Genomic DNA, 72,089 nt, shown 5'->3' on the forward strand with positions numbered 1-72,089 from the left:
TGTAGCACTTTCACAGCATCATCTTTCAGGATTTGAAATAGCTCAACTGGAATTCCATCACCTCCACTAGCTTTGTTCGTAATGATGCTTTGTAAGGCCCACTTGACTTCACATTCCAACATGTCTGACTCTAGGTCAGTGATCACACCATCGTAATTATCTGGATCATAAAGACCTTTTTTTGTACAGTTCTTCTGTGTATTCTTGCCACCTCTTAATATCTTCTGCTTCTGTTAGGTCCATACCATTTCTGTCCTTTATCGAGCCCATCTTTGCATGAAATGTTCCTGGGGTATCTCTAATTTTCTTGAAGAGATCTCTAGTCTTTCCTATTCTGTTGCTTTCCTCTATTTCTTTGCATTGATCCCTGAGGAAGGCTTTCTTATCTCTCCTTGCTATTCTTTGGAACTCTGCATTCAGATGTTTATATCTTTCCTTTTCTCTTTTGTTTTTCACTTCTCTTCTTTTCACAGCTATTTGTAAGGCCTTCTCAGACAGCCATTTTGCTTTTTTGCATTTCTTTTCCACAGGGATGGTCTTGATCCCTGTCTCCTGTACAGTGTCATGAACTTCTGTCCATAGTTCTTCAGCCACTCTGTCTAGCAGATATAATCCCTTGAATCTATTTCTCCCTTCCACTGTGTAATCATAAGGGATTTGATTTAGGTCATATCTGAATGGTCTAGTCATTTTCCCTACTTTCTTCGATTTAAGTCTGAATTTGGCAATAAGGAGTTCATGATCTGAGCTTCAGTCAGCTCCCGGCCTTGTTTTTGCTAACTCTATAGAGCTTCTCCATCTTTGGTTGCAAAGAACATAATCAATCTGATTTTGGTGTTGACAATCTGACAAAACTCTATTAGCCTTTGCCCTGCTTCATTCCGTGCTTCAAGGCCAAATTTGCCTGTTACTCCAGGTGTTTCTTGGCTTCCTTCTTTTGCAGTCCAGTCCATTCCCCTATAATGAAAAGGACATCTTTTTTGCGTGTTACTACTAAAAGGTCTTGTAGGTCTTCATAAAACCATTCAACTTGGGCTTCTTCAGCATTATTGTTTGGTGCATAGGCTTGGATTACTGTGATATTGAATGGTTTGCCTTGGAAATGAACAGAGATCATTCTGTCGTTTTTGAGATTGCATCCAAGTACTGCATTTAGAACTCTTTTGTTGACCATGATGGCTACTCCATTTCTTCTAAGGGATTCCTGCCCACAGTAGTAGATATAATGGCCATCTGAGTTAAATTCACCCATTCCAGTCCATTTTAGTTCACTGATTCCTAAAATTTCGACATTAACTCTTGCCATCTCCTGTTTGACCACTTCTAATTTGCCTTGATTCATGGACCTAACATTCCAGGTTCCTATGCAATATTGCTCTTTGCAGCACTGAACCTTGCTTCTATCACCAGTCACATTCACAACTGGGTATTATTTTTGCTTTGGCTCCATCCCTTCATTCTTTCTGGATTTATTTCTCTACTTATCTCCAGTAGCATATTGGGCACCTACCGACCTGGGGAGTTCCTCTTTCAGTATCCTATCATTTTGCCTTTTGATACTGTTCATGGGGTTCTCAAGGCAAGAATACTGAAGTGGTTTGCCTTTCCCTTCTCCAGTGGATCACATTCTGTCAGACCTCTCCACCATGACCCGCCGGTCTTGGGTGGCCCCACACAGCATAGCTTAGTTTCCTTGAGTTAGACAAGGCTGTGGTCCGTGTGATCAGATCAACTAGTTTTCTGTGATTATGATTTCAGTGTGTCTGCCCTCTCGCAACACCTACCGTCTTACTTGGGTTTCTCTTACCTTGGTCGTGGGGTGTCTCCTCACAGCTGCTCCAGCAAAGCGCAGCTGCTGCTCCTTACCTTGGATGACGGGTATCTCCTTAGTGCCGCCCTTCCTGACCTTGAATGTGAAGCAGCTCCTCTCAGCCCTCCTGCACCCGTGCAGCCGTCTCTTGGACGTTACTTCACCCCTTAGTGAAATTTATTTATTTTAAAGCTGTCTATGTCATTTAAATTTTTAATTTCTACATATTTTTTAATTCTATAAATTCTCTTGGAAGTTATTTTAAAATCCACTCATTTTAGTAGCATCACATATCATGTTTATATTTTCAATTTCCTTTTATTTGTCTCAGTTCAGTTCAGTCGCTCAGTCGTGTCCGACTCTTTGTGACCTCATGAATCACAGCCTGCCAGGCCTCTTTGTCCATCACCAACTCCTGGAGCTCACTCAAACTCATGTCCATCGAGTCAGTGATGCCATCCAGCCATCTCATTCTCTGTCGTCCCCATCTCCTCCCACCCCCAGTCCCTCCCAGTATCAGAGTCTTTCCCAGTGAGTCAACTTGTCACATGAGGTGGCCAAAGTATTGGAGTTTCAACTTTAGCATCAGTCCTTCCAATGAACACCCAGGATTGATCTCCTTTAGAATGGACTGTTTGGATCTCCTTGCAGTCGAAGGGACTCTCAAGAGTCTTCTCCAGCACCACAGTTCAAAAGCATCAATTCCTCAGCGATCAGCTTTCTTCACAGTCCAACTCTCACATCCATACATGACCACGGGAAAAACCATAGCCTTGACTAGACGGACTTTGGTTGGCAAAGTAATGTCTCTGCTTTTTAATATGCTATCTAGGTTGGTCATAACTTTCCTTCCAAGGAGTAAGTGTCTTCCTGGCTGCAATTAGCATCTGCAGTGATTTTGTCTAGACACATTTAAAATATCGATTTTTGTTCTGTGCCTTATCATTTATGGAATATTTGCAATTTACATTTTGTGTTTGTTGTTTCTGGTGCTTTTCACTTTTGGTGACTTTCTTTTTTTCCTTTGGTGGATTTTAATTTTGAGCTTATATTACTTTGGTGGGCTTTCCTGTTGGGGAAATCAGTGAGAAATCTACCTGCAATGTGGGAGACCTAGGTTTGATCCCTGGGTTGGGAGGATCCCCTGGAGGAGGGCATGGCTACCCACTCCAGTATTCTTGACTGGAGAATCTCCATGGACAGAAGAACCTGGTGGGCTATAGTCCATGGAGTCAAAAGAGTCTGACATGACTGAGCTAATAAGCACAGTAGATATTACTTTGATGTAATTAACGTGTCATTTTTGAAGACATTTCTTTATTGGTTTATTTTGTTTACTTTTACCAGAGTACTGAGGAGTCTACCATAATATACTTATCTTTTTTTTTTTTTTACTTTTAGAAGTATTGCAAATTTCTGATTAATCGTCAATGACAAGCTTGATATTATCTTCTATGAGAGCTTACTTTTCCTCTTGATAGGATCATGGTTAACAGCTTTATTTGAGAATCTTTTATGAAACTCCCCATTTGAGGTTTATCCTCTTCACCATCCTGTGTTGGTGTTAAAACTGAAACGCCAAGTACCTGTGGTTGGCAAGTTCTTCATCTTCAAAGCTCCCTTAGACAGTGGTTTACACTTCAGAAGTTCTGCTTTCCCTTCACTTAAGATGTCCATGGATCTTTCTGCCAATGCAGAAAGGTATTAAAAAGTTTGTGTACTTTTAAAAAATTATTTTCTTGGGGTTTCAGTGGCAGTGTAGTCAAGAGTATTAAAAATGGAAGTATACATAGTAGTCAGAGTTTGCTTTTAGTTCTTAAGCCCAAGAGAAGTATTTTTAGATTTATGTCAATATTATTGTCAATATTTAAGATAATGAAGTTAAAGAGAACAAAGCAGTATATTATTCTCCACCCTCTTCCACTCTGGTACTTAAGTTATATTAAATATGATATCACAGTGTATGTAATGGTGAAACATAGCTTTTGCCTTTAAAATTATTTGACCAGAAACTTTTTTTCAGCCTCACATGTAATATCTTATCAAATATCTAATTTGAAGTTATATACTGAGTTATACTCAGAAGAGACCTAAAGTGGCATTATAATGATCAGAGAAAAGAATACCAATGTTTCCAATTCAATTGAACCCAGCAGATATAATTAAGTTGTGAAACTTAGAAAAGCTGAGCGTTCTGACCCTGGAGCAAAGATCAACTATCTTTTATGAAAGCTATTCAGAAAAGGAAGCTCTTATACATACATTCTATCTGCTACATGAACATCTTTTCTCTGATGAGGAAACAAAGTTTCTGCGGCTCACCAAAGAGATAAAACTATTTTCTCTCTCAAAGAATTATTGATCTGTTTTCTCTGAATTCCAAAATGCTTTAGTTTATCTAGGTCACATAGTAAGTTTTAAGGAATTTAACTTTTGTACTTTAGTGGGAAATTCAAAGAACACAACAAAGCAATTACATCCTTTTTCTGATTTAGAATACTTTACTTCAATCAGATATACAGACATGTTAAGAGAAGGCAAAAAAAGAGAAAAGTAATTATTTTAGGTTTAAGTTCAGCTCAGTTCAGTCTTTCAGTCGTGTCCAACTTTTTGCGACCCCATGCACTGCAGCACGCCAAGCCTCCCTGTCCATCATCAACTTCTGGAGCCTACTCAAACTCATGTCCATTGAGTTGGTGATGCCATCCATCCATCTCATCCTCTGTCGTCCCCTTCTCCTCCCACCATCAATCTTTCCTAGCATCAGGGTCTTTTCAAATGAGTCAGTTCTTTGCATCAGGTGGCCAAAATATTGGAGTTTCAGCTTCAGCATCAGTGCCAAATATTTTAGGCCTAAAATATTGCTGAATTAGAGAAAAACTCTAACAGTTGACCTTGCTGTTAATGGCTTAATGTAATGTCATAATTGAAATTGCCTCAATTATCTTTTATTATCTGATTTTGATTATAATGAGCATTAAATTGAGCCTTATCAATGTACATAAAAAATAACATATCCTCTGAAAATACAAACAAGCATGGAGGAGTGAACACCTAATAAAAAATTAAGAGTTAAAAAGAGCCTTCAAGATATCCGAACATTAATGAATGTTCTATGTACCTCATTTCCCTTTTATTTCCCTTAGCTGATGTATCTTCGGGGACACAAGGAAAACATTGGGAGGTGCTGAATATGTGTCTTATTACCTTGATTATGGTGATGGTTTCATGGGATTTTGCATATGTCTAAATTCATCAAATTGTTGACATTAAATACATGAAATTTGCGTTTCAATTATACCTCACTAAAGGTGTTTTTATAAAGTTACATCGTTTTTAAGGTAATTTCAAAGAGGATTTTCTTGTTGAATGATTTTTTTTGTGATCAGACTTATGAATAAAATCTTTGGGTTAACCTGGAAACTTTAAATTGATAAATTTATACAGAAATATCCACCATCGTAAAAAGTAGAAAATCAAAAAAAGGTTTTCAACTAGTTTTAGACCTTTAAGAAAGAAAGGGCATTGCTGAAATTTTTCTTAAAAATAGCCAATTGCCTCTGGAAATTTCAAAAAATCTAGTTTGAGAAATAGTAACTAAAATTTGTACATTTGCTTAATGTTAGAAAGACACTAGAAATTATTTAGCCAAACCTCCAAGTTACAGGATATTCAAACCCATCCTGTATGCAGCAGTTATCTTATTCTGAATTCTTGAAAAGAAGAACAGGAGGCAATATAAATGTTATCATATTTCCATAATAAAGTTTCAACTGAGATAATTTTACTCTGTTTACTCAGCATTCGTAAAAAACTGTAGAAGTTTCCATGGTCATTATGAAATTTATGAACATGTTTGGTGTGACTCCCTTACTATAGGACGTCAGGAGTAAGTCCAAGGGAAGCCCAGAAGTCTGATGAACTCTCCCCACGTGCATAAGGCTGCATTGATCTCAGACGGAAAGTAACTTATTCAAATTGTTATTAGCATATTCCTTAAGGCAATTCAAATCCTCTCACCCACATATTGTTCATAAAATCATGCCGCCACTAGTTGAGGCTCCATGACTTACACTTTGGGGAAGTAAACACTTCTCGTTAAAAAGCATAAGTAAGGAACATCTACTTGAGAACAATTCACAAATAGCAGAAATCAGCACCAAACAAGCAATGAAACATTTATTTACAAAGATTTTTCTCTCTATTGCAAATATTTCTTTTCCCTGGAAGTTAATTTACTTAGATTTTACTACTATCTCCATACTTGCCCTACATAAAATTATCTATCTGGTGTTTCTCTGTCTTGAAAAATAGTAAATTCCTTGAAAACAATGATCCTACCTTATTAGTTAAGACCTCACCTCCTCAATAGTACATAGTCACAATGGTGTTCATTTATCATTTATTTTATTTAAACTCTTACAAGCATTGATAGAGAAGATATAATCTGTAAAATACTCTTTCTACACATAAAGGGCATAAAAATAAAGGAGAAAAAGATTCCATTGATCCTAAAGATACTTAAGACACAGTAGCTTTCTCTGCCTCTACTAACAGATAGTTTGTAACTATGTTTCATTTTCATATGAAACTTATTTGCTTTCATTGTTTACATTCTGTTATAATATTCTATTCCCCAAAAGTAGATTGTAATAAAGCTAAAGAAGAGAGGGCTGACTTTGAACATTTAGATTCACCTCAAGTGTACTCAGAGAGGTTGAGGGAAAAACACTGGGCTGCACAGAGATAGATTCTGTATTCACTACCGCTCTAGGCTCTTTAGACAAGTTTATTTCTAGAATTTAACTTCAATGTTCTGTTATTAACATAGTTTAACTCTCATCTCTCATGTCTAATTAACTTCTGTCATGCAACCAACTAACTCCCGTTTCTTGCATCTTGGATTTTACACTTCTGCAAATTTGCATTACATGACTTTGGACTATTAAGGGCTATCCATATGACTATATTGTATTTCCATATTCTGTTTCAACATCTTGAGATAGAGACAAAATTTTTTTTTTCTTATTTAGAGGACAGTATTTAAGTTAGAGCAAGAGAGACTATAATTAGCCTAAGACATTCGTCAGAACCACTTCTTCTTTCTTCATCTCTGAAACTTTAGTTGATGCTGACTCCCTACTTCCCATGAGATCACACTCCTGCAGTCCCAGGTAGAGAAGAATAACTCCTTTAGATCATTGCTTTACTTTGTATGAATTCACTTTCACTCTGCAATACTATAAGCTCCTTAATGATAAAGGTTACATCATTTTTAATTTCTATGTTAAGTGAAAAAGAGATTATAGAAGTGCTTGATAAGTGTTTGTGAAGGAATTGATGGATACCAAAATTTTTTTGGGCTCCAAAATCACTGCAGATGCTGACTGCAGCCAGGAAATTAAAAGACGCTTACTCCTTGGAAGGAAAGTTATGACCAACCTAAATAGCATATTAAAAAGCAGAGACATTACTTTGCCAACCAAGGTCCATCTAGTCAAGGCTATGGTTTTTCCTGTGGTCATGTATGGATGTGAGAGTTGGACTGTGAAGAAAGCTGATCACCAAAGAATTGATGCTTTTGAACTGTGGTGTTGGAGAAGACTCTTGAGAGTCCCTTAGACTGCAAGGAGATCCAACCAGTCCATTCTAAAGGAGATCAGTCCTGGGTGTTCATTGGAAGGACTGATGCTAAAGCTGAAACTCCAATACTTTGGCCACCTCATGCGACGAGTTGACTCACTGGAAAAGACTCTGATGCTGGGAGGGACTGGGGGTGGGAGGAGAAGGGGACGACAGAGAATGAGATGGCTGGATGGCATCACCGACTCGATGGAGGTGAGTTTGAGTGAACTCCGGGAGTTGGTGATGGACAGGGAGGCCTGGCGTGCTGTGATTCATGGGGTCTCAAAGAGTCGGACATGACTGAGTGACTGAACTGAACTGAACTGAAAATTAAAAGCTTACAAATAGGGAGAAGTAAATATCAAGGACTCTTTAAGAATGAAGCAGTGTTTAAGATGAGCCTAATGGAAAATGTCAGTTTTCAATCTAATCCCAAAGAAAGGCAATGCCAAAGAATGCTCAAACTACCACACAATTGCACTCATTTCACACGCTAGTAAAGTCATGCTCAAAATTCTCCAAGCCAGGCTTCAGCAATACATGAACCACGAACTTCCAGATGTTCAAGCAGGTTTTAGAAGAGGTAGAGGAACCAGAGATCAAATTGCCAACATCCACTGGATCATAGAAAATGCAAGAGTTCCAGAAAAAACATCTATTTCTGCTTTATTGACTATGCCAAAGTCTTTGACTGTGTGGATCACAATAAACTGTGGATAATTCTGAAAGAGATGGGAATACCACACCACCTGACCTGCCTCTTGAGAAACCTGTATGCAGGTCAGGAAGCAACAGATAGAACTGGACATGGAACAACAGGCTGGTTCCAAATAGGAAAAGGAGTACGTCAAGGTTGTATATTGTCACCCTGCTTATTTAGCTCATATGCAGAGTACATCATGATGAACGCTGGGCTGGAAGAAGCACAAGCTGGAATCAAGATTGCTGGGAGAAATATCAATAACCTCAGATATGCAGATGACACCACCCTTATGGCAGAAAGTGAAGAGGAAGTAAAAAGTCTCTTGATGAAAGTGAAAGTGGAGAGTGAAAAAGTTGGCTTGAAGCTCAACATTCAGAAAACTAAGATCATGGTATCTGGTCCCATCACTTCATGGGAAATAGATGGGGAAACAATGGAAACAGTGTCAGACTTTAATTTTTTGAGCTGCAAAATCACTACAGATGGTGATTGCAGCCATGAAATTAAAAGACGCTTACTCTTTGGAAGAAAAGTTATGACCAACCTAGATAGCGTTTAAAAAACAGAGACATTACTTTGCCAACAAAGGTCCATCTAGTCAAGGGTATGGTTTTTCCAGTGGTCATGTATGGATGTGAGAGTTGGACTGTGAAGAAAGCTGATCACCGAAGAATTGATGCTTTTGAACTGTGGTGCTGGAGAAGACTCTTGAGAGTCCCTTGGACTGCAAGGAGATCCAACCAACCCATCCTAAAGGAGATCAGTCCTGGGTGTTCATTGGAAGGTCTGATACTAAAGCTGAAACTCCAATACTTTGGCCACCCCATGTGAAGATTTGACTCATTGGAAAAGACCCTGATGCTGGGAGGGATTGGGGGCAGGAGGAGAAGGGGACAACAGAGGATGAGATGGCTGGATGGCATCCCCGACTTGGTGCATGTTAGTTTGGGTGAACTCCTGGAGTTGGTGATAGACAGGGAGGCCTGGCGTGCTGTGATTCCTGGGGTTGCAAAGAGTCGGACACGACTGAGCAACTGAACTGAACTGAACTGAATAAGATAAATAAGCTGGAGGTGATGAAATTGGAGACAGCCTCCCAAATGGAGAAGGAAGCATGCAAGGAAAGCAAGTTCTTGGGCTTATATGAAAAATCCATACATATGTGGGCATATTGTACTGATTTATAATATATAAATATATGTTGTTATTGTTTAGTAGTTAAATTGTGTCCGACTGTTTGTGACCCCATGGACTGCAGCATTCCATCTTTCCCTGTCCTTCACTGTCTCCTGGAGTTTGCTCAAACTCATATCCATTGAGTTGGTGATACCATCCAACCATCTCATTTTCCGTCATCCCCTTTTCCTCCTGCCCTCAGTATTTTCCAGCATCAGGGTTTTTTCCAGTGAGTCAGCTCTTCACATCAGGTGGCCAGAGTATTGGAGCTTTAGCAACAACTTCACTCCTTCTAATCAGTATTTAGGCTGATTTTCTGTAGGATTGACTGTTTTCATCTTGCATTCCAAGGGACTCTCAAGAGTCTTCTTCAGCACCACAGTTGGAAAGCATCAGTTCTTCAGCACTCAGTTTAGTCATTCAGTCATTTCCAACTCTTTGCAACCACATGAACTGAAGCACATCAGGCTTCCATGTCCATCACCAACTCCCAGAACTTGTGCAAACACATGTTCATTGAGTCAGTGATGCCATCCAATTATCTCATCCACTGTTGTCCCCTTCTCCTCCTGCCCACAATCTTTCTAAGCATGAGGGTCTTTCCCAATGAATCAGCTCTTCACATCAGCTGGCTAAAGTATTGGAGCTTCACTTCAGCATCAGTCCTTCCAATGAATATTTAAGACTGATTTCCTTTAGGATTGACTGTTCGGATCCCTTTGTAATCCAAGGGACTCTCAAGAGCCTTCTATAACACCACAGTTCAAAAGCATCAATTCTTTGGTGCTCAGCTTTCTTTATGGTCCAACTCTCACATCCATATATGATTACTGGAAAAACGATAGCTTTAACTAGATGAACCTTTGTACAGGTACAACCTCCACTTATTCCTTTTCTCTGTTGACTCATGTCAAACTGTTTTATACCTGGTGTCACTATAAGCTACTATTTGTGCAGGTTGTATTAAGATGGTATAAGCCTAGTCACTTGTTATAGTATCCACTTCAGTTCAGTTCAGTTCAGTCGCTCAGTCATGTCCAACTCTTTGCGACCCCATGAACCACAGCACACCAAGCCTCCCTGTCCATCACCAACTCCCGGAGTTCACTCAAACTCATGTCCATCGAGTCAGTGATGCCATCCAGCCATCTCATTCTCTGTTGTCCCCGTCTTCTCCCACCCACATTCCCTCCCAGCATCAGAGTCTTTTCTAGTGAGTCAACTTGTAGTATGAGGTGGCCAAAGTATTGGAGTTTCAGCTTTAGCTGAAACTTCCAATGAACACCCAGAACTGATCTCCTCTAGAATGGACTGGTTGGATCTCCTTGCAGTCGAAGGGACTCTCAAGAGTCTTCTCCAGCACCACAGTTCAAAAGCATCGATTCTTCGGTGATCAGCTTTGGTGAAAATTCTTGTCTTTGTCAGACCAAATTTTTGCTTCCAAATCTTTCAAGAAAGAAGCAGGTACCAGCTTTTATGTTCATATATACCCCTCAAACTCCAGCAGATGTGGGTTAAGCTCACCTAGGAAATCATGATGTTCTGCTTTGGTGACAGAATGTGGAGCATATACAAACTGGAGTAAGCAAGCACTCATATAAGCGATGCATTGCCTAACATTTCTTCTTTCAAGTACTTAGGACCTCAGCTTGATCTCTTGGAGGAGTTTATGTTTCCTTTTCTAATAAGTAGGAAAGGAAACCATCCAAAGCACTTTTCTCAGGATAACAGTTCACTACCTCAAATTTCTAGTCTGTGTTAAAAGCAGGATGAGATGAGGTGAGAATTAAGGGTGTAGTCAGGTGCATCTCTGTGAGTCCTGTGGAGTCGTACCATTCTGTGCCATTGTGAGAATACAGACTCAAGTTTATTTCAGCTTTTGGTAGAAATCCTAACACAGGATGGGCATACCATTCCAGTATTTATTTCAGGAGAATCCTCCTTTGCAGTTGATGCTGAACTCTAGTATTATTAATTTTGCAAATACTTCAAATAGCATTCATTTCAGGAAATAAACTGTTATAAAACATACAAACGTGTAAAGACAAAAACAGTATAAACACACTGCTTATAAGACTGTGAAATCAAATAATAATCTGTGTGATCCACATAGAGGCAGAATTGAAATTAAGGGACAGAATTGTTATTATGGGCTGAAGTAATGAAGGACCTTTCTAGAGAAGGCAGGGCTTGAGCAAATGGGTATCAATCCTCCCCTTTTCCCTCACATACAGAATTCTACTTTTGTGTAATTTTGTAGAAAGCAGCAATGAGTTTTGTCTTAACAAACAGTGAAAATAACAAAATATTACATTTCCCAATTTTTCAGCATATGAGTGTATCCATATGGTACAACAGGCCAGACTCAGAAACAATTATAAAGACTATTTAAGTTAATAAAATGAAAATATTAATTTTTTTTATCTAGAATTAATTTTCAGTTTAGCAAATACAAGTAAATGTCAGGGAGCTCCATAAATATTGATTTTAAGTGATCTCTATTATGTGCTTTCTCTCCATAAATATAAATTATCAGTGACATTGTTTAAGCTTCATCAATTAAAAACATGTTAGGACTCAATAAATATTATCAGTTCTTCTATTAAAACAATGGTGAATGGCTACTTTTTTATGTATACAGTAATTTGTTCCTAGGATACAAGTTTGGATAATTCATAAAAGTTCCCTAACATTATTGAGCTTATTGTCAGACAACATGAATAACGATTAAGTAAAATATATAGTTTATTAGACAATGATGTATCAATTAACCAAAAGAGGTATATTTCTGAAAAAAAATTTTTCCTGAACACTAAATAGTTCTTTTATTTTGGTATCCAGTATCAATTGTCTAGTTTCCAAAAGAGTAGTAAAGCAAACAGACTTGGATTAACTAGAGGGGCTAAGAAAGTTAAAACTGAATCTGAATACTAAGAAAGATATTTTAGTTAAAAAAAATGAAATATATTGCCACAGGGAGTCAGTAAAACTCCAGCCTGAACCCTACGATCGATATTCCCAGTAGTAAGGCCGTCATGGCTTTCTATTCCTGAAAACAGACTGGATGACCCAAGTTGCTTTTATGTTTATGTTATTTCCTATCTTATTACACACTTAGTAAAACTATAATCAGTACAGAAACCTTTCTGAATTATTAACCTAAAAGGTGAAAGTGAAATGATGGAGGTTAAGGAAAAAAAAATTTCACTGTCTCATAAACATATGAAAACTAAGGCAAAAAATCAGAAAAATATAGAATATAATACAACTTTAAGTTTGGTTATTGACTTCAGAAGTTTAAGAAAAGAGACAAAATCAGCAATAATATATAGGCTTGAATAGAGAGACTGTCCGCTCCCCTCCAGTGTTTAGTAGGAGGAAAATGCCAAGTCAAAGGGTAAGGGGAGCATTTTCTAGTGCTTTATTCTTCTGGGGGTTTACAACAAAGTTTGCCCTGTTTTGAAGAAAATATAAATGGATCACTTGCCTGGTACAGAGGCTGGCACCTCAGCTTCAGGCTTTTCTTTTTCTACAGGCAACTAGGAAATAAAATTATAACACTGAAAGCATTTTCAAATGCTCTCACAACTTCCTAATATGCACTAGTTCCTACTGATGATTTAGGTCTATACATCTAGAGTATTTCATGTCACTAGATCTCTACCTAAAAAGTACCAATTGTGCTATTTTGCAATTATAAACACAGAGTCCAGGAGATGGTATGCTCAGTAGCTTCAGTCATGTCTGACTCTTTCTTGACCTTATGGACTGCAGCCTGCCAGGCTCCTGTCCATGGGATTCTCCAGGCAAAAATACTGGAGTGGGCTGCCATTTCATCCTTCAGGGGATCTACCCAACTCAGGGATTGAACCTGAGTTTTCTGTCTCCTGCAATGTAGGCTGATTCTTTATCACTGAGCCACTGGGAAAGCCCCAGGAGATGTTACAAAACACCTTTTTGCTATCCCATTTAATCATCTCAGAAGGAGATCCATGAATTCTATTATCCTCTGCTTCTCCTTTTACCCTATTTTTCATAATCTTTTCTAACTTTCATTACTTCCATTCTGTCCTAGAATCTTTCCCTAGCTTGGAGGAGCAACACAAGCCTTAATGGTTCTGTGACTCATCCAATGTCTATTCTGTAAACAGATCCAGATTTTTCTTAGAAGGCATTTTAGTTCCATTAGCACCCTCAGGGTAAATTTTCTACCAAAGTCAAGAAAATATAACAAACAAAAAAGTTTTCTTTTTCTAATGTTGAGCAATTTTCACTGTATTACTTTCTTTATTATACTCTCAAAATATTTTTCTATTTTCTCTGCATCTTCCCTTGACTTTGTTTCATCAGGAAGAATCCATAAAAGATAAGGGGGAAAGAAGAGCTAGAAATCACAGGAGATGTATTGGTAAATGATAACATTTCAAAGGTCCAGGGGTTAGTTAGAAGTCTGATCACAAATGTCCTAAATTAGAGTGAAGAAAACAGTATTAGAGGATGGACCAGAAACTCTAAGATGCTAAGGTGTTTAAAATGGTCAAGGAAGAAAGGATTAGCAAAAGAAAATGTGTTTGCCCTGGAACGTTGAAGTGGGACCTTTGGAAGTGTGTTTCTTCCATTCACTGTAGCCTATCTAGGGTTGGATAAAACCTGAAAGAAATTTTTCTGGAGAAAAGCTTAGGGTATCTGATGGCAACTGACAGGAAGACTAGCCTGGAGAATAAGCAGGACAGGTGTCACTGTAGAAAAACCTGTTGGCAAGGCTAAAAGAAAACCTTGACTCTTCATGATACGTATGCTGTATATACTCACAGGTTAGAATACTTCATTTAAGGAAAGAAACACTTCCTATGGCTTTCTGTAGATGAAGTAAAGAAATTCATTAACGACAATTTTCATTTGACCAAAAAGTTTTTACTGGGCAATCAAGTCCATGATCCCATTGCATGTAAAGTGTCAGTTGCTCAGTCATGTCCAACAGTTTGTGACCCCATGGACTGTAACCCACCAGGCTCCTCTCTGTCCATGGAACTTTCCAGACAAAAATACTGGACTGAATTGCCATTTCCTTCTCTAGGGGATCTTCCCCACCCAGGGATCCAACCTGGGTCTCCAATATTGCAGGCAGATTCTTTAACATTTGAGTCACCAGGGAAGCCCTGGTGCATATAAAACATAATGTAAAAGTGTGACTAAAAGGATGAACTTGGATGTTAGAGGGATTTAGGTCTGAATCTTTACTATTTCCTAGCTACTACTATTAGACAACCTGCATCTTAATTTTCTCATATGTAAAACAGAGATGCACAGAATTATTTAGAGAAATAATCAAATGTAAGCAAAATGATAGGTCGGTGCCTGGGCTGGTATGTTTATATGTGACAATTTTATTTTAAAACATAATTAATATAATGGTGAGTTTTGAGCTAATCTGATTAGCTGATATAAAAAACTGCAGATATTTTTCTTCTCGGAAGAATTTAAATTGTAGGTTCTGCCACTCTGTTTTTGTTCTCTCTGAAATTACAAATGGATAACTATATTAACTTCTTCACATTTTGTGTGCAGTTTCCTGCCTGATTAAGATGTAAGAAGGGCTTCTGATGGATGAGCATGACATAGTTTGTTCTTGTTTGGACTGCCACAAATTAGAACTGAGCAGTTATTCTCTGGACTGAGGCTGTCTAAGTGTGGACACAGCTGCTGCCTCCCACTAATCAGCACAACATTTCTCTGCAATTGTACAGTAGTGATTCACTAGCTATTCTCTGCATGGCCTTAGTTATGTAGTGGATAGGATGCAAAGAGGTACTAGCCACATAACTTGCTTGAATCAGAAGAAAAAATGGTCAATGACTTGCTCACTTGATGAATGGATATGAACCCTGGACTAGAAGTCAGGAATACCATGGTGTTAACTCTTACCATTTCTTTGGACAAAATAAAATGGCTTAAATTCTAACCTTCATTTCTCTCAACTTTAAGTTGTGTGTGTGCGTGAGGAGGAAGATAAAAAAGGGAGAGAAAATTTTCCTTACCTACTTGAAAGAATTGTAATTAGTATTAGATGAGACATTTGCTAAGAAAAGTCAGTGTCTTACCAGTACTCTGAAAACTATAAGATACTGATAAGAGAACTCTAAGATGACACAAACAGATGGAAAGATACACTATGTTCTTGGACTGGAAGAACCAATATTGTAAAAATGATCACATTACCTAAGGCAATATACAGAAATTACCAATGGCATTTTTCATAAAACTAGAACAGAAAATTTCACAATTCATATGGAAGCACAAAAAATCCCAAATAACCAAAGAGATCTTGAAATAGAAGAATAGAGCTAGAGGAATCAAACTTCCTGACTTGAGACTATACTACAAAGCTACAGTCATCAAGACAGTATGGCAATGGCATAAAAATAGAAATATAGACCAACAGAACAAGTAGAAAGCCCAGACATATGGGCACCTTATCTGTGACAAAGGAGGCAAGACTATATAATGGAGAAAAGATAGTCTCTTCAAAGGTGGTGCTTGGAAAACTAGACAGCTATCTGTTAAAAATTAAATGAGAACATTCTTTAACACTACACACAAAAATAAGCTCAAAATGGATTAAAGACATAAGTGTAAGACAAAATACTATAAAACTCTTAGAGGAAAACAAAGGCAGAACATTCTTTGAAATAAATCACAATAACATTTTTTTTTCAATCTGTCTCCAAGAGTAGTGCTGCTATTCAATCTTGATATTAAATTTGTATTTATTCATTCATTCTGTATTAATAAAAATACTCTACTATGTTCAAGGCACTGTGTTATGTTCTAGAGATTCAAATGTGAATAAACATGCAAACTGACTGAGGCTAGAGGCTTCATTGGGAGACAAGTGTCATGATGGGAGTAAGAAGGCAGCAGAGAAACACATAGGAAAAGCTTTGGGGAAGTCAGGGAAGATTTTCTAAAAAATGTGACATGAGAGATAAGATCTAAAAATGAGATAGAAGTTCATTTTTTCAGGGTCAATAGCATCCTTGGATCAAGAAACATGGAGTGTGAAAGGAACTGAAAGTTCAGTAGAAACTCCTTTAACTGCCATCAGTTAGCATTATTGCTCCTGCTGCTGCTGCTGCTGCTGCTAAGTCGCTTCAGTCGTGTCCGACTCTGTGCGACCCCATAGACAGCAGCCCACCAGGCTCCCTCATCCCTGGGATTTTCCAGGCAAGAACACTGGAGTGGGTTGCCATTTCCTTCTCCAATGCATGAAAGTGAAAAGTGAAAGTGAAGTCACTCAGTCGTGTCCGACTCTTAGTGACCCCATGGACTGCAGCCTACTAGGTTTCCTCTATCCATGGGATTTTCCAGGCAAGAGTACTGGAGTGGGTTGCCACTGCCTTCTAACATTCTTCAAAGTTTATGCTGAAATTTCATAGCAATGACACTATTCTTTGCTATACCAAGCCATTTGCTTCCACTGACTGAATTAGATAGACAAATACATATTTCACAAGAGTCAAATAAGAAAGTTTCTAGAATAACTTTGTACCTCCACAGGGTAGAAAATGTGTGTGCTTGGCTTTGAGAGATGGTGTTCAGGAATAAGAAAATATGCAGTGTTTAGTGTATGAAGTGAAAGATAGATGTGGAGAAGTGAGTGAGGACCATGCCGTAAAATGTGATTTGAATGCTACAGTAAAGAATTTTGATTTCATCCTGAAAAAATCGGATAGCATGTGAACTTTTTAAGCAAAAGAATGATATAATCATAACAGTGTTTTAGAAACATCACTCTGGCTTTGGCTTCAGTATTTAAATATTTTTGATCATGTACTTCTAATAGTAAATTATCTTGACTATTCCCTTCAATATAGTATCTCTCTGTGTGTTTGTATACACACATACCATTCTACAGATACATACATCATAAAACATTAACATTTTATTTATTTCATTATTTGTTATAAAGAATTAACAAAATAATGAAGTAAAGTTCAGCTAAATAATAATTTTCAATATCTTGCTAATCCTTTTGACCTCTTCTTATTAGTATCCAGTATTTCAAGGCAAATTATATACTTTGGTACTAAGGTCCTTTGTTAATGAACGTGGAAACTGATTCATATTTAATATACTATGTTTAAGATTGTTTTTTGTAACCCACATTTTTCATAGATAGTTAAATTGTCATTATTTAGTGTGATTTTGTAGTATAGCTGATAGAAAGCTCACAAAAAGTAAGAAAAATATCCATACTGTTTTTTCCTCTTGTTTCTTGTTACTTCACTAATACAACATAGTCTCTGAGGAAAGACAGCTTAAGCCGTCCACTTTGTGTGACAGTTTTACCTAAAGTTAGTCAATAAAATCCTGTAAGGAAATGGCAACCCACTCCAGTGTTCTTGCCTGGAGAATCCCAGGGACGGGGGAGCCTGGTGGGCTTCCGTCTATGGGGTCACACAGAGTCGGACACGACTGAAGTGACTTAGCAGCAGCAGCAGCAACCATTTAATGGAACACATATACACTGTGTTGGGCTTCTCCAGGTGGCACAGCAGTAAAGAATCTGCCTGCCAGTGCAGGAGATGCAAGAAATGGAGGCTCGATCCCTGGGTCAGGAAGATCCCTTGGAGGAGGAAATGCAAACCACTCCAGTATTCTTGCCTGGAGAATCCCATGGACAGAGGAGCCTGACGGGCTACCACGGCTGAGCACAGAGTATAGATACACTGTGTTAGTTGCAACATGATGTCATGGAAGTAATAATGAAAGCGCTGTGTTCCCAGGGACCTCTCCATGTTGTTTGAATGCCTATTCTCTCAGCAGGACACCTGCTTAATGCAGGTTACATGTGACAGCCTGGGAATCCACGTGCGAGGACTGATGTCAGTGTGAACACCAGGGAGTTGTGAAGGTAGCAATTTTCTTATATGCTTGTAAAAAATTAAGTCAAGAGACTTTCTAATACTTTATTCCCTGTACTCATGGATCATTTGAGGGGTTAGTATTGAGGGCATCTGTTTATTTAAGGTGACAGTAGGGTATAAAACAGATCATGTTTGGTAAGTCAGAAACAGTTAGACCATTCTGAATTATATTGGCCTAATCCTGGTAAGAAATAATGATGTTCAGGACTAAAGTTTGGAAATGGGGGTTGAATAAGCATAGATATACTGGCAAGGTTTTAAATAGATAGACTCCACTAAGTTTTGTGTTTGTTGATGTGGGAAATCTTCAGGAAGAAATTTGAGGGTCAGACAAGGTTCAACAGTCAAGGCACTGAACAGAATTTGCCACTATCAGTCTGTGGTGGAATTGTAAAATAAGGGTTTGCCTTTGTTTGAGTTCCATCCATCTACCCAACATTTTAAATTCTCTTTTGAGTAATTTCTGTGCCCCACCCAGCAACCTTTTCTGGCATTTTTTTGTGTTTGAGTCGCCCAACGCTTCCTCCCTTCCTCCTGTGGGGCTTATCTTGGACAAACAAAGATAAGATAAACAACCCAACAAAGACATTCTTTTGAGCAGGCAAAATATGACAAGCCTCAGTCCTCAACACACACAAAAACCATGATAGTCTTTGTTCTTCTCCTGCAGATAAGTCTTTGGTCTCCTGCAAATTATTCACTTTTTATTGATGTATTCTAATAACCACATGGGCATCCTGCTCAGGACATACAAGCTCATTATAGCGTGCACCACATGAAGACAAAGCCACAATCCAGACAAACATTTCTGCTTAAGAATGTCAAGCCCCCAAGGGAAAGGTTAGGCTTTGTGTGTGTTTGTGTGGTGTGAGTGTGTGTGGTGTGAGTGTGTGTGGTGTGTGTGTGTGTGGTGTGTGTGTGTGTGGTGTGTGTGTGTGTGGTGTGTGTGTGTGGGGTGTGTGTGGGGGGTGTGTGTGTGTGGGGGGTGTGTGTGTGGGGGGTGTGTGTGTGTGAATGATGTTTGTGTGCTTGTGGAGCTTCAAAGGCTGCAGCCAGATCTGTAAAACTGGAAAAGTTTTGTGATATATTTGGAGTCAGAAATGAAAAACTCATTCTCCCAACTCATTGTAGCTGATCTTTTTTTTTTTAATAAACTGAATAGTACTGTAAGGTAAAATCTGAAATCAACAATTTCATAAAAGGAAAAATGCTTATTTATACCATCTTCAAAGTAAAAATAGTTAATAGATACTTAAATGCTATGGTTTTTGGACAAGTTAATTATACCGAGGTCCATGGTGTATGAAACAATCAAAATGTTCAAAATAAAGCTTAATAATATACAAAGTAAATGATTAACGATGAAGGTATTAATATTATATTAATTCATTCTGAAATAGAGTATAGATGTAGTAAGTCAAAGAGAAAATTAATTATTTGTATGTATTACTTGTCTAAAATGAATGTAGAACACCTAATCTTCACCATTTAACTGACAATAATTTATAGACTTATTTTGACAACTAACTTATAGTTTGACATAGTGAAATCATATATTTTCCACATTTCTTTAGTTATTTAAAAAATTATTTTACCTTACTGGTTACTTTTAAAATTTTCTTAAGCTCTAATAATCTTGCATTCTTTCCTCTTTGACCAATATTGAATTTTCTAATTCTTTTTTTGTTCAAATTTTTTTAGAAATAATAATAATTATATCCCAAGTTGGTCAAAATCTTAGAGCCTGTCAATTATGTTTTATTAGGAGAGTAATTGAAAGTGTTGAATCTCAAAGAGTTGGATTTCACTTGCCACTAACTCTTCATAGGGTTTTATTGACATAAGCACCCCATCTGGAACTTATTCCACTCTATACTCCTCCCTGCTACATCTGCTCATGTGCTTAAATCAAAATTAAAGATCTTGCTGTTAATTGCTTCTCTCTTATTTCATTTTTCATCAATGTTTTAATGTAAGTTTAATAGCATGAAATATTGTAGCATATTTTGGAGGAAACATTTCTAAATAGGTCTAGACAAAACAGACATAATGGCACATTCTTCATAGGCGCTTTCTCTGCTCATGAAGTTCAAAAATAAACCTCTGAAGATGTTTTTGCCATGTGAAATACAATGCCATTAAAAAATTGTACTCCTGAAGCTAGAAGATTGAGTTGAGTGAAGCCACTTTCTCCTTCTCAGTTCAGTTCAGTCTCTCAGTCGTGTCCGACTCTTTGCGACCCCATGAATCACAGCACGCCAGGCCTCCCTGTCCATCACCAACTCCCGGAGTTCACTCAAACTCACGTCCACAGAGTCGGTGATGCCATCCAGCCGTCTCATTCTCTGTCGTCCCCTCTCCTCCCGTCCCCAATCCCTCCCAGTATCAGAGTCTTTTCCAGTGAGTTAACTCGTCACATGAGGTGGCCAAAGTATTGGAGTTTCAGCTTTAGCATCAGTCCTTCCAATGAACACCCAGAACTGATCTCCTTTAGAATGGACTGGTTGGATCCCCTTGCAGTCCAAGGGACTCTCAAGAGTCTTCTCCAGCACCACAGTTCAAAAGCATCAATTCTTCAGTGATCAGCTTTCTTCTCAGTCCAACTCTCACATCCATACATGACCACTGGAAAAACTATAGCCTTGACTAGACGGACGTTGGTTAGCAAAGTAATGTCTCTGCTTTTTAATATACTGTCTAGGTTGGTCATAACTTTCCCTTCTAGTGTTCACAGATAAACCCAAGTCGACTTGCACATGAAGTGATAAATAAGGTGTTGCAATATACTGCATTCCCAAGTGATGCTAAGCCATGCTGAAGGGGAAGTATTATAGTGTTAATGCCATGGAAGACCTATTTTCAAATCTGGTTCAAATTAAGATTTTTCTTCCCCTCATCAACAAAAGTTAAAAAAATAAAAACTTTTTATACCCCTAAAAATGATGATTCCAGCAAAGAAATTGGGACTAGCAGGTGTCAGGCATGTAAAAACAGACTCCAAAATAAAAAAAAAAGCAGGATAACTGGTTGGTGAATTTTAGTAATGAAATACTTTGATTAATAAGGCTGAAAGCTACAACATATAAACACAGATGAAGACCTATGGATGTTCAACAAAATAATTTTGATACAGGGAAGGTTTTACGAGATAAAAGCAGCACTGGCACTCCATCCCCAGCCTGAGAGAGGACTGTGTGCAGCCTTCAAGCAACTTGTTCTCTTCACCATCCGGTTACAGCATCATCACCAAAGAACTAAAAACCTCGAAGCTGAATGAATGTACTTTATGTTATTGCATAAAACTCTGGTAGATGGCATATAAAAATACTATAGTATACAGAATTATTTCCTTATTCTCAACTCATCTTTGTTACCTTTGTAAGATACTTGGGATAAAAATTCATTCAGATATTGTTATAGAAACTATTTGTAAGAACCGAAGTTGACCAATCATTAGAATCAAGATTTTTTTCTTATGGTAATCAAATTCCAGAAAGCAATCACTCTCATCCTGACACCACCCACCCCTATTCACTGTCATAACTGACATACCCAGGAATATACTTCCATATGATTGTATTATATATTGCAATTTTATTTTATTTGTTTACATGAAAATAAATTTAATTTACCAAGAATCTGCCTACAATGCAAGAAACCTAGATTTAAAGCCTGGGTTGGAAAGATCCCCTGCAGGAGGAAATGGCAATCTACTCCAGTATTCTTATCTGGAGAATCCCATTGACAGAAGATCCTGGTGGGCTACAGTCTATGGGGTGGCAAAGTCTAGGGGGTCACATGATTGAGTGACTGAGCACTCCCTGTGTTAACTGTGACATGTAGGTACTCTCTTCCTGCTTTATATTCAGATGGGGTTTTGAATGTATCTTAAACTTTATTACTAGTCAGAAAATGTGCCATGCTGTTTAGTTCTCCAACTGTAGAGAAATATGTGTATCTGATATTTGAAATTTATTTCATTGCCAAAATTGACTATATCATTGGCCAAATGGACAATCACTTCACATTTGGATCACAAGTAGATTCAATTTCAAATAACTGATTAAATCACAAGTAGCAATATTGTCTTTAAAGATGTATATACTACACTGAAATGGAAAAAATGAACCTAAAACAATTTCACATAATATCTTTTCATTTACAGTTGATTGTGACATTTCTCAACTTTGCTATGTTGCCTAAAGCAAATTGATTTAAAACATTTGAAAATAAATAATACTCAGTTGCCCACTCAGAATTACGGGCTCTAAATGGGTAATAACAGGCTAGAGAAAAATAGGGGTTGAGAGATAAGAAACGAAAAGATCTGTACTAAAGGCTTAGCAATGGCACTTTTCAAAAGGCAAAGAACAGATAAAAGGGAAATTCTTAAAGGAGAAGAGCTAAACTGTCAGATGAGTGAACATGGGTTGCTTAAGAAAATAATGAAGACTGCAGATAAAAAGTCTTGGAGGAGTAAGTGAAGCTCATGTATCGCCTCCACCATGATTCTAAATCTGTACTTAAAGTTGCATGCTGAGAGGAAAGAGACTTGTTTTTGGAATAGGAAAGATCTGGTGTCCAGTCCCAACTGCAGTGTAAAAAAATCAGATATGAAATCTGATTCAGGTTACTCCTCTAAACTCCTACTTTCTTTTATGCAAACTGAGGGCACTTATTTTTACCTCTTAGAATTAAGGTAAAGGTTTAACATCATAGTAGATGTGTGAATACCCAATAAAGAGTATGCAATGTGGTACACATGTATACATATTTATTTACTCCACTTTCCATTGAAAGGGAGAGATCTGCAATCTGTCCAGATTGTTTTTTGTCTTGATGCTTCACATTATCATGAAATAAATATCACACTGTAATATATATCAGAAGACTGAAGATGTTACTTCAGCTTCATAGATTTCCAACATGGAGAAGCATAATGTGCTTCTCATTCGGAAAGTTATGTTAAAAACCAGAACACCCCAATCTTCTCTTTATACTTGGGAAACAAAAATAGGACAAGATAACAGTATTTGTTGAATTAAACTGGATTTGTTAAATAAGAATGTTACAATGGACAGTTCACAATTATCAGTAACCAATAAATAAAATGACCTTATGTAGGCTATTCTGAGCCACTCCAACAAAGTTCCTTGAACATGTACTATGAATAAGATTCTATAATAGATGATACAAAGATAAATTCAACATTTTAATCTTTCAGGACCTTTGATGCTGTTCAGTCACTAAGTCATGTCTGACTCTTTGCGACCCCATGGGCTGCAGCACACTAGGCTTCATTGTCTTTCAGTACCTTCCAGAGGTTTGCTCTAAATTCATATTCATTGAGATGGTGATGCTATCTAACCGTCTTATCCTCTAACCATCTCCTTTTGCCTTCAGTCTTTCCCAGTATCAGGGTCTTTTCCAATGAATGGGCTCTTTGCATCAGGTGGCCAAAGTATTGGAGCTTCAGCCTCAGCATCAGTCCTTTCAACGAATATGCAGGGTTGATTCCCTGTAGGATTGACTGGTTTGAACTCCTTGCAGTCCAAGGGACTCTCAAGAGTCTTCTCCAACACCACAGTTCAAAAGCATTAATTCTTTGGCACTCAGCCTTTTTTATGGTCCAACTCTCCCATCCACACATGACTACTGGAAAAACCATAGTCTTGACTAGACGGACTTTTGCTGGCAAAGTGATCTCTCTGCTTTTTAATATGCTGTCTAGGTTTGTCATAGCTTTCCCTCCAAAGAGCAAGAGAATTGAAACAGAAACTATGAAACATAAGAATTGTATATATCTAGATATATTCCAGTTACATGGGAATGCTCAAGAAAATGGGTCACTGTGCCAGACTGATTAGTATCCCTGTCTGTTCAATCTGTTGATAGAATTTACCAAATGCGTGCTTTGTGCAAGCAATGGTACAAAGCTGCTGTGTCCCTTAACATCAGAGCCCAGCTTAGGACTGCTTCTGAATTTAGAACTGTTTTATAAATTTTTAATTGGAGGGTAATTGCTTTATGATGTTGTGTTAGTTTTTGCTTACAACATCATAAATCAGTCATAACTGCATGTATATATCTCCTCCTTCATAAATCTCCCTCCCCACCCTGCCCCCAACTGTTTCTTTTTGGCTGTGTTGGACTTTTCTTAGGTTGTACAGGCAGGACTTTCACTTGTGCCTATTTGTATTCTTATGTATGTTTGTTGTTCTCTGAAGCTGTCATTTAATTTTTCAAAAGAAAATACCAAACAAGCAATAGATTAAATCTACCCTCAAAGATTCAATTAATTGTGAGTAACTTGAATTTCACACAATGTTAGTTTATGCTACTTCATAATCTAAAGTGAGGTGGAAAAAATATTAATATGACCAATGCAAGCCCATGGAACTGATATGACCATGCAGATGATGACCTTTAGGTGGATAGACAGCTATCCATCTCAAATAGCAAGTTAATAATGAGCATTTTTTTGTCATGTGAGCCCTCAGAGAGGCTCTTGGGAGTGCTCACCCTTCCACAGAGTTTGCAGAAGCAGGTCAAGCACAGGGAATCATGATAATTTATGACAAAATTGTGAAGGAGGTGAAGGAAGGGGATTGTTAAAGGTGCTTACTGACTTCCAGGCACTTTTATATGTGTCACTTCACTTAATTCTCATCACAACCATGTGAATTAAGTACTATTATTAATATTTCTTATGATACAATTTAGGCACAGAGGGACTAAACAACACCATCAGGATCACATTGTGAGGTATGTACAAAATCAATTTCCCATTTTCACTACACCAACGTTTCTATAAATTGCCTGTTTAAAAAAAATTCTCATGGATACACTCTAAAATTTTCAGGCTTTTTCTTTGGAAATTCTGATTTGATATTTCCAGAATAAGGCCAGGAAGTTGAAATTTTAACAAAATTCATCCCAGTTGTGTTGTGTTTTTTTTTTTTTTTTTAATTGCCAGGCAAGTTTTGGAAATACTGTACCATGTCATGATGTGGAGTTGACCCCAGACATCCTTTTTATGAGGCTTTCGATTACGCTGTGGCCCCTTACTCTCCACCCCTTTCCCTTGGGTCTCTCCCCATGTCAGTATCTACTGCTTGGGAAATGGTTTTATATCAGTCATTGGCACCTGAGTATGAATTTAATTTATAGTGTGTCCTCTCCTGGGGAGTCTGCATTTTTAGCTCTAGCTCAGGATGTGGGAGGAAAGGTCTTGCCTTATGTTTAAAGAATGAAATATTCAGAAAACTGGCAGGTGAGGAATGTGGGAGGAATGAATAAGGAGCTATTTTAGGACCCTTGAAATCACAGCAGAGGAAAGGCAACCTTCGAGCCCTATGTTTAAAACTGCTCTGAGTTAAATTGAGGATGTGAAGAATGATTATATGAATATAACATTTTTTGTAGGAACTCGAGTGTTCACTTGGAATTTATACTTTAAAATGATTGTGACTAAAATGTAATGGAAAGGAAGAAAATCATGATGCTGTCAGGAGAAAGCACAGAGATTTCCCCATGAATACACTGCTTACACCTTAGCTGCCAGAAGCAAACATATTTCTGGTACAGTGCAAAACTTCCCAGCTGAAATAATAAATGGGTCTTTTGGTTTATGGCAAAGCATTTATCAGCTGAAGTGTTTTCATTTCCAGTGTAATAAGGGATATTATCCCTTGGGTTTTGCAAATCAGTAAGTTGCTCATCTTTCCCTGCACCCTATGGAGTAATGCTAGATATACTTATGAAAACAAAACATTGACAGGATAAAATTTGCTCTGATGCACCATGCAAATACTAAAGCTATAAGCTGAAAGAATGTAAGAAGTAGGAAAGTTCCATTCAAGCCTGATAATAAACCGTAAGTGCCGTAACAGATCACAAAGACAGATATTGTGTTACTACAGATACCATAGTTCATGTTGAGGTAACTTACATTCTGTTGGCTCTTTTTTCTTGTTTTACTATACTACCAGCGATACACAGGAAATGGAAGGACACAATACCCAACTTTCAGTTCACTGAAAAATGCAGTTATGTGTTGTTGATGTACACTAATATGGTGGTCATAAAAGCTCAATTATTTATTTCTAAGGGTAGTGATATGGTTGATATATAAATGGGCAAAATTTCTATTTAACAGAATGACAGTTATTTGGAGGTTGATTTCCTAAAGTCTGCACTGAGACTGCTTGCATTATAATCCTGGATTCACATACTAACTCAAGGTCCTATAGATAATTAGTTAACCTCTGTGTGTCTTATTTTTTGTAAAATAAGAACTAAAAGGTACACATTTCATAGTTGTTGTGCTTATTAAATGAGATATGGAGAATACAGTTACCTAGTTAATCATGCATTTGTTTGTTGGTTGATTAGTTACTGAGTCCCAAAGGAAATATATACAACACATTCAAATTAAGATAACTGAGGAAGAGATTATCTTCAAGAGGGTTAGTAACAGGGGATGTGGGTGGAGTTTGGAGGAGCTACAAAGAATAGGGCAAAACTCTGAGCAAACACAGAGTGCTGTCACCACCCTAAGGCTCATGGAGACAAGAGGAAGGAGCCTCTAGCACCCTGAAGGGGGGTTCTGTTTACTAGAGAGGAGTAGGGGCCTTTTGTCAAGGGACAGTCAACCTATGAACAGAGTTAGTGTTGGAAAGGAAACATGGTTATTGACTACCTGTTGTGTTTCAAAAAGACAAATTTTATTCTGGTTGCTTAGGTCAGTGGTTCTCAAATTTTGAGACCCCCAGGATCCTTCATGCTCTTAGAAATTATTGAGAATGTTGAAGAACTTGTGCATGCAAAGTCATTATATCTTGATATTTACGATCATAGAAATTGATAATTTTTTTAAAAACTATGTTAATTTATTTGAAGATAGCAATAATAAACTCAGGGATCAGCATACTTTTTCTGTAAAGGGCCAGACAGTGAATATTCTTGGCTTGATGAACTGTATTTTGTAACTACTCAACTCTGCTATTGTGCCAAAGCAGCCATAGACAATATGTTATGAGTGTGTTACACATTAAAACATTTAGTGAAATCATGCATCAGTCATGTAAAAACTATTATTCAGTATAGTGATGCACAGCTTTCAAATACTGACACATTTTATTATATAATATTTTAAAAATCACATTTATAGGTCTCATCATTTATCTCATCACAAAAATCTTAAACTGTTGAGAAGATACCAAATTCACAGTTGCAGATACAGGTTTTCCAACATTCTTTTTTTTGCTTGAAAACTCCAATTTTATCACAGACAAGAAATGCTGTTCATAATTTTCCCTGAAGTGACTGCCTTACTTGGTTTGTTTTCAAGACTATATCTGCCAAAAGTCTACTTTTGAATGACTATGGTTTGTAAGTCAGTTCTTTCAAGTTAAAATATTCTATGAATAAAGCAGTTAATTCAGTTTGTACATCATATTAATTGCTATTCCTCAAGACAGTCTTCAAACTTGTGTGTCCAAAAATGGTTTTAATTGTACTTATCATTTCATCACACAGAATATTTTTTACAAAATTTATTTAAGGATAGAAACTTAAAACTTTATTAATTTTGATTGTTTCATCAAAAACATAGTGATAAATATTAGTACAGTTGGGTGTTCTTGCCTCCATTTGTGATAAGGCCACAGCAGCGTTACTCACCTTTGTTTCCCACCATCAGTGCAAACATCAACACAGGAAAAATGTAAATATTTTAGCACTGTTATAAAGATACTTTTGGCCTCACATCCCCCTTAAAGTGGTCCTGGTTATCTCCAAGAATCCATATTCCATACTTTAAGAACCTTTGTACTACATGTTACCAATGAGAAAAAACTGAGACCCCAGAAAGAGTAAAACAGATTAGTTTGGTGTCAAAAACTCAAATAGTTGTCTTGTGGCAGAATCAAGACAAGACTTTCTCTCTTAACTGTAATCAGAGGTCTGTCCAGAACACTCTGCTATCTCATTTGTATAGTAAGAAATCTTATAAATACTTGTCTTGCTTACTTAAGAAGTTTGTTTTAAGGGTCAAAAAAGAGAAGGGATTTTGAACTTTAAAGTCCCTACTCATTTCAAGGTTCTAATAGTAAATCTCTGTCCTAATATTTCTTCTCACTGCTTTATTTTCTTCTGAAACATGAGTTTACCACACTGGAACAGATGTAGGAACCTGGCTATAGAAGGGCAAGCAGGCTTCCCCAGTGGCTCAGTGGTAAAATAATCTGTCTGCCAAGCAGGAGACGTGGGTTCAATCCTTGGGTCAGGAAAATCGCCTGGAGAAGGAAATGGCAACCCACCCCAGTAGTCTTGCCTGGGAAATCCCATGGACAGAGGAACTCATGAGCTACAGTCCAAGGGGTACAAAAGAGTTGGACATGACTTAAGAGACTGAACAACAGCAGCAAATAGAAGGATAAAGCAGTAAACTGTTGAGTTAATCCAGATGAAATGGTGGTTTGTTGTCAGTTGACAAAGATGTATAGTTAATTTATATTTTTACTCTGCAATTTTTAAATTTTCTTATAATTAGGAACTGTTCTTCCAATCAGCAAATGTAATAATGAGTTTACAAGATGCATTGCTTTTGCTTTTCAAAAGTGTTTTAGAAGTGTTAAGTAACATTTCAGAGCTAAAGAAAAAGGTTTTCATGAAATGATTAAGCTCAAAAATGAAGATACTATGTTAATTAAAGCAAGCCATGCTGCTTGCTTAGATTTAGGCAGGAATTAATATAAAAGTAAATGCTCCATCAAGATTTCAAATTAGCTAAAATTATTATTTTCATACCATAACTACACCCATCCCTCAATATCTGCTGAGAATCAGTTCCTGGACACCAATTGCTAACACCATGGATACCATAACCTGTGCATATCCTCTTGTATACTTTAAATTACCTCTGTACTACTTAAAATACCTAATACAAAGCAGTTATCATATAAATAGTTGTTGGAGTGTAGTAAATTGAAGTTTTGGTTTTTGGAACTTTCTGTAACATTTTTGGATATTTTTCATCCACAGTTTGTTGAATCCGTGGATCCAGAATCAATGGGTATGGAGGGCCAGTCTACTCATTTCACCAAGAAACAGAAATAAGAGTCAATAATTCACTGCACCTTTACTTCTGAAAATAATTTTATATTTTCTGTAACTCTAAATATGATTTATTAGTATTTTCATGAATTATAACACGCACATTGCAAGATCCATCTTGGTTTTTAAATGTTAATTTTAAATTAAAATTATGTATCACCAAAACTTACTTATTTACTGGGACTCCAGTCCACCTAGTGGAGTTGGTTAGATCTTGTTTATGATCTTGAGTGACTGGTCCATGATAATGCTATTAATCCCACACACTGAGTTGGTAATATTGTTGATCCTTGAAAAATGTAGGGCTTCCCTGGTGACTCAGAGGTTAAAGCGTCTGCCTGCAACGCAGGAGACCTGGGTTCGATCCCTGGGTCTGGAAGATACCCTGGAGAAGGAAATGCAACCTACTCCAATATTCTTGCCTGGTGAATCCCATGGAGGGAGAAGCCTGGTGGACTACAGTCCGCGGGGTCACAAAGAGTCGGACACGACTGAGCGATTTCACTTTAGAGACCTACCCCTTGTATAGCTGAAAATCCATGTATCACTTTACAGTTGGCCTTCTATATCTGTAGTTCTACATCCACAAATTCAACCTTCTGAGTAAATCTAGTACTGTAGTATGTATTTGGTGGTGCTAGTGGTAAAGAACCCGCTTGCCAAGGTAGGCAGCATAAGGGACTTGATGTTATGTCGATCCCTGGGTTGGGAAGATTGCTTGGAGGAGGGCACAGCAACCACCCCCCCCCCCCCCCAGTATTCTTGCCTCAAAAATCCCATAGACAGAGGAGCTTGGCGGGCTACAGTCCGTAGGGTCACAAAGAGTCAGACAGACTGAAACAACTGAGCACACAGTAGGTTATTTATTGAAAAAGATCCACATATAAGTGGATCTGTGCTGTTCAAAGAATAAGTTTACTCAAGGGTCAAGTGTACAGTGAACTACCTACTTAGCCAACTTTGTAAAGGTTTCTGTTTAAACACAACATGAATTCCCTACATCCTCTCTAACATTGGACATGGCCTTTTTTTTTTTTTTTCTTCTTTCAGAATTCAAACTCAATTTTCCGGTTGCTTTTTTCCAGACTCCAACCTTGCCAAATAGCAATTTTAATAACAGGACGTGAAAAATGGTAAATACTGGGTTAATACCATAATATTCAGCGCTATGTAAGCTGTCAAATTGTTGTGCTAAGATTATTTTATTGGTGCACAGAAATCCCTGTATCAGTTCTTTTGGAGTTATGATTATATTTTATATATATATTTATATATATTATTATTATTTCCTTTCTTTGAATATATATTAATGAAATCTTTCAGATTCATATGTAGTCATTTGACCAGAGCTAGAGGCAAAGAGTCGGACACGACTGAGCGACTGAACTGAACTGAACTGAACTGAGAGGCAATCCAAAATTCATTTACATAGGTCAAGAAAAAATTTCAGGTGTCTAAGATAAGCATAATAGTTTGATGTTAAATTTTATGCTGCTGAGACTTGATGCATATTTATATCATACCACATATATATTCTGATTACTTGGGGTCCTCTACAATATCAACAGGAGTTTTTAGTTGCAATCGATTTGAGAAATTCATTTAGTATAAGAAGCCAGGGTAGATTCCAGTCTTGGGATAGAGTACCTGTAAGTTTAAATGCTATGTCATCTCTAAATAGGCATGTATTCAAGACCAATTTAGTGAAACTATTATTTTACTTTCTTATATTTTCTTGTGAAAAGGTCTAGTGAAATTAGCCCATTTCTCAAAATGAGAGTGTATCACTATTACTTTAGTTTTAGAAATATAGAAGTAATATCCCATTATAAATATTCTAACATAAACAAAGGACATAAAAAAACTGCACATATACTCACCATTACATTATTGATATCATTTGAGTGTTTTCTCGTAAATGCTTCCCTTAGACATTTTCTTTATATTTTTACAACACAGTACATTATGGTAACAGTTCATGTAACCCCTTGGTTATAACATCATAAATACATGATATGTATTTGAGAAACACAAGTTTACTAATCATCAGTTTTAGCAGATACTTAACATTCCACTGGGTAGATACATCAGAATTTTTAAATTTAATTTTATGTATTCAAAGAGAGAAAAAGTTTTTGTGGGCAATGGGAAAAGGAGCATAGACGCTATGAAACAAGTCAGAATATAAATTTATTTCATCTAATTTCTGTTACACAAGAGGTACAACAAAATAAGTGAGACACATGTAAGTGATCAACATTGGTCACAAGAAAAACTCCCTGTCTGATAAATACAGCTGTAAGGGTTAATGGGAACAAACTCCAATCTCCCAATTCTAACTTGTGAACACAATCTGACTCGGAATAAAGTGAAAAAGTGTTCAGTTCAGTTCGGTCGCTCAGTTGTGTCCGACTCTCCGCCACCCCATGAATCACAGCACGCCAGGCCTCCCTGTCCATCACCAACTCCTGGAGTTCACTCAAACTCATGTCCACAGAGTCAGTGATGCCATCCAGCCATCTCATTCTCGGTCGTCCCCTTCTCCTCCCGCCCCCAAACCTTCCCAGCATCAGAGTCTTTTCCAGTGAGTCAACTAGTCACATGAGGTGGCCAAAGTATTGCAGCTTCAGCTTTAGCATCAGTCCTTCCAATGAACACCCAGGATTGATCTCCGTGTAATGAGGGCCATATATCTATTTTCTCAATAAATTGTACATTGTAACCACTAAATTGAAAATATAATATTGAGCTGTTCTAGAGAACATCTCCCACAGAGGGGAAAGTAAGGTCGGAGAGATCTTGCCCATAGAGATAGAGATACAAGAAAGACGTGTACACATCCACATACCACACTCACACACATGGAAATTCTCAATAAAAAAGAAGGAACTAGTGTACCGTGTATGACCTAAATCATAACATTGGCTTTCAGAAGAAGAAAAATTCCCCAGTGTATAACATTCAGGCAAAAGTGAGGGGTTGTAAGGAATGACATTTACACTGATCATTTGAGGTCTTGCAAAATTTGGACACTAGAGGTAGAGATAGAGGGATAGTAGTTAAGACAGAAGAAAAATAATAAAGAATGAATAAATGTAGGAAAGAAGAAAAAATCACAAGAGATACAGGCAGCTCACAGAGGTTTAAATAAAAGCAGTACTGCTTTATTAAAATTTTATAAAAATGATGGTTATAAAAACCTCTCTAATGAAGAAAATGAGTGAAGGAAAATGTAATTTGGGGGAGAATAAAATAGGGATGTTTAGGAATTACAAGGAATCAAGTTAGGGGAGAGATATATCTCTAATGCAATGAGTATTGATAGTAAATCCGTGATTCCTTCATCAGACTGTAAACTGTTTCATACCAGAAACTGCATCTCTTTTTTAATGTTACATCTTCTGCTTAGTAAAGTGTCTGACATATAATAAATGTTTAGTAAATATTTCTTGAATGAGAGTGATACTTAATAAGCAATTTAAGAAAAACTTCTCAGATATCTACCAGTTAGAAGTAAGAAGAAGCAACAGAAAAAAATACAATGGACTGGAGAAAAAGATAAAATAGTCTTATATGGTAATTTTAGAAAGAGAACAGTATAATATAGTATTAAAGCTTACAGAATGAGACCAAAGTTAAGATCCTTGGGTTTTATCTTTAGTTATGTATAAAAATATATAGTTTCTGCAGGAAGATGATGACTGCAAGACTCAGAAGGACCAAGAGATACTAGTGAAAGATTGTATGTAAGCAATTTCATGTGAGAAAATATAAGTAAAATCAACATATTTATTTTTAGATTAGGAAAGAAATGATGGCTACTCCATTTCTTTTAAGGGATTCCTGCCCACAGTAGTAGATATAATGGTCATTTGAGTTAAATTCACCCATTCCAGTCCATCTTCGTTTGCTGATTCCTACAATGTCTTTCACTCTTGTCATTTCCTGTTTGACCACTTCCAATTTGCCCTGATTCATGGACCTAACATTCCAGGTTCCGATACAATATTGCCCTTTACAGCATCAAAACCATATGTTCAAGCTGATTTTAGAAAATGCAGAGGAACCAGAGATCAAATTGCCAACATCTGTTGGATCATCGAAAAAGCACAGGAGTTCAAGAAAAATATCTATTTCTGCGTTATTGAATATGCCAAAGCCTTTGACTGTGTGGATCACAATAAACTGTGGGAAATTCTGAAAGAGATGGGAATACCACACCACCTGACCTGCCTCTTGAGAAATCTGTATGCAGGTCAGGAAGCAATAGTTAGAACTGGACATGGAAAAACAGACTGGTTCCAAATAAGAAAAGAAGCACGTCAAGGCTGTTCATTGTCACCCTGCTTATTTAACTTACATGCAGAGTACATCATGAGAAACGCTGGGCTGGAAGAAGCACAGGCTGGAATCAAGATTGCTTGGAGAAATACCAATACCTCAGATATGCAGATGACATCCCCCTTATGGCAGAAAGTGAAGAAGGACTAAAGAGCCTCTTGATGAAAATGAAAGAGGAAAGCAAAAAAGTTGGCTTAAAGCTCAACATTCAGAAAACTAAGATCATGGCATCTGGTCCCATCACTTCATGGGAAATCGATGGGGAAACAGTGGAAACAGTGACAGACTTTATTTTTCTGGGCTCCAAAATCACTGCAGATTTTATTGCAGCCATGAAATTAAAAGATGCTTACTCCTTAGAAGGAAAGTTATGACCAACATAGACAGCATATTAAAAAGAAGAGACATTACTTTGCCAACCAAGGTCTGTCTAGTCAAGTCTATGGTTTTTCCAGAAGTCATGTATGGATGTATGAGAGTTGGACTATAAAGAAAGTTGAATGCAGAAGAATTGATGCTTTTGAACTGTGATGTTGGAGAAGACTCTTGAGAGTCCCTTGGACTGCAAGGAGATCCAACCAGTCCATCCTAAAGGAGATCATCCTGGGTGTTCATTGCAAGGACTGATGTTGAAACTGAAACTCCAATACCTTGGCCACCTGATGCAAAGATCTGACTCTTTGGAATAGACCCTGATGCTGGAAAAGATTGAAGGTGGGAGAAGGGGACGACAGAGGATGAGATGGTTGGATGGCATCACCAACCCCATGGACATGAGTTTGGGTAAATTCCAGGAGTTGGTGATGGACAGGGAGGCCTGGCGTGCTGTGGTTCATGGGGTCACAAAGAGTCACGACTGGGTGACTGAACTGAACTGATTTATTTTTACCATAATGGAGTTTCTTTTTGGAACTAGAGGACTGGATGATAATACCTGGAGATTATGTGCAAGGGGAGGGCTGCCTTTGAATTTCAGATTATAGATGCTGACAACAGGGTATTTCATAAGCTTTGAAGATTCCTTTGACGGTGGGACATAACACAATGACACACAGATGGATGGAAGACAGAACAATTTGTTTCTTACAGCTTCAGAAGAGTAGAGAGTAGAGTAGAGGAAGGGAGACTCCCTGGACCAAACAGTAGGAGAGTCTATTCAAGGACTCAGTAAGAGCAAGGTGGAATCACAGGAAGCAGCTTATGTGCACAGAGTGGGATGAGGTTAGCGAGGTTTTTCAGGTTCTTCTTGGATTGATTGATTTGAATGATTTGCCTGGCTCACTGGGGCACCCCCTAGTTGTCTGATACCTGATCTGGGAAGTTTAAGGCTGGTACACAGTGGTCCTGAGTGTGAGAGGTAAATGATACAGGTGTAGATTTAATCAGATGATCAAGAAGAATACTTGGCCGGTCTCTCATCAGCATTTCAAAACCGAGTTAGGACAGCATGAAAAAAAAACAAAAAACTGTTTTACACGGGGGCTACACATGAATCAGGTTATACTGGAAGAGGTGGATAAAATTTTCTCATGTTGTAAATTAGAGGGAAAGGGCTTGTCCGTTAGTTTTGATTTATATGTGACAGAAGAATTTTGTGTGTGTGTGTGATTTGCGCTTTATGGATGACAGCGAAGAGCTATGCCTTTGAGCTGAAGTTGAGAAAGGACATGTCTAAAGTTTCCTGAGATGAGTCTCTTCTTATAGGGCATCTCCTTCTAGGTGAAGGAGTGCCAGCCTTCAGTGCCAGTCTTCCTCACATTCAATTCAGTTCAGTTCAGTTCAGTTCAGTCGCTCAGTCGTCGGACTCTCTGCGACCACATGAATCACAGCACGCCAGGCCTCCCTGTCCATCACAAACTCCCGGACTTCACTCAAACTCACCTCCATCGAGTCGGTGATGCCATCCAGCCATCTCATTCTCTGTCGTCCCCTTCTCCTCCTGCCCCCAATCCCTCCCAGTATCAGAGTCTTTTCCAGTGAGTCAACTCGTCGCATGAGGTGGCCAAAGTACTGGAGTTTCAGCTTTAGCATCAATCCTTCCAATGAACACCCAGGACTGATCTCCTTTAGAATGGACTGGTTGGATCTCCTTGCAGTCCAAGGGACTCTCAAGAGTCTTCTCCAACACCACAGTTTAAAAGCATCAGTTCTTCAGCGATCAGCTTTCTTCACAGTCCAACTATCACATCCATACATGACCACTGGAAAAACCACAGCCTTGACTAGACTTTGGCCTAGTTGGACCTTTGTTGGCAAAGTAGAAATCACCAAAACCCTAAGGAGGTTATCACCTGAAAATGACCAGACACACCTTTACGGTGACTGCTCGGAGACCAGTGGGGTACCCAGTCTTGAGTGGGCAGTTTAAGAAGCACTTAGGAGATTTTTCAAGGTCTGTGCTTTTGAATAGTTCACAGCTTGGCCCCATATTGTCATAAAATTCTTGCTGACAGTTGTCAAAGTGGAGACTTATCCCTAAGTTCTATAAAATTTTCTTTATTAAATTTTATAGAGCTTAGGGAAACTACCACATGGGATATTAATTATTGGCCTATGATTTTCCTTTTTTGTTCCTAAGCTGCTGCTTCTAAGTCGCTTCAGTCGTGTCTGACTCTGTGCGACCCCACAGACGGCAGCCCACCAGGCTCCCCCATCCCTGGAATTCTCCAGGTAAGAACACTGGAGTGGGTTGCCATTTCCTTCTCCAAGACATGAAAGTGAAAAGTAAAAGTGAAGTTGCTCAGTTGGAGCTCCTCATTATTAAAGTAATTTTAATAGTATAGTTTCTCTGACAAGTATTGTGCATATTTTATGGAAGTTAATATTAGTTTCTTGAAAATGAACTAAACACCTTCAAAAATAAAACAGCACCTTCCTTCTTGGTATTCTATTAGCTCTTTGAAAAGATGGTGAATCATTGCTTCTTCATGTAATTTTCCAGCAAAGCACCTACACTCTTGACCTGATGGCACTATTATAGAATGGTAACCTCAAAGTGATAGAACTGTAGCATAAAGATACAGATCTCTTTGAATATGTCTAAGGTTTATTGCTCAGCAGGAGAAAAATCCTATGCCATGCAAATTATTCAAATGGATTGAATGGTTCCTAATAATGATTTTTTTGATTAAGGTTTCCTCTCTGTTCCTTTTTATGATTTATTTGAGTTAGAGAAATATGGCATTGTGGTATGAAAACTAAAAACCATCACCATAGGCAAGAAAAAGGAATATAGAATGCACGGAATGGAACAGTGGTTTTCTAAGAATATAACAGGTATCTTTCTGTTTAGAATGGGCTAACAAATTGCACTAGAGGAAGGAAACTGTATGAAATGAACATGCTTATCTTTATTCATGGATGATGGGGTAACTTTTCTTCTAAACTTCCTAGAGAGGAATGTATTTGATTCAAATCTCGGTGGAGGAATATGCCAGACAGTTGAGAGATGTCTGAGTTTAGAGGCAAGTCTAAGGATTTGTCAGTTTGCATGAAAATAGCATCTTTCTTGGTATTTCTACCACCCATTGTCAGTCATAATGAATGAAACTCAGATTACATTCTGTTAACTTCCAGATATCAATACTAGAACCTACTCATTTTTTGTCAAAGAAAAGTAGGCTAGGAGGAAAATATTGCTTTTATAGATAAGATCGTTGCTGAGGAAACTGTTCAGTTGGGCTCTTCCTCCATGGCCTGCTGGCTTATTTTGTATGCATTCCGTGAATAGCAACCCTATGTTTTCCTCTCAAGTTCAAATTTGGAAACTATGATAACAGTCTCAAAAAGGTTTTTAGAAAGTGAGGTTTATCTGATTCCAGTTATAGCATCACAGTTCTTACCCACTGTTGAGCCGGTTATTTTTGAGATTCTACTGACCAAGATTCTAAGAAAAATGAGGGAATATATAAACCTATGAGTGTTTGTTCTTGGATAGGTTTGCTATTCTCATCAAAATCAGAGATTTTGCTTAAAATATGACTTTCCCCCCCAAATCTCCCCATAATCAGCATATGTATATGCTCTACAATTTACCTTGAATTCGTGACTAAAGTCACTGTTGGGCCATTCAACCTCTTGCTCTTCCTCACCTTACTTCCTTTGTCTCTCAGGGGTTTTGCTTATCAGAGGATTTCCTCAGAAATCTCGCAAACAAGCAGCTGCGAAACTGTGTACGTCCACAAGGACTAGTCATGGGATGAATAGTACATTACTCCCAGGAAAGGGTCACAGCCTTGCACAAAGGAGATTCCTTTAGCTGAGGGAAATTCCTGGATGGAACTTGGAATCTTCATAGCGGGGATCCATTCTTCAGTCCTGAATTGAATAAGGGTGACTGAGATAGTCTTTTTGATGTATCAACTTGACTATTTACTCAGCCCTCAGTAATTTACTCAGATATCACTGTAGATATTGCTGTGAAGCTATTTTGCATATGTAATTAAAGTTCACAATCAATCAACTTTAAATAAGGGAGATTATCTTTAATACTTTGGGTGGGCCTGATTCAGCTACTTGAAAGGCCTTAAAAATAAAGCAGAGATTTCCTTGAAGAAGAAGTTCTACCTGTGGATAGCACCTGCAGCCTATGTTGATTACCAGTCTACCCTTCCCCAAAGCACATCTTACAGATTTCAGTCTTTCCTAGTCTACACCTATAAACATGAAATCTACTTCTTGAAATAAACCTCTTAAAATATTCTCTTGTTAGCCATATTTCTTTGGTTGATTCACTGATGAATTATAATATCCATTCATAATACCAGTTCTATCTCTTTGCAATTATTATTTTCCAGTGCCAGGATAGACCCTCTTCTTCCTTATAGATCTCTCTGAATAAGGAGTCTAAAAGTGACTGTGTGGGTTCCAAAGATTACAGTTTAATGGAATGCTTGCTCTGTGTGTAGATTAGCATTAGCCCATTCTGGGTACAGAGCCCATAACTGTGTGGGAATGGAGCACAGATTTCCCAGGTGGTCACTGGGAGTGATGATAAGTTAGCCTATTCCTACTCCCATCGTTTTGGTCCCTGATCATACATTCTACATACTGGGGGCACAATACCATATAATAATTGCTGCTTTAGGGTGTGCTGTCCATCCTTGGGGATGGCTCCCTATCTTCTCAGGCACCATTTTCAGGATGACACCTCATCTGAAGCTGTGAATGGTCATTCTGCTGTTTTACAGCAGTAGCTCTTGGGTGATGCAGTATCTATAGAGAACCAGTGATACCCTGGTCATGTGCCTATGGACACACCTCTTAGCTATAATGTGGGTCATTCGGTCCAATATGAGGTAATGAGGTATCACATATTTGGGGACCAAATATGGTTGAAGCTGTCTGAGAGTGATGCTGAAATCTGGGGGGAGGCAGGGGAAGAAGCAGACACAAATCTGTGATGATTACAGTCAAGATGAATTGCTGACACTTCAGCGTGCCATCATTGAATCACCTTTCCACAACATAGATAGTTGGTTTTCTTAAAGAATGGAACTGGTTCAAGGGTTTAGCACTATTCCTTTTTGCTGGAAGTTTGGATGTTCCCCTGCTGAATAACAAGAGAAATTTTGGTGAGTGCCAGCGCATCCCAGTGGACTTTCACATACCCTCCATTCTTCGCAGGATAGCTTCTCTGTTCACAAGCTTGGTATGCTAGCACTGGAGTGGCAGATGTCAGAGGCTGGCTGATGTTAATTGGTTGAGAAATTTAGTTCACATGGAAATGAAATGTCTTTTCCGTGGTAGATGTTCTCATGCTTCCTGCCCACGTCCATAGTCCCATCAGAATGTATCCTCTTCAAAACTCTTTGCCCTCAGTATCCCATTTTTCTCCATCCAAGCCCTTGAGTAACTAGGCAAGCCATCGAGCACTATCTGTAGGTCTTCATACAGTCTTATCTCAGAGTATTTCTTTTTCCACACAAATTAGATGATCATGTTCATGATCACTGCCTACTGGGAAGGTAACTCCTAACCCTGTCTTTCAAAGCCATCCATGAGTAAGACTGAAGTGCAGTCACAATCTTTTCAGCTTCCACTCATATACTGAACTGAGTTTCCATGACCCACAGCTAGCTTTCTGCCTCTTCTGTAAGCTGTTCATAAAGGAACTCTCTCCCCAAATGGCCAAACATGTGAACTACATAAGAGACACAGGTACCCCTGTGGTGGGTAACATGGAAATTCAAGTCACCTAGTCATCAACTTGGGTTCTCTGGCCACATTTACCTATAAAGCTAGGTGTACTCCTTCCTTCTTATGAAGGTTACTGGTGGACTTGCTCTAATTTTATGATGCAGTGGGTCTGAAAGAATCATTTAATGATGGGCAATCTGGCTACATGGCCTCTTGATGATTAATGGCCAGGCACTCTATCTCCACCAGAGTCTGGTTAATAAAAAATGTTTTCTGTATGGTGTAAAATGATCTGTAACAGATTGCCTTTGTCCTGCTCCAGGATCCTCCAAGTTTATGTTGTGATTCTTCTATTGGAGCTTGTCATAAATTCCACATGATGCTTTCCCCATAACTAATATCTTTAATACTATACAAGGGGCCAAGCCATCTGGTCCACAAAGCAGAGAGTCCTGCATCCCAATCTGAGTGCACTTCAGAGCCATATCCACACTTAAGCCAGGTGGTCTTTTATGCCAGTCAGTAAATGGGCTTTGGAAGGATTCCAACAGAGAGAATCTGGTACCTCAAGAACTTGAAGAGGTCTACTAAGTCTTGTGTTTTATTTGAAAGAGGATGCTCTGTAAAGTCTCTATAAAGAGACCTGATATGACAGTCTCTGAATCTTTTTAATGTTTATCAACCCCCAGCCCTAAAGTGCATGTTGTATCAAGGCTTCCATTATACTTGCCACACTTTCTTGTAAAGCAACTCCAGTTTTTGTATGAGTCTGATATCCTGGTTGCCATTGTGTCCTTGCCATTTATTTTGATAATTACACTAATTTTCCTTCTTTCAGTTAAGTCCCACCATTTGATCTTTATTATTTTGACATTCCATGATGCCTGTACTATCAGGGGATTACCATTCTTGAAATAACATATCCTGTCAGCTTTGGCCTCCAAACAAGAGCCATTGAGCAGTTTCTCAAGAAACTCATGACCCTCTCATTAGTATACTCATCACTTTGGTGTATTCTAAATCCTTCCCTAGAGCACAGTTACTTGTTGTATGTAGTTTATTTTTATAGTAGGCTGTTGTTCGTTATCAGTTTTATTTATTTGTATTGGAGGCTAGTTGCTTTACCATGTCGTGTTACTTTCTGCTGTGTAACAGTGTGAATGAGCTATATGTGCACACACACACTCTCCCTCTTGAGCCTCTCTCCCGCCCTCTCACCCACCCCTCTATGTCATCACAGAGCACCAAGCTGAGCTCCCTGTGCTACACAGCAGCTTCCCGCCAGCTATCTATTTTACACACACCAGTTTTACCCTCTCAGTTCGTCTTACCCTGCCCTTCTGTTCCTGTACACAAGTCCATTCTCTGCATCTGTCTCTCTATTGCAGCCCTGAAAATATGTTCATCAGTACCATTTTTCTAGGTTCCATACATACGCATTAACAAATGATATTTTTCTCTTTCTGACTTACTTCACTCTGCATGATAGACTCTAGGTTCAATCACATTACTGCAAATGACCTAATTTCAATCCTTTTTACAATGAAGGAATAATCTATTTTGTTTACATACTGCATTTTCTGTATCCATTCATCTGTTGATGGACATTTAGGTTGCTTCCATGCTGGAAAAGACTCTGATGCTGGGAAGAATTGGGGGCGGGAAGAGAAGGGGACGACAGAGAATGAGATGGCTGGATGGCATCACCGACTCGATGGACATGAGTCTGAGTAAACTCCGGGAGTTGGTGATGGACAGGGAAGCCTGGCGTGCTGTGATTCATGGGGTCTCAGAGTCGGACACGACTGAGCGACTGAACTGAACTGAACTGATGTCCTGGCTATTGCAAAAAGTGCTGCAATGAACATTTTGGTGCATGTATGTTTTTGAATTATAGTTTACTTGGGGTTTATGGCCAGTAGTGGGATGGCTCAGTAATATCGAAGTTCTATTTTTATTCTTTAAGGAACCTCCATACTGTTCTCCATAGTAGCCGTATCAGTTAACTTTCCCATCAACAGTGAAAGAGGGTTCTCTTTCTTCATCCCCTCTCCAGCATCTAGGGTTTGCAGATTTTTTGATCGTGGCCATTCTGAATGGTGTGAGGTGATAACCTCATTGTAGTTTTGATTTGCATTTCTCTAATAGTGAACAATGGTGAGTATCTTTTTATGTCCCTCTTGGCCATCTGTATGTCTTCTTTGGAGAAATGTCTATTTCAGTCTTTTGCCCATTTTTTTATTGGGTTGTTCATTTTTTGAGTATCAATCCACATATGCTATTCATGAATTTTGAAGACTAATCACTTACCGATTGTATCATTTGCAAATATTTTCTCCCATTCTGTGGGTTGTCTTTTGTTTTGCCTGTGGTTTTCTTTACTGTCAAAAGCTTTTGAGTTTAATTAGGTCCCATTTGTTTACTTTTGATTTTATTTCTATTACTTGGGGAAATGAATCGAAAAAGATATTGTTGTTACTTATATCAAAGAGTGTTCTGCCTATGCTTTCCTTTCAGAGTTTTATAGTATCCAGTCTTACATTTAGGTCTTTAATCACTTTTGAGTTTATTTTTCTGTAGGATGTCAAAGAAATTAATTTTTTAATTTTTATTTTTTACATGTAGCTGTTCCATTTTTCCAGAACCATCTATTGAAGAGACCGTCTTTTCTCCATTGTACACTTTGTATTCTTCCATAGAACACAACCATTTGCTGTACATAGTTTGACATGTATGGTATGCCCATCCCTCTTTGTTTTCTGATCACTTCTCCCTGTCTGCCGTGGCAGTTCTAGTATCTTATTTTGCTACGTGAAGGTCTTTGCTTTCTCTATATCTATAAGACCATGCCTACAATGTGTCCAAGCCATCTTTCAAGGTTCTTTCCAGAACGTTCATTTATGTATCACTGCAGAGTGCTCTCAGTGCAGTACACTCTCCTTTATCCAACTTTGTGTTCTGGTCCGTCTCCTTGGCTCCCGATCCCCTAAGATCGATTCCGTTAGTCACTGCATAGGGGTCAGTGCTGTCTAGTCAGTCTCTGTGCTTGACTGTACACACTGCCAGAAGTCCCTTGATAAAGTTGCCAAGATAAGTCCCTTTCCTCTCTTAACCAAGCACTTCCCCAACTAATTTATACTGACTTAACACGGTCTTGTGTAATAGTTTGAGGGTGGATGCTTTTTGTTTGTCATTTTTGTTTTGTTTTTTGGTGTCCAAGAGACCATCAGTTCAGTTCAGTCCCTCAGTCGTGTCCAACTCTCCGCGACCCCATGAATCACAGCAGGGCCAGGCCTCCCTGTCCATCACCAGCTCCCGGAGTACACTCAAACTCATGTCCACAGAGTCGGTGATGCCATCCAGCCATCTCATTCTCGGTCGTCCCCTTCTCCTCCCGCCCCCAAACTTTCCCAGCATCAGAGTCTTTTCCAGTGAGTCAACTCATTGCATGAGGTGGCCAAAGTATTGGAGTTTCAGCTTTAGCATCAGTCCTTCCAATGAACACCCAGGATCGATCTCCTTTAGAATGGACTGGTTGGATCTCCTTGCAGTCCAAGGGACTCTCAAGAGTCTTCTCCAACACCACAGTTCAAAAGCATCAATTCTTCGGCGATCAGCTTTCTTCACAGTCCAACTCTCACATCCATACATGACCACGGGAAAAACCATAGCCTTGACTAGACGGACCTTTGTTGGCAAAGTAATGCCTCTGCTTTTCAACATATTATCAAGGTTGGTCATAACTTTCCTTCCAAGGAGTAAGCGTCTTTTAATTTCATGGCTGCAATCAGCATCTGCAGTGATTTTGGAGCCCAAAAAAATAAAGTCTGACGCTGTTTCCACTGTTTTTCCATCTATTTCCCATGAAGTGATGGGACCAGATGCCATGATCTTTGTTTTCTGAATGTTGAGCTTCAAGCCAACCTTTTCACTCTCCTCTTTCACTTTCATCAAGAGGCTTTTGAGTTCCTCTTCACTTTCTGCCATAAGGGTAGTGTCATCTGCATATCTGAGGTTATTGATATTTCTCCTAGCAATCTTGATTCCAGCTTGTGCTTCTTCCAGCCCAGCGTTCCTCATGATGTACTCTGCATATAAGTTAAATAAGCAAGGTGACAATATACAGCCTTGACTTACTCCTTTTCCTATTTGGAACCAGTCTGTTGTTCCATGTACAGTTCTGACTGTTGCTTCCTGACCTGCATACAGGTTTCTCAAGAGACAGGTCAGGTGGTCTGGGATTCCCATCTCTTTCAGAATTTTCCACAGTTTATTGTGATCCACACAGTCAAAGGCTTTGGCATAATCAATGAAGCAGAAATAGATGCTCTTCTGGAACTCTCTTGCTTTCTCCGTGATCCAGCGGATGTTGGCAATTTGATTTCTGGTGCCTCTGCCTTTTCTAAAACCTGCTTGAACATCTTGGAGTTCATAGTTCACATATTGCTGAAGCCTGGCTTGGAGAATTTTGAGCATGACTTTACTAGTGTGTGAGATGAGTGCAATTGTGTGGTAGTTTGAGCATTCTATGGCATTCCCTTTCTTTGGGATTGGAATGAAGACTGACCTCTTCCAGTCCTGTGGCCACTGCTGAGTTTTCCAAATTTGCTGGCATATTGAGTGCAGCACTTTCACAGCATCATCTTTCAAGATTTGAAATAGCTCAACTGGAATTCCATCACCACCACTAGCTTTGTTCGTAGTGATGCTTTCTAAGGTCCACTTGACTTCATTCCAAGATGTCTGGCTCTAGGTCAGTGATCACGTTATCGTGACTATCTTGGTCGTGAAGATCTTTTTTGTACAGTTCTTCTGTGTATTCTTGCCACCTCTTCTTAATATCTTCTGCTTCTGTTAGGTCCATACCATTTCTGTCCTTTATCGAGCCCATCTTTGCATGAAATGTTCCCTTGGAATCTCTAATTTTCTTGAAGAGATCTCTTGACTTTCCTATTCTGTTGTTTTCCTCTATTTCTTTGCATTGATCGCTGAGGAAGTCTTTTTTATCTCTCCTTGTTATTCTTTGGAACTCTGCATTCAGATGCTTATATCTTTCCTTTTCTCCTTTGCTTTTCGCTTCTCTTCTTTTCACCGCTATTTGTAAGGCCTCCTCAGATAGTCATTTTGCTTTTCTGCATTTCTTTTCCATGGGGATGGTCTTGGTCTCTGTCTCCTGTACAATGTCACGAACCTCCGTCCAGAGTTCATCAGGCACTCTATCTATCAGATCTAGTCCCTTAAATCTATTTCTCACTTCCACTGTATAATCATAAAGGATTTGATTTAGGTCATATCTTAATGGTCTAGTGGTTTGCCCTACTTTCTTCAATTTCAGTCTGAATTTGGCAATAAGCAGTTCATGACCTGAGCCACAGTCAGCTCCTGGTCTTGTTTTCGCTAACTGTATACAGCTTCTCCATCTTTGGCTGCAAAGAATATAATCAATCTGATTTCGGTGTTGACCATATGGTGATGTCCATGTGTAGAGTCTTCTCTTGTGTTGTTGGAAGAGGGTGTTTGCTATGACCAGTGAGTTCTCTTGACAAAACTCTATTAGCCTTTGCCCTGCTTCACTCCGTGCTCCAAAGCCAAATTTGCCTGTTACTCCAGGTGTTTCTTGACTTCCTACTTTTGCATTCCAGTCCCCTATAATGAAAAGCACATCTTTTTTGGGTGTTCGTTCTAAAAGGTCTTGGAGGTCTTCATAGAACCGTTCAACTTCGGCTTCTTCAGCGTTATTGGTTGGGGCATAGGCCTGGATTACTGTAATACTGAATGGTTTGCCTTGGAAACGAACAGAAATCATTCTGTCGTTTTTAAGATTGCATCCAAGTACTGCGTTTCGGACTCTTTTGTTGACCATGATGGCTACTCCATTTCTTCTAAGGGATTCCTGCCCACAGTAGTAGATATAATGGTCATCTGAGTTAAATTCACCCATTCCAGTCAGCACGTAATACTTGACTCTGTGATGTACCAGAGCTGGTTTGCTCCAGTTAATGAGAAACAACCTTTAAACACACCAGGAGTTTTGCAAGCCACTTGTTAAAATGTTGGTACCTTGAAATCAATCATAGTGTGAGTATTTACATTGTACAAATCAGCAAAGACTACAAGGTTTCACTCATTTGTTTGTTTGATTTTGGTTAAACATTTACTGGAACACCACTGAGATAAATCATCTTTAGGCAGCAAGACGTGAGTGACCTGGACAGTCCCAGAAAATTCCAGAGAAACTAAGGATTTGAGATTTTTTTATAGCTAATTTTTGGAGATTGGGAATTCAGTCTCTCCTGTAACTCTTCTACTATTATCTCTAAATCCTGGACTGGTTCTGAAGCTTTTTGGTCCTTTGGCTGCTGCTGCTGCTCAGTTGCTTCAGTCATGTCCAACTTTGTGCAACCCCATAGACAGCAGCCCACCAGGCTCCCCCGTCCCTGGGATTCTCCAAGCAAGAACACTGGAGTGTGTTGCCATTTCCTTCTCCAATGCATGAAAGTGAAAAGTGAAAGTCAAGTCGCTCAGTCATGCCCGACTCTTAGCGACCCCATGGACTGCAGCCTACCAGGCTCCTCTGTCCATGGGAGTTTCCAGGCAAGAGTACTGGAGTGGGGTGCCATTGCCTTCTCCGGTCCTTTGGCTAAAGGAGATTAAAAACAATATATTTATCTGTTCCCAAGGTGCCTCACTTCCCAAGGAAGACCACGAGTTTTTAATGGATGACCCTAGGTCTCTCATTGTCTTTCTCTAATGCATCAATTGCCCCAGCAACAGCTATACGGTCCTTATAATTGCTTCTTTATAGTATTCCTCAATTTCTTGAGATACTACACCTGCTTTTGCCTTTCCTTTCATCCCTGTCGCATCCAAGGTCACCATCATTAAAAATTTTAACCATTTATTTTTCTAATCACTATCCAGTTTTTCAATTTTTTTTTAGAGTTGGCTTCTTACAACAACCCAATGGTTGACTTTCTAGGAAAACAAACATTGAGATTCTGGGATTTGTATGCACTAAGTTTATTGGGGAGTTATTAAGGAGTTGTCTCTAGAATAGTCATGTGTGGAAAGCAGGATTTGGTAGAGGGAAAAGTTGAACTACAAGCATTTATAACAGTAACTGCAATTAATTCAACAGGGAGCTCTGGAATAGGGATGTTCCTATAGAAATGCCCTCCATCTGGCAAGGGCCTGAGCATTTTGTAGTAGTCTATCAATTAGTTAATGAATGAAGATGACTTTCCCAGTAAGGAACTCAGAAATGATGCATTAGTAGCCAACATCCTTAGCAGCTGAAAAACTGAGTTCCTCAGTCCTGAAGTAGTAGTAAGGTGGTTTACCTCAATATCTACAAGGGGATCTTCCCAAACCAGGGACTGAATGTCACTCTTCTGAATCACAGGCAGATTCTTTACTGTCTGAGCCCCAACATCCAGCAGAAACTAAGTAACCAAAATGACAATAATTTAAGAATGCTGTTTCATAACATTGTGTCTTTCACATTTATTTATAAGAAGGTTTTAGGGACTTCAAACTGATAATGTTTTAAAAACATTCCCCTTTTAGAATTCAAACAAATATTCACTTCATTAATTTAAGAAGATAAACAAAATGGAAGTTGTAGAAACCTGTCTATCTTGATGGTACCCCAGAGCGTAAATAACAGGGATCTTATAAAATGTCTGATCTTTTGAGTAAAGTGTAAATGCCTGAAGATGTTTAATATAAATCCAAATAGAATCATGTATTGTAAAATGAAGTTTGGTATGTATTAACTATAAGAAGAAATGGAATTGTTTGCTTATAATGGCCAATATATTTCCCCTACATAAATAGGTCAGATTAGATATGGAAATAAGAGCTCTGAATAAACCTTTCAAGGAACTAACATAATCTTTTTGCTATAATTTTAACACTCATGTATCTCTGAAACAGAATTAATTTCTTATAACATTTTCAGAAATGAGTTAGACTCCATTAAAAAGAAACCAATTTTTTGATCTTCAAAATATCAAATTCAGATTTAATAATTTTATTGAGATGAATAATTCTTTATAAATTGTAAGCACTCTCTCCCCAAATCAAGTACCATTTTCTATTTTGCCATTCACTTATGCTTAGGATTAAATGAGCATTTAATCAAAAAGAGTAAGTACTAATTTCTGATTTGTGAGTAGCAAAAATATAATTCATGTATTTTTTATTATGTAAGTTTTATGTGAGGAAGAAATATTTATAGTGAAAATATTGTTTAGTTTTATATAAGGATGTTCTAAGTAATCAAAATATGATGAAATTATTAACATTTAGAAAGGTGTGTCTTTTAATAAAATTCACTTTTAACAGAAGTTTAACAAATCTGTAGATTAGAGACTGTTCCTAATTTGCCAACAAAAATTGACATGAGGCACAAGCATATAATTGCAAATAATGTGACTCAGAAAATGTTTTTTCTTTCTTTCCTTCCGTCCATCTCTCTCTTCCTCCATCCCTTCCTCCTTTCCAGCCCCTTTTCACTCTTCTTCCTCAAACAAATTTCACATGCTCAATCCACTTTCAAGAACAAATGACTCCTTTTATAAACACATGTATATGTTAATATATTTTTACAATTACATGTATAATACAAATATATTTGTATATGTATACATATACATTTTTTTAATTAAAAAGTATATGTTTCATATACACTGACAATCAGTTCAGTTCAGTTCAGTCGTTCAGTCGTGTCTGACTCTTTGCGACCCCATGAATCACAGCACGCAAGGCCTCCCTGTCCATCACCATCTCCCAGAGTTCACTCAAACTCATGTCCATTGAGTCGATGATGCCATCCAGCCATCTCATTCTCTGTCGTCCCCTTCTCCTCCAGCCCCCAATCCTTCCCAGCATCAGACTCTTTTCCAGTGAGTCAACTAGTCACATGAGGTGGCCAAAGTATTGGAGTTTCAGCTTCAGCATCAGTCCTTCCAATGAACACCCAGGATTGATCTCCTTTAGAATGGACTGGTTGGATCTCCTTGCAGTCCAAGGGACTCTCAAGAGTCTTCTCCAGCACCACAGTTCAAAAGCATCAATTCTTCAGCGATCAGCTTTCTTCACAGTCCAACTCACACATCCATGCATGACCAGTGGAAAAACCATAGCCTTGACTAGATGGACCTTGGTTGGCAAAGTAATGTCTCTGCTTTTTAATATGCTGTCTAGGTTGATCATAACTTTCCTTCCAAGGAGTAAGCGTCTTTTAATTTCATGGCTGCAATCAGCATTTGCAGTGATTTTGGAGCCCCCGAAAACTTACTTTATTGGATTAGGTCATTATACAACTTTAGGTTCACCAGAAGAACAAAAAAGAGTGTGATTTTAAAAATCTTTTTCCAAATATGTTTTATGACAGGGTAATAAAGTTGGAAACCTAAAACAATAAAAGGAATTGAGATGTGAGTCTATTAGAACAAAATTTAGTAAGCAACGCTTAAGGTATTTTGGTGCTGAACCTGTAAGTTACTAACTTGCCTGGTTGAGGCTACACACAAGCATGGAATATTACTCTGCCTGAAAGTGAATTATGTGAGTAAATAGGAGTCAGTTCTCCATCTAAAACAGCACACAACTGCAGGTAAAAATGTAGATTCATTTAGCAGATGATATATGTTTCTATCACACAATTTCTACTTCTTCTGTAAAAAATGAAGCAAAGATTTACATCTGTGTTTCTTTTGCTGTCTTGTATATAGGGTCATCGTTATATGTATATTACCATACATGAAATAGATTGCCAGTCCAGGTTCGCTGCATGAGACAGGGCGCTCAGGGCTGGTGCACCGGGATGACCCTGAGGGATGGGATGGGGAGGGAGGCGGGAGGGGGGTTCAGAATGGGGACACATGTACACCCATGGCTGATTCATGTCAAGGTATGGCAAAAACCACCAAAATACTGTAAAGTAGTTAGCCTCCAATTAAAATAAATAAATTAATTCACACAAAAAAATGAAGCAATGTCTTTTGAGTTTTTGGAAGAGATGGTAGAAGGAAGCTGCAGAGGATTGAGGAAAACTGAATATTTGAAATAACTTGAGAAAAATGGAGAAGAAACTGTCCCTTGTAAAATAATAATAATAGAAATAATAAGTAACATTATGAATTATTATTATACCTAAAATAATCAGTATAATTGAGGGCATATCTGAGATCGAATACCATAAATGTATACTGTGAACTATTCTTTTTGATATCTTAGTTTTCCTGCAAAAGTACTAAGAAAACCAAGTTTAACACAGAGGGTACTGTTTTGTCATATTGATAAATGGTAAATTTCTGAACAAGTAGAGATTGAAGTTACAGGTAACAAATCAATTGAGGCTATGTTAGCTCAATTTAGAAAAGGTCTAAATAAGGTGAGGAGGGCTTGACGTTCATATGGAGAGTCTAAGAGAGAGAACTTCAAATGACCTGTAAACATTCAAAACCGTGTTTATTTCTCTTTAGTTTTAGTATGAAGTGTTGAAATATGCAATTAGCTCATGGTATGCATGTATTCAAATGACCTATTAACCTAAATATTCAACCAACCAGATCACTTTACTCTCTGACTAGTCTAGTTCAACTGGTCAGGAGTTTGATTTATGCCTCTGCTCAGATACACAGTTTAGAAACTATTTAAATAAGTTTCTTTCCATATGTGTCATTGGAACTCTTGAGATTTATAATATTTTACACATACCAAAGGGCAATTAGTGAGAAGTCAAAGTAATTGAAAGATGATCTACATTTAAAACCAAATACAATTACTGCTGAATTCTGTTTGAATTTATTCCATTAATCACCAGAGTCAATATGCCTCCTCTTTCAAATATTTTCTAATTCAAAGTTATTACTCTCATAAAGGTGAGTTTGATGAAATCTTATCAAGTTACAGATAGGGCAATCTTTCCATACCAGAAAGAAAACCAGAAAATGACTGGTTTTATATATTGTTCCATTTCATGTTACTCTTTTCTCTATAATACTACTACTAACATTTATTGAATAGATGGCATACGCCAGACACAGTACCAAGCATGTTGTATTTTACCTAATTTAAACATCACATAAGGATTAAATATTTTTTTACATGAAAAAACTAAGTCTAGGAGAGATTAAAGAACTTGCCCCAAATCATGTAGCTGACCATCACTTCCTTTATTTAAACAGGTCTGTCTGCTTCTAGAATCCGTGATTTAAAAATTCTGTAATTCTGTCTACATTTCACTCCTCCCACATACACTTCACTGTTTCCAGAGGCACTCGCCCTGAAGGCCAAGCTATAGATACTGAGCCATAAGTTTCAGAGACTGATTCTCTCATAATTATGTGGAACACTGCTCCTACTTCCTATGGTACATACAGAGTCTGCTAGACAGGTGACATTTTGCATGCATTTCCTGTTTCTCACCTTCCCCCTTCCCTGATAGATTTGGCATGCAGAACTCTCAGTCCTCTCAGACAGGGTATTCTGGATTTCCTTTTAATCCTTTACAATCTACTTTGCTTTGCCAGTTCTTCCAGTCAAGTCCACCTTGTTTCCTTGAGTCCAGGAACTAAGGATAAACTAAAAAAATAACAAATTTAACCTAAAATTTTAGTAGTTTAGTGTAACAAAGATTTGCTCTGTATTCACCCTATTTGTCTGGTGATGGTTTGACAAGTTCTCACCCTATATGTCCAGTGATGGTATGGTTCACATGGTCACTCAAGGACTCAGGTTGATAGGAGTTTACCATCTCCAAGGCAGGAAATAGAGAAAGGCTAGTGAATTATAACTGAATTAGTTTTTTCTCTCTCATCCTAGAAGTAATATACAGGATTCAGTATTTATAAAAATAATAATCTTTGTGATGTATATATATACAGTGCTTGAGACATATGTATATATTCATAAATCAGGTAGATTAATCTCATTTTCACATACAAAAAGATTTTATGGAAGTCACAAAACCAGGAAATGTAGTAAATGGTGGAAACAACCCTGAAATCCAAGTCTTCTCTCTTCTCTTACAGTTTCCTTCCAACATAGCACATTGTCTCAGCAGGCTAAGACTTACAAATATACTCTCACATGGCAACTTTCTGTTTTTGATTACAATTATAAAGACATGCAACACGGACTGGTTCCAAATTGGGAAAGGAGTATGTTAAGGCTGTATATCATCACCCTGCTATTTAACTTATATGTGGGGGCTGTGTGTGTGTGTGTGTGTGTGTATGTGTTAGTCGCTCAGTCATGTCCAACTCTTTGCAACCCCACGGACTGTAGCCCACCAGGCTTCTCTGTGCATGGGATTCTCCAGGCAAGAATACACAGAGTACATCATGTGAATTACCAGATTGGATGAAGTACAAGCTGGAATCAAGGTTGCAGGGAGAAATATCAATAACCTCAGATATGCAGATGACACCATCCGTATGGCAGAAAGTGAAGAAGAACTAAAGAGCCTCTTGATGAAAGTGAAAGAGGAGAGTGAAAAAGGTGGCTTAAAGCTCAACATTCAGAAAACTAAGATCATGGCATCTGGTCCCATCACTTCATGGCAAATACATGGGGAAAGGGTGGAAACAGTGATAGACTTTACTTTTGGGGGCTCCAAAATCACTGCAGATGGTGACTGCAGCCATGAAACTAAAAGATGCTTGCTCCTTGAAAGAGAAGCTATGATCAACCTAGACAGCATATTAAAAAGCAGAGATATTACTTTGACAACAAACATGTGTCTAGTCAAAGCTGTGGTTTTTCCAGTAGTTATGTATGGATGTCAGAATTGGACTATAAAGAAAGCTGAGTGCTGAATAATTGATGCTCTTGAACTGTCGTGTTGGAGAAGACTCTTGACAGTCCCTTGGACTGCAAAGAGATCCAACCAGTCCATCCTAAAGGAGATCAGTCCTGAATATTCATTGGAAGGACTGATGCTGAAGTTGAAACTCCAATACTTTGTTCACCTGATCGAAGAACTGGCTCATTGGAAAAGATCTTGATGCTGGGAAAGATAGAAGGTGGGAGGATAAGGGGCCGACAGAGGATGAGATGGTTGGATGGCATCACCGACTCAATGGACATGAGTTAGAACAAGCTCCAGGAGTTGGTGAAGCCTGCTGTTCTCCAATCCATGTGGTCGCAAAGAGTCGGACACGACTGATAGTCTGAACTGAACTGATAAATATCTTTAAGGAGTATTCTGGTTACTGTGAGGCTGTTCATTCAAAAAACAAAGTTACTGCTTCTTTCTAATCATGCTCTTCCCATTTGATTTGTTCCAAGGTTTGTCACATTATATTTATCTCCATGGTGATAAACTGTGATATTGCAAAAACGAACTAAATCAGGCTTGAAGGAAAAGATGACTCTGGAACAAAGGGCTTCTTGTGTATACATAAACAACCTTGTAATCACAGATGATGAGCAAGTTTAAAGCAAAATGAAAGCACACTATAAAGAGGAGTCTAAAAATCATATATGATGTAAAAAGAAGAGGAAATTGGTAATTTAGTTTTCCAATGGCCCTAGATGCAATAAACTGAACAATCAGCCCTCACTATAGAAAACTACCATCTTTTCAGGCTATTGGCAGTACTTCAGAGATAAAAGTAGTATCATTTTGATAGGATAGAAAAAATTATATACTTCTGAGACCTTCTAAAAACTGAACCAAAATTGTGAATAAAAAACAGTATTTTAGCTTTCCTCTCTTCAACACCAGATCTACTTTGTAAAGCTACTTCACTTATTGGAGTAAGGAAAATTCATGAGCATGTTTCCTTCGCGCTGTAGAATGTGTCATCATTGGGAAATGCACCCCTTTCTTTTTGAAGTTTACTGTATTCCTGCTATTTGCAACAGAATTCCGTATGCAAAAATTTTTAAATGTATGGTGTCATATGGTAACATGCCCTGTTTCCTCTTGGAGACTATTATGAATGACCTTGCCAAAGAGGTTATTTGGACAAACTTTCCTGATCACTAAAAGAGAAGATTTGTTTATTCACCTTGAGCCACTCTTTATTCCAGTATATTAAAAAACCTGAAAATTATGCATATATTTATCTATTAAATTAATATTTGCTGAGTTTTTAATGTATAAAAGCACAAGTCTGGTTTTTATAGCCCATAGTTTTGGCAGTGTCAATAAGCTTTTACTTATTTAAATTTTTAAATATACACTTTTAAAAAGTTACTTTATATTTTACAGTTGTTACAAAATATTGACTATATTCTCCACCTTTAACAATATATCCTTGAGCCTATCTTCAACCCAACAATTTGTACCTCCTACTTCTCGATACTATATTCTCCCCGCCTCACTGGTAACCACTACTTTATTCTCTGTATCTGCGAGTCTGCTTTTTGTTGTTATATTCACTAGTTTGTTGTATTTTTTAATTTCCACATATAAATGACACAGTGTCTTTCTCTGATTTACTTCACTTAGCATAATGCCCTCCACCCATATTGCTGCAAATGGAAAAATTTCAATTTTCTTTAACAGCTAAGCAGTATTTCATTCTGTATATATAATGTGGAGCCCTATAACAAGGTCACAGTGTGTAGCCCTGTACAAAGGTCACAGGATAAGAATCTCTGTAACTGACTAAGCCCCATAGCAACTGTTGCCAAGAGCCTCAGGATCTAAACCGGCCAGCTCCCTGACCCCATAGCATCTTAACCAATCACCTAATGCCACCATTTCAGAAGGAATTTTCTTTTTTGAAGCTATAAAAATTGGCTGCAAGCCTGCGAAAATGTTCTGCTCTACCTTGGGCTGGCCCACTGTTCCAACAGCATCCCCCACTCTAGTAAATTTTATTCTCCTCTCATTCTGCCCACGTCTGGAAATTATTTTCTAACCCACGCAGGGACCACGACATATATACCACATTGTCTTTATTCACATATCTGTTGATGGACATAGATTTCTTCTAAAGATACATGTAACTTTAATACATGTATTCAAAGATACATGTAACTCATGTAAATCATGCTGCTATGAACATTGAGATTTATATATCTTTCCAAATTAATGTGTTTTTTCTTTTTTTTCAGATGTATATTCGAGAACGGGTATACCCATTCAGCATGGAAATCCACTGCAATATTCTTGCTTGGAGAATCCCACTGACAGAGGAGCCTGGCTGGTTACAGTCTATATGGATACAAAGAATCAGACTACATTGAGCCACTAAACATCACACGCGTAATAGTTTTATTTTTAGCTTTTTGAGAACTCGCCATACTGTTTGCCACAATAGCTGCTTCAATTTACATTCCCACCAACAGTGTACAAACATGACAATCCCCCTAGGCATCACGGATCGGCTCACCACTATCGCTCACAGGCCCCTTAGGGAACCCTCGGGCAAAGAGGGAACCACTGGGCCAAATCAGTGAGGACACCACAGAGAGGCGGCCCCAGGAGACCAGGAGGGACACTCCCTGGTGTGTGTCTTCCTTAGCGCCTAGCCTCCCTCCCCACCGCATCTGCCGAAGCTGCTCACCAGAAGCACCGCCAGGGTGGGGACCCAGGAGCTCACTGGGAACCGGCAGCTGCGCCGAGTCCGGCCTCAAGCATCCAAGGCAAGGCCTGGAGCGCTCAAGGCGTAGCCTGGGAAGCTCTCACTCCAGAGGCAGGCTAGCAGAGCTGGGGGTGCCCGGCCCCAGCCTGTCACAGGGAGGGCTTTTCAGACCCCACCCTGCAGCGGATAAAGTAAAGCCACTGTCTGCTGCTCCGGAGAAGCCCCGTCCCCAACGCCTTTCATTCCCTCGGAGAGACCACTGGGCAGGCCAGTTCCACACCCCTGCCTTTGGCAGGGAGGAAAGGTGTGGGGCTGCGGAAGGCAGACAGAAGAGCTGCCGCACCCACTGCGAACATCAGTCCTTTGCCCGGCAGGGCCTAGGCCTGGCCTAGAGATGCTAACATCACCACATCCGTGGATCCATGTATGGTCATTGTAGCAATTCGGATTCTTCCAGTCTAGGAATGTTGCAGATCTTTGCATCTGTTTGTGTCTTCTTCAGTTTCTTGTAGTTTTGGAGTACAGGTATTTTACCTAATATATTCTTTCTCTGCAAATACGTGCTTACACAAGAATATAGAATCACACCCCAGAAGCACATTTGAGAGTCATCAGATACTCTGAAATTATACTAGATCAGAAGATACATTATAGCAAGTCATGTCCAAATTATGGAAAATTTCAAATCAGTAAAAAGGTGGATGAATTCAGAATGTGTATTTGTTCAGGCGTGCTCAGTCGGGTAGGACTCTGCCACCTTGTGGACTGTATCCTACCAGGCTCCTCTGTCCATGGGATTCTCCAGACAAGAATATTGCGGTGGGTTTCCATGCCCTCCTCCACAGGATCTTCCTGACCCAGGGATTGATACCACATTTCCTGTGTCTCCTGCATTGCACGAGGATTCTTAACCACTTGAGCCATAGGGGAATTATTGCCAATTATCTGTCTTATCCCATAGGATCTGGAAGAGTTGGAGAAGACTCAGGGACTGAGCAACATCTGTCATATCAATTAAATAATGTCAAAGAAAAACTATCATCTATTCTCAGTACTATTGTGTGTGTGTGTGTACACTAAAAAGAGAGAATGAAAATAAATTTTAGACTAAAGACCAGTCCTTTAGTGGAATAAATTTACTTTTATGAAACATTATCAAAAACCAACACTAGTCTATACACTGATATTTGTAAAACACTGATAAAGGGCTTGGAATCTAAGGTCTTTTCAGCAAAACTTATTTTTCTTACAGTTTTATTGAAATATAATTAACTACAGGGTACTGTACAAGTTCAAGGTGTGTAGCATAATATTTGATTTACATACATTATGAAGTGATAATCACAATGGGTTTAGTAAACATCCATTATCTCATATAAGTATAAACTAAAGAAATACATGAATAATGCAATTTTTTGTGTTATTTTTTGTTTTACACCATATTTTACGTCTTTTTGTCTTGTGTATCACTTAACGATGTATTGCGGATATAGATGATTTTAATGCTTTTGTCTTTTAACCTTCCTACTAATTTTATATGTGGTTGATTTACTACCTTCACAGTTTATTTACCTTTACCAATGAGCTTTTTCCTTTTTTTAATTTTTATGTTTTTAGTTCTGGCTTTTTCTTTTTCACTTAGATGTGCCTTTACATTTTCTTATAAAGCTGGTTTGGCAATGGTTGTAGGTTTTACCATTTCACCACTTTAAATATTTCATACCATTCCTTCTGGCTAGCAATTTCTGTTGAAAAGTCAGCTTCTTGCCTTATGGGAGTTCCCTTGTACATAACTTATTGCTTTCCCCTGCTGCTTTTAATATTCTCTCTTTATCTCTAATTTTTTGCCACTTTAAGTGTAACCTGCCTGGATGTGATCTTCTTTGGGTTGATCGTATTTGGGACTTTGTGTTTTCTGCACCTGAATGTCTGTTTCCTCACCCTGGTTAAGGAAGTTTCCAGCTATGATATTTTCAAATATGTTCTCTGCACCCCTCTCTCTTCTCCGTCTGGGATCTCTATAATAAAAAATGTTGGTATGTTTGATGTTGTCACTGGATCTTTTCAATTTTCCTCACTTGTTTACTTTTTTTCTGTTCAGCGTCGATGTTTTCTACTACTTTGTCTTCCATCTCACTGATCTGTTCCTCTGTATTGTCTACTCTACTGTTGATTCTTTCTAGTGTATTTTTCATTTCAGTTATTGTATTATTCATCTGTGCTTAGTTCTTGTTTATACTTTCTAAAGCTCTATTAAAAATTTCTAACCTTTATGTCTGTTCATCCACATCTGAGAGCTTTGATTGTCTTTATGGTCATTACCTTGAGTTCTGTAATTGGTGGATTGTCCCCCTCCACTTCACTTTGTTCATCTGGGGTTTTATCTTTTTCCTTCCTTTGTAGTATGCTCCTCTGTTGCCTCATTTTACCTAATTTGCTGTTTTTATTTCTGTGTTTCTAGTAAATTGGTTACATTTTGCAGCCTTGGAGAAGTCATCTTTTGTGAGAGGCATCCTGTGTGTCCCAGCAGTGCACTCCCCCTGGCCACTAGAGCTGTCTTCTGTAGAGAATACACCCTATATGGGCTGCCTGGGTCCTTCTGTTGTGCTGAACTGACTATTGTGAGTGGTTTGGTAGGTGCAGCTAGCCCTTGGTCTGGTTGGTTGCCCTGTCTTATACAGAGGCTGCAAGCCACTGGTTGGCAAGGCCATGTCACAGGTGCCTGACTGCATAATCCCAGAGGGTCTTGGGCTAGTGCTGGTCCACTGGCATGCAGAGCTGGGTTCTGGAGTGGAGAGTTGTTGGGTTGGGTTTCACAGACCTAATGTGCATCTGGTGGTTGGTGGGCCAGTTCCTGACATGATTGGTTATGGGTTCTGCCATATCCAAGAGGTGATACTGGCCCACTGGTAAGTGCAACCCAGGGTAGCTGGCTGGGGGATTCAAGGTATCTCGGAATTCGAGTTGGCCTGCAGATGGGTGGGGCCTGGGCCCAGGGGGCCCTGGAGCTAGCCTAGGTGTTTCCAGGTCTTTGGGTCTCTGGCTGCAGGACCTGGGGTTCCTGAAGCTGATGTCAGCCTGCTAATGGGTAGGTTGGGATCCTAGGGCAAAGGGAGTCAGGGTATCCTAGAGATTGTGTTGACCTGAGAGAGGGCAGGGCCATCTATGAGTTAGGTTAGATATACATCAGTTTCTTCAGTTCAGTTCAGTTAAGTCGCTCAGTCATGTCTGACTCTTTGAGACCCCATGAATAACAGCATGCCAGGCCTCCCTGTCCATCACCAACTCCCGGAGTTCACTCAAACTCATGTCCACTGAGTCGGTGATGCCATCCAGCCATCTCATTCTCTGTTGTCCCCTTCTCCTCCTGCCCCCAATCCCTCCCAGCATCAGAGTCTTTCCCAGTGAGTCAACTCATCACATGAGGTGGCCAAAGTATTGGAGTTTCAGCTTTAGCATCAGTCCTGCTTTGGTAAATATAATATCAGTATGTAATACATTAGTACAAGGGAAGATTGATGAATTGCATTTGGGAATTCTCTGTACTAAGTTTGGATAAAAATCTATTTCAAAGCAAAAAGTTGTATACGGGACATGTGTGCTTGTGTGTGTGTGTGAGTGTGTGTGTGTGTATAGCTTGGTACATTGAAAAGTTGTAATGAAGATCTACTGTTCATAAATTAGGCATACCAACAGCTACAGAAGTGATTGAGACTCAACCAAATTATTTTAGAAACAATATCAAGCTAGTGGCCATTGCTGTGGCAGCATGTGGCACTCAGGTAGAATGAAATGACTGATAAAACCTATGCTTTTGTTCTAGTCTTATGTTTTATGTTTTATGCTTATGTTTTAGTCTATCCTTATTTCATGGAATCATTCAAATTCATTTCTTCCCTTGTGTCTTATGTACATTCTAATATTCTTTTTTCTTGACTGAATCCTGCCTCTCAGTATTTAGAAACTCCTAAATGTCTCCCAAGTACATAATCAAACAATTCAATCCCATTTTTATTTCAAGTCTCCTAGCTACCTCTATATCTTTCCTCTTCTTCATCAGCACACTTAGAGGAAGAATTTTCCATATTTAATATCTCAGTTTATTAATTTCTCATTTACTTTTAAAAACCCATTCAAATTTGGTCCCAATGTTCCACCAAAACAACTCTCAATACAATTGCTAATGACCTCCATATTTATTTCAGCAGACATGTTTTAGTACTTGCTTTACACAGGGCTTCCTTACATAAGGAGCTACTTCTCTATTAGCCTCTAAAGTAATATATTCTCCTGACTTTCCTCCCAGACTTCTGTTACTTCTCCATCTCTGTTGCAGGCTTTATTAGTGTTGGCTTTACTCAACCTTCAATGTTAAAATTATGATACTTTTTATTCTATATATTAATAATTCACAATCTAGTGTCTTTAACGCAAAGCTTTCTATGAGTCCTATATTTTCAAGTATCTTCGGAACTTCGGTTCATGTGTACCTTAAACTCCATATTGTCATGTCAGAGTTTATTTCCTGTTATTCTTTTAGGCCTTCTTATTTCAGTCAGTGAAAGCCACCTTCATCCGTATAGCAACTCAGGGTCCCAAAACTCTTCTGAGATGTTTTACCTTTACTCAGTATGCTAAATCTATCTCCAGTTCCTGAAATGATTTAATTCTAGTCTTCACATTCAGTTGCTAATCTCTGTTTTTCTAATGCCAACCACCATAGTCTACATTACCACTAATCCTTGCCTAGAGTTCAGCAAGAAAATATTCGTTAGCCTTCTTCCATACATTCTGATTTCCTTTCCAACATGAGCTCCGTAATGCTGCTAGAGTATTCTGTTCAAACAGAAAATTATTTATATCACACTCCTATTTAAAGCTACTTAGTATTGTTTTGGAAAAAAAAGAAAATTGGTAATTTTAATTTGTGAAATGAAGCCTCCCTCCTTTTCAGCATCAACATATTTTACATTCCATGTTAACTTTTTTCTCCAAATTAACCTTCTTTGACCTTCATAAATCTGCCATGAGTCTTCTCTGTTTTACATCTTTGGAAATTTATGCCACGGGTGATTGTGATCATAAAAGAATATGCATAAGAACATGCTGTCAAATAACAGAGAGGTATATGTGAATCTCTGATTTATTTGTCCTGTGATTTAAAGGAACTTCCTTATCACTTTTAAGCTTTACTTTCTTCATCATTAAAATGGAGCTAGTAGTCATAATTGCCTTGTAGACCTCTCAAGTGAATTAAATAAAATGAAACTGAATAACTAGCTAAATTCCAACAAGTTAGTCACTGCCTTTGTTCCTTTAGACAAGTCACTTACCAGTGTTAGATTTTACATTACTCCCACATGAGAAAAAGAATATCTTGGACTGTATGTGTTATATAGTGAGTGCATGCAAAATATTGACGGTAATTGCTTAGTAATGTTTAAAATATGGAATTCATAATAAGAAATAATCATTTTCCTTTTTGATTTCTATCTTTGAATAAAGAGTTATTTTTGAATGATGTTTGTATTCTCATGCTTAGTCATATCTGACTCTTTGTGACCATGGACCATGGCCCAGTAGGCTCCTCAGCCCCTGGGATTTTCCAGACAAGAATACGGGAGTGGTTGCCATTTCCTCCTCCAGAGGATCTTCCTGACCACACATCAAACCCATTTCTCCTACATTGGCATGTGGATTCTTTACAACTGAGCTACCTGGGAAGCCCATTTTGAATGATACCATGAGCCAAATATTATAAATAGCCTGTATTCTAAATAATATTCTTCATATTATGGATAATGAAAATTCAGAAATTATGTGCTTTAGTTTTATCAGTTCTCCATAAACTTAATATGCATGTGAATCACCTGGGGGGCTCTTAAAACCACGAAACTGATTCAATTAGGTCTGGGACAATTTCCAAAATTCTGCTTTTCTAGTAAGTTCCTGGGTGATGCTGGGATTCCCATCTTTAATTTGCATTTTAGACATACAAGTATGATATGTGTATCATCAGCATAAACCAACCTATCAATGCTAATTTGAGCATTCTGTATTTTTAAGTTGATGATGAACTATGAAAGAAAGGAATATAAAATATATGTATCCTTCTTATCATGATAATTAAAAAGTGAGGTTAGCTTTTCAAAAGAAAGATAATGGAAGTCCTGTTAAAACAATTTACATGGTGCTGGCTGATAGAAAACAAATGCAAAGTAAGAGCAGGTTGTCTACATTCAGTTCAGTTCAGTTCAGTTACTCAGTCGTGTCCGACTCTTTGCGAACCCATGAATCACAGCATGCCAGGCCTCCTTGTCCATCACCAACTCCTGGAGTTCACTCAGAGTCACCTCCATTGAGTCGGTGATGCCATCCAGCCATCTCATTCTCTGTCGTCCCCTCCTCCTCCTGCCCCCAATCCCTCCCAGCAATAGAGTCTTTTTCCAGTGAGTCAACTCATCGCATGAGGTGGCCAAAGTATTGGAGTTTCAGCTTTAGCATCAGTCCTTCCATTGAACACCCAGGACTGATCTCCTTTAGAATGGACTGGTTGGCTCTCCTTGCAGTCCGAAGGACTCGCAAGAGTCTTCTCCAGCACCACAGTTCAAAAGCATCAATTCTTCGGTGATCAGCTTTCTTCACAGTCCAACTCACACATCCATACATGACCAGTGGAAAAACCATAGCCTTGACTAAACGGACCTTGGTTGGCAAAGTAATATCTCTGCTTTTTAATATGCTGTCTAGGTTGGTCATAGCCTTCCTCCCAAGGAGTAAGCATCTTTTAATTTCATGGTGGCAATCAGCATCCACAGTGATTTTGGAGCCCCCCCAAATAAAGTCTGTTTCCACTGTTTCTCCATCTATTTTCCATGAAGTGATTTGACCAGATGTCATGATCTTAGTTTTCTGAATGTTAGCTTCAAGCCAACTTTTTCACTCTCCTCTTTCACCAAGAGGGATGTATAATAAATGCTTAAAATAGGACTCAGTGACTGGATTGTTACTTGCAGAAATAATTGGGCATGATTAGGCATAATGGGTATAATGCTTTTAAATTGTGGTGCTAGAGAAGACTATTGAGAGTCCCTCTGATGGCAGGGAGATCAAAGCAGTCAATCCTAAAGGAAATCAACCCTGAATATTTACTGGAAGACTGATGCTGAAGCTGACGCTCCAATACTTTGGCCACCTGATGCAAAGAGCCGATTCATTGGAAAAGACTGGGCCTGGGAAAAATTGAAGACAGAAGAAGAAAGGGGTGGCAGAAGATGAGATGGTTAGATAGCATCACCAACTCAATGGACATGAATTTGAGCAAACTCCAGCTGATAGTCCAGAAGGACAGGGAAGCCTGGCATGTTCCAATCCATGTGTCGCAAAGAGGCAGACATGACTTATCAACCGAACAACAGCAAAGGAAAAATAAAGGATTTGAATTGGGATTTGAAGGTTAAATGGCCATTAGATTCTTGGCACAAAGAAGAAGGAGCCGTTAGGATGGAACACTGACATTGGTCAAAGTCACTGAAGCAGGAATATGCACCAGAGAAATAGTACACATACAGTGACCAAGTGAAGCTCATTCGGATTTATAGGCCACGGAGAAGTTCGACTCAGCAACAGCATTTGACATGCTGGTAAGTCTTGGTGTGCTCTGTGCAATTTGTCAGTAATAAGACTTTTACGTACCCAATATTCATATTGTATAAAATCAGCATTCAATATTATTTGTATAATAACAATATTCAATTACATCTTAATTTTATTCCTTGAATGCAAGAGAAGAATTAAGCGACAGCTGTCATTTCATGATATTACATACTGGAGGTATGTCTCATAGGTGAATGCCATCTCTAACATATGTAACAGTAGTATAAAAGCTGAAAATCTTTGTGTTAAAGACTGGTACCTAACACATAGAAGATACTCTGGAAAATACTTACTGTTTGACCAAAAGGATACCTGACCAATAGGCTGGAGTGTTCCTTAATAACAGAATCCTTGGTGCTTAAACAGATTTTAGGTGGGAATGTTTTTTGTTGGAAGAAAGATAAATATAATACGGTCTTATTGTGTCAAAGACTGTAGAAAGAACCATGAATATTTACCCAAAATTGTCTTATTACTATCTATATTTATAATCAGAAGACTGAGATAACTAAGCAGGTAGATTGATCATTTCAGAGGGATGAGCCTTGTTTGAGGTCCCTATATATCTGCCATAAAGGAACCAGACATTTTAATAACTTCTCAAATACCTAAGGTCACAAATCATTTGAGAGATAATATTGTACAACAGTTTATTTAAAGAAATACTATTTATAAGAGTTCTGTATTCCATGAATAGAATCTTGCAATGAGTTTTCCAGATTTGAAATAGGGGTATTTGTATTGTTATGGTTTTACTTAACTGTTGTCCCAAATACCAATGTGATGCTGTTCAGATTAGTGTTCCAATATTTCAGATTTTAAGTTCTTATGCCATTCTGAAACTAGCAATGTAATTAGATACATTACCTCCTGGTATTTATTATTAATAGGAAGATAATAAAGTAGGTGATTAAACATTTGCTAGTTATTCTTGTAATCATTAGACAGCCTCCTGAGGAGGCCAGGTTCAATAACATGTCACCAATTTGATAAAATCTTAATGAGTCATTAACTAGTTGTGGAATTGTGAGCTACAGAGCTGAGTTATTTTGTTGGTCATAAGAAAAAACATTGAAGCTAAGAGAAATATGTAATAATTTGGGTCACCTTTATTAGGATGATATACAATGAATATGTATATCCTAATGCTAGCTTTTCTAATTTGTCACTTTCAGATGCTCTGAAACATAGGTAAATTATTTTCCCCTTTATCTTGAAGTACTTTTATATAAGAGTGATTTAAGAAAAACACTTCCAAGCCTCATAGTACCTTTTTATGTGCATATATATGTTTGTTATAATCAATCAAAAGTCATCTTATCTTACCATTTTCTAGTTTCAAAGTTAGATTGTAGTTTTCTGTCTTTTGTTGTCATGTAGATAGACAACCATGGGGAATATACACTTACCTATTTTTATATCCTCTAATTCATATATGTATATATATATATATTTATCAAGATGATTGATATAGTGGGGACACTATTATAACCTCTACAACTAAAGCAACCTAAGTTACTGAGAGATGAATTCCCAGGTGGCCTGAGGAATACAGTCTCTGGTCTGTGGCGTGTAGTTGGGTGATGGAGCTGTAGGGGAACCCTGAGACACAACTTGTTTTCATGCAGTCAGCCATCGCGGCTTATAGACCCAGCTTTAGATACCAGCTGGAAGCTTTGATGGATTCAACTAGAGGAGAGTAAAAATTATCTCAATCAGTTGGGCTGCCATGCTGTTTGAGAAGTGTTTCTAAGGCCTAGAAACAGCATTTGTTTTCTGTTCTGAAAATATATAAATAAAGATGTGTCCGAAAGCCAGTGGTGTATTGGATAGAATGTATTAGCTTTATTCACCACACTACGTGCAGTGTTCAACTTCTCTTTCCAAGTGGAACTGCCAGTTGTTCAGGAATTTTGCTGCTGGCTTACGTTTGTTCAGAAGCTACCCTGAATCTGGAAGTTACACCGGATCCAGGGCCAGTGTTGACATACGTTGGCCTGTTACCATGAGATGGCCAGGGCATTGCCTTGCTGCATGCTTGTATAAACTTGACTAGCTCTCTCTATAATTTGGATTATAGAATATGAATAAAGATTGCTCAGAGGGAAAAGACAGGTAATGGAACAGATACATAGAGAGGAGCATGGATGCTCTGAGAAAGGATGATTTTGAGAGTGATTTATCCCTAGGTCTAACTTCTTCCTGTTCTAAGTACCAATAAGTTTCTAACCTTTAAAATATGCCTAATATCTGCCCAGTTAGGATGGAGAGTATTAGTCTCAATTCACAAATACGTTAGTATGTATATCTGAGGTTGAAAAAGGTATTTAAATGGAATCAGAGATTTGGCAACACTGAGAAGTGGGACACTATCCTAAAAGTTAACCTCTTTTGTTTTTAAATTAATTTTTATTGGCATATTGTTGCTTTACAATATTGTGTTAGTTTCTGATGTACAACAAATTTTACATATACTTTGTAATTATTCTTTTTTAGATTTCCTTCCCATTTTCGGATCAGATCGTTATGTAGAATTCCCTGTCCTATAAAGTAGATTCTTATTAGTTACCTATTTTATACATAGTAGTGTAAGTATGTCAATCCCAGTCTCCCAGTTCCTTCCACCCTCCCTCTCTCCCTTTGGTGACATAACATTTGTCTCTACATCTGTGACTCTGTTTCTGCTTTGCAAGTAGGTTTATCTGTCCCATCTCTCTATATTCCACATATAAGTGATATTGTATGATATTTGTCTTTCTCTTTCTGACTTATGTAACTCTGTATAACAATCTCTAGGTCCATCCATGTGTCTACAAATGACATTATTGTGTTCCTTTTTATATGACTGAATAATACTCCATTGTATATATGTGTCACATCTTCTTTATTGATTCCTCCGTTGATGACATTTAGATTGCTTATATGTCCTGGCTATCGTAAATAGTGTTGCAACAAACTTGTGAAAAGATGCTCTACATAACTAATTATTAAAGAAACGTTATCCAAGCTACAATATCACCTCACACCAGTCAAAATGGGCATCATCAGAAAACATACAAACAGTAAATGCAGGAGAGGGTGGGGAGAAAAGGGAAGCCACCTACATTATTGGTGGGACTGAAATTGATACAGCCATTGAGAAGACACAGTATGGCGAGTCCTTATAAAACTAAAAATAGAGCTACCATATGACCCAACAGTCCCACTCCTAAGCATATATCCAGAACAGTTCAGTTCAGTTCAGTTGCTCAGTCATGTCTGAATCTTGATGACCCCATGGACTGCAGCACGCCAGCCCTCCCTGTCTACCACCAGCCCCTGGAGTCCACTCAAACTCATATCCATTGAGTCGGTGATGCCATCCAACCATCTCATCCTCTGTCATCCCCTTCTCCTCCTGCCCTCAATCTTTCCCAGCATCAGGGTCTTTTCAAATGAGTTGGTTCTTCTCATAGGGTGGCCAAAGTATTGGCGTTTCAGCTTCAACATCAATCCTTCCAATGAAGATTCAGGACTGATCTCCTCTAGGATAGACTGGTTGGCTCTCCTTGCAGTCCAAGGGACTCGCAAGAGTCTTCTCCAACACCACAGTTCAAAAGCACCAATTCTTCGGTGCTCAGATTTCTTTATATTCCAACTCTCACATCCATACATGACTGCTGGAAAAACTATAGCCTTGACTAGACGGACCTTTGTTGGCAAACTATGTCTCCACTTTTTAATATATTATCTATGTTGGTCATAACTTTCCTTCAAGGAGTAAATGTCTTTTAATTTCATGGCCTCAGTTACCACCTGCAATGATTTTGAGCTCCCCCCCCAACAAAGAATAAAGTCAGCCACTGTTTCCCCATCTATTTGCCATGAAGTGATGGGACTGGATGCCATGATCTTAGTTTTCTGAATGTTGATCTTTAAGCCAAATTTTTCACTCTCCTCTTTCACTTTCATCAAGAGGCACTGTAGTTCCTCTTCACTTTCTGCCATAAGAGTGGTATCATCTGCATATCTGAGGTTATTTATATTTCTCCCAGCAATCTTGATTCCAGCTTGTGCTTCATCCAGCCCAGCGTTTCACATGATGTACTCTGCATAGGAGTTAAATAAGCAGGGTGACAATATACAGCCTTGACATACTCCTTTTCCTATTTAGAACCAGTCTGTTGTTCCATGTCCAGTTCTAACTGTTGCTTCCTGACCTGCATACAGATTTCTCAAGAGGTAGGTCAAGTGGTCTGGTATTCCCATCTCTTTCAATATTTTCCATAGTTTATTGTGATCCACATGGTCAAAGGATTTGGCATAGTCAATAAAGCAGAAATAGATGTTTTTCCAGATCACTCTTGTTTTTTCAATGATCCAATAGATGTTGGCAATTTGATCTCTGGTTCCTCTGCCTTTTCTAAATGCAGCTTGAATATCTGGAAGTTCATGGTTCACGTGTTGTTGAAGCCTGGCTTGGAGAATTTTGAGCATGACTTTACTAGCGTGTGAGGTGAGTGCAGTTGTGCAGTAGTTTGAACATTCTTTGGCATTGCCATTCTTTGGGATTGGAATGAAAACTGACCTTTTCCAGTCCTGTGGCCAATGCTGAGTTTTCCAAATTTGCTTGCATATTGAGTGCAGCACTTTCACAGCATCATCTTTTAGCATTTGAAATAGCTCAACTTGGAATTCCATCGCCTTCACTAGCTTTGTTCATAGTGATGCTTCCGAAGGCCCACTTGACTTCACATTCCAGGATGTTTGGCTCTAGGTGAGTGATCACACCATCGTGATTATCTGGGTCGTGAAGACGTTTTTTGTGTAGTTCTTTTGTGTATTGTTGTCACCTCTTCTTAATATCTTCTACTTCTGTTAGGTCCACACCATTTCTGTCTTTTATTGAGCCCATCTTTGCATGAAATGTTCCCTTGGTATCTCTAGTTTTCTTGAAGAGATCTCTAGTCTTTCCCATTCTATTGTTTCCCTCTATTTCTCTGCATTGATTGCTGAGGAAGGCTTTCTTATCTCTCCTTGCTATTCTTTGGAACTCTGCATTCAAATGGGTACCTCTTTCCTTTTCTCCTTTGCTTTTGGCTTCTCTTCTTTTCACAGCTATTTGTAAGGCCTCCTCAGACAGCCATTTTGCTTTCTTGCATTTCTTTTTCTTGGGGATGATCTTGCTCCCTGACTTCTGTACACGAACCTCTGTCCATAGTTCATCAGGCACTCTATCAGATCTAGTTCCTTAAATCTATTTTTTACTTCCACTGTATAATCGTTAAGTATTTGATTTAGGTTATACCTGAATGGTCTAGTGGTTTTCCTTACTTTCTTCAATTTAATTATGAATTTGGCAATAAGGCATTCATGATCTGACCCACAATCAGCTTCTGGTCTTGTTTTTGCTGACTGTATAGAGCTTCCATCTTTGGCTGCAAAGAATATAATCAATCTGATTTTGGTGTTGACCATCTGGTTATGTCCACGTGTAGAGTCTTCTCTTGTGTAGTTTGAAGTGGGTGTTTGCTATGATCAGGATTAGCCTCATTTAATTTGAAGTGCTTAATATTGGTAAGGAAGTTTTCAAGTTAAATGGGGACTTAGCAGACCTTTTTATTAACTGAGGTATAAAATTAGAGTTTGAAACATTATCATTATCACTAAGATTTTGTAATGAGAGGATTGCTTATATGAAATTATTTTAAATATTTTGCGTATTAATGGAGGGGTCTTTAGAACTATTAGACCATGACATATCTCAGTAATAGAGACTGCTATATGTTCCCCATGTCCATTTTCTCCACTTCTTGGAGGGTTAGGACTTTTGCTTAAAGTATACCAAATAGTTGTTTAATCAGAATACATTTTCCATCTTCCTTTGCAGTTAGAAATGACTATGTGACTAAGCTTTTGCCGATAGACTGTGAGCAGAAATGATGTATGAAACACCTGAGTCTCCTTTATATCAGGAAGCTGCTTACTGTACGTTTTCCATCTGGAGAAATGTGGGCTGGAATGAAAGCCAGCACTGACTATACCGGTAAGACGAACACGCTAATGAATACAGAACATCAAGACAAAGGAACATAGGCCCTTAGGTGACCTCATGGAACAGAGAATCCCTTTTAATGATGTCCTCAACGGTGACTTCTGAAAGATTTTCCTTTATCTGCTCCCTGCATGTGCTTACTGCTTCATCACACGCGTTCCTTTTGCTCAGGCTTCCTGTTGCTACCCTAGTTATTTGAGAAAGAAATTTCTATCTTACTTGACCCACAATATGTGTTGTCTCATATTTCTTAGGAAGCTTAGCCTACACCACAACTGATACATTATCTAATGTTCTTTAAAGGAGGCTGGGATGATTACTCTTTCTTCTACTGATTGTCTGATTGGTTGTTGTTGATTTTTCTGAAAATAAATGTGAATCTCTTTAAGGTCCTTTGTTCACAAATAAGATATATGCTGAAAAAAACCTCTCAGTATCATGGAACTGAATCTCTCCTCATAGATAGTTTTAAAGATGACTTTAAAGTTTTCAAATTTAATAAATCTTATAGTTAAATAAATAAATAAAAATGAAGAGGCTTTCAGTTGAGTACTATCTGCTTAACCACAGATGTCTCTAGAAAGGTCAGCTGTGGTGTTGAGGCATGAAATCTGAGTAGACCAAGAAATTTATGAAAAGTGTTGTCACTTAGAGAATATTTTATTCTGTGATTTTAAAGTGGTTACTCTTTTCCTGGGAAAATATAAGGGAAGATTTTATATACACTTTGTTTTGACTTGATATGTATACACATAAACGTTTAGATATTTGGATTTGGAACTCATTTTTTAAATAGGACCCTGTTTCTCAAATGAGCTGAATGTAGTGGGGTTTCAAAATAGTTTAATATCCACAAGAAAATTCTATATAGATTTTTTCAATAAATAAATATTGTCCTGTTCTCTGACATTGTCTTACTTCTCCCAGTGAATTTTTCACAAAAGCTTAAGTAGCATTCATGTTGTAGAAATAACATGTGTCTAGATTACAAAGGATAGAAATGACAATCATGGAAAATTCTAGTAGTTGGGTCTGCATGCTCAATATAAAATGCAGATCAATAGCTTCATTCCTTCATTGATAGTTTGAGCTGGAAGCAATCTCAGCTCTATTTCCTTGACTCATAAATAAGAAATTAGAGGTCAGAAGTTAGCAAAGTAACAAAATTAATCAAGGTCACAAAGTTAATTGAGGCTAGAGTCAAGATTAGAACATTGGTTTCCAGGTTTCCAGTCTTGAGCTCTTCTCACTAAGTCATATCATCCTTAGGATTCTATTTAAAAATATTCTTGTTAAAATTACAATGAAAGAGAAAAAACAATTCTCTCCAAGAATCTCAGCCAAATGCAAAATTCCTGAAGCTTCATTCGCATCTGGCTAGAACACCGGTATCTTGTTATAGTGGTGTATAGTAAATCAAAGAAATTGGAGTGTGAACATGCCGGGGAAGGGCTGCAAAGTATAATACTCCGGGCAGTGGGATTCAGGCCACATTTTGAACTGCTAGAAAAAGAGGGGTGGATTTAAGCCCCAACTAAGGCTTAAACGAAGAATAAATCTGTTAGCAGAGCAATTACTCATGTGCTCAGTAAACTGCCTTCTTTAAGGATTAGCAGATAAATCTAGGCCTAGGCATTAGGGTTTTTTTGGCACATCTTCCTCCTTCTGCACGTCAATAACAATGTATTTACCCAATTATCAGATAATCCTACTTAAATTGATCAATTGATAGCTCCCCAGTCCTTTCAAAGCACTGCTTTGTTTTCTTTGGCCTCAAACACCTAAAAATATTTCTAGAGGTCAGGAAAGTACAAATTGCAAATTTATTATTCTCAGAGTTGCAGGATGACCTTTAACCCTGTGTTTCCGAACCCTGCGTGGTGCCTTGGAAAAGTGATTTCCATTAAAGTAAATAGGAGTCCTCTGGCAAAAGGCTGAAAGGAGCTCTGAGAATTAACCCCTTCGCATACTTAGCCTACACTGAGAAGAGAAATTGGGAATGACAAATAGTACTTGTCATTTTTAAGTCATTTCACTCTGAAATGGCTAAATTGGTTTTTGTGGGGTTTTTTTGTTTGTTTTTTCCTAGCCTTTGCAGCTAAACAAAACAAAGTACAAATTGTTAAAAGTGATAAGTGCTATGGAGAACATCATTTTCCCTTTGTCCAGTAGACATATAAACATTAGATGGGTTTAATTGAAATAAGAATAGCATAGATTCCCAACTTCTCATTTGAACTCTTTAGAATTTAACAAGAAATAACTGCTCAAGTCCAATTTCTTTCCTAGTTCTAAGAGGAGCTAAGAGTAAAAACATAGGATATCTAGTTAAATTATAATTTCTGTTAAACAACAGAATTTTTAGTGTTATTAGATACTAAGTATTTCATGAGACATATGAAAAATGTCTCTATTGTTTATAAATCAAATGCAGTTGGGCATTCTGTAGCGTTTTGTCTGACAGTAGAATAATGACAGACCTTAACATTTCAGCCGTTGATGGTATGTGTGTATGTGTGTTAGTCGCTCAGTCATGTCCAACTATCTGCAACTTCATGGACTATAGTCTGCCAGGCTCCTGTGTCCATGGAATTCTCTACGAGTGAAGAACAATGAAATGGGTAGCCATTCCCTTCTACAGGGGATCTTCCTGCTATAAGGCTTGGGTCCAGGTCTCCTGCACTGTAGGCAGAGTTTTTACCATCTGAGCCACCAGGGAAGCCCATTGATGACACAGTGGTTGACAAACAACAGAACATGCTACTGCCAAAATATGGCTCCTTGGCAGATTGATCATTTGAAACAGAAAGGTTTTGAGGAAATGGCAGAAGCAGGAAGGTTTCTGACCTTTCCCCATCCCTCTCTTCTGAATCAGGTCATAAAACCCTCCTGTGAGAGACGATCTCCTTATACTTATGTCAGGAAAGCAGCTTTTTTTCTCTTTCCTGTTTGCCATTTTCTGTTCCCCTCCAACCTTAAAAGGACCTGATTATAAGAGGTGAGATCACTAGGC

Source organism: Moschus berezovskii, chromosome 25 (assembly GCF_049115385.1).
Source record: "Moschus berezovskii isolate FMDL1 chromosome 25, NW_MosBer_1.0, whole genome shotgun sequence".
Taxonomy (NCBI): Eukaryota; Metazoa; Chordata; class Mammalia; order Artiodactyla; family Moschidae; genus Moschus; species Moschus berezovskii.